Raw genomic sequence first — 57,343 nt, 5'->3', positions numbered from 1 at the left:
ACTTACTACAGAAAACTATAAATAGAGCTCATTCTACACCAAGGGGCTCAGTGAAGAGAGAGAAGAAGTAGGAAGAAAGGAAGAAGTCTCTCGGACCACGCCAGGAGCTTTCTTTTCCACCCCTGCTGCGGACTGCCTGGGCAATTCTGCGTGGTATTGGGGAGCACGAGGAATTCTTCCAATTCCAGTGATGTGAATTCCATTTGCCCAACAAGTTCTCTTCTGACGCTGAGATGCCGCCAAGTGACAGTTGGAGTTCTCCTTTGCGTACAGGTGAGACTTTAACCCGATACGCTTCAATTGAGTTTTCTATTCTAACGATGTGGGTTTTCTCAACCGGTTATGACTATGTGGAACGTCCTAGCGAGGTATTGGATTTCTTTCATTGTTGGACCTCGTACTCCGTTGTTTACTGATCTTCGTCGTCAGATACACGTCTTTGACTTGTCGCAGCCGAAGGCTCTGACTTAGTGGCGATACAGTCTTTCGATCGTGCAGTAGATAGATCTCTGACTTATGTGCCATAGAGAAGATACGATTTCGATAGTCGGTGACTTGTGTCCTGAACATTCGTGCGTTGCCGCGGCTAGTTAAATAATGGAATATGCAATAGTAGTTTTTGTATTCTGTAATGTATGATAAATGTGTATCAGCTAGAAGGTTCTCCAGGAGGGCCTTATTTGGCAACGACTGCATATAGTGGTTGTCTCAAATGGGCCTAGGGCCGGTGGGTTATTTTCAATTTTAGGGGTTTTCCAGTGAAATCTTTGGTGTCTCATAATGTATAGATACTCTTAGTGGCATATCCCGTAAATAGGCGTGAGATCATGGGCAAATTGGCAGGGTTTGAATGGACGGCCGATATCGAATCCTTTGATCATGCACCGTTCATTGGATATTTGAAGGCCTTAATGATGTCGGAATTCAGCGATCTTGGGCTCGTTAGATTTGTCTCGTCAAGCCGTTCGATTCTAGTATAAGCTCGTCAAAATCGGAGACCGTTTGATAACTCAAATTGCGGTTTGAACCTTCCAACAGCGCTTCGGATCCTTGATTCGGACTCATTTAGGCTCAGATTGGGTCGAATTTGGTGTCGTTGGATTCGTATTTCCGAGACGCTCAGTTTGACTATAAGCTCGCTGAAATCAGAGTTCATATGATCTTGAATTTAATTTTTGAAGTTTCCAAACTGATTTTACCTCGAGATTCGTTCCCAATCGAGATAATTTTGTGACGATGTATCAATATGTTTATTTGTTTTGAGTGCACATTAAAATTGCATTTTTTTTTTTTATGTTTGCTCACTTGCTTTTGCTCGAGGGGTGACTTGGATGTGTTGTACGATATACTCTTATGATAAAATTAAGATTTCTACAAATTAAAAGTTATAAAAAAATTAATCATAGGATAATATTTATTTTTTCTACCAAAAATTATATGGCTTAACCAAATAAGCCATATTTTTAAATAATTTTTTTTTGAAATGATCATGCATAGCCCAAGTGTATCACATGTAGAAGACCTCACATAAGGATGAGAAAAAAAAAATTGCATTATGAGTCAGCATTTGCATATCCACCTAGTCAGACATCTAGGTTCCAAATGGTCAAGCTATAAGTCATTTTCTTAAATCAAAATAACCTTACCTAGCTTACATATGCAATGAGATTAGACTTCATGATTTTCAAAGCGCTCATGTGTGTTAGTTGGTAGTAGTTTCCAAGTAGGATTATAAGCTCAAAGTCGGGCTGACTTATCTCTAGGTGGAGTTTTAAGTTTCTAAGTCCTTGTACTTTGCTAGATATATGTCAAAGTTAATACCTATTGATAGTTCTCATCTTAGTTTTAGGGTCCGAGGCTAATATTCTTTTTAGCTACATAATCCCTCACCTTCTGGGTATTTTCTTTAACCATTGTTGTTGAAAAATAAGCCCGAACTCTCTAAATCAAATTAATCAATATTAACTATAATTCTAATTTAAAAAATGTAAAGCTCAATACATAATAGTTTGTGCATGTTTGGGTTTCTCAGAATTAAGTGTTTCTACCTTTTTCTCCTTTGATTTTCATTCCAAAATTTGATTTTAAGTTGATCTTATCCCTTTTTTAAATTCCTCAAGGACCAACTCTTTGATAAAGATTTTTAAGAATCAAATCCTTTAAAATTTGATGTTTGCTAATGTTTTGTTGAAATAATAAATCATTATTTTAATTAAAAGTGTTACTAAGTAATAAATGCTGATCATATCTTTGCAAGGAGAGTATTTATTCAACCTACCATACACGTTTTTGTAGCTTGGTGGGAAGACCCAGCTCCCCACATTTCCCCAAATGGGGGATATGTCGGGATGCTATCAAATCTTTCAGCAAAATAGAGAACCTGTACTTACACAAATGTAGAACTTAAATAAATGCACATGGAACTTGAATGAAAAGCTGGAAACCAGACTCAAACTGAGTAGACATGTGATACCTTGAAGACCCATACACGCTCTTATAGCATGATGGGATTGAAGACTAAGGTCGCGGTGTCTACGGATACCTACCATACACGCTCTTATAGCATGGTGGGAAGGCCCAACTACATTTCCCTCAAATGGGGGATATGTCGGGATGTTGCCGAAATTCAGACTGAAGTACATAGAACTTGAACAACAAGAAGACTTTGAGCAGCAATATAAAGGGCTTGTACTTGAACAGAAATGCATAAAACTTGAACGACAGTGCTGGGAATTGATTATGAACTGAACAAATATGGTAATTGAACTGAGCAATAAGAAACAGATCCCAAAAATGCTAAAATGCACAATTAACTTAAAATATAAATACAAGATAACATTTTAAACGACAAATGATAAATTTGACTATTAAAATAAATATAAATCAACAAGCTAAGGACTTGTGATGGATAGGACCTCGGTGCATACAGATAATGAACAATAGTCAATTCACAGTTTCCAAACAATCACAAACAAGTGTCAATCGTCAATACTATAATGTATGGTATACAACAGCTGATGCTAATGAATGTAACAAACCACTACAGCAGCCCTTACGAGGTCAAATATACAGTAGTTGCAAGCAATAATAATGAGTGATAGAATTCATTGATGTCTTCCACATGTAGTAATGAAATTCCCACAACAAGCAACAACATCTGTAGATTGAAATGGAGACATTGGCAATTGATGAAGGGTGATCTGTCATTGTAAATAAGTATACCCGTCCACATGTGAATGGTGAAGGTGGATAGTATGCAAGTACAACGGCTCTCCTACAAGTACGTCCAAGAGATTATATTGAACATGAGCATCCCCTGCAAGCAGTGATAGTTGATATGATACTTATGGATAATGGCAGTGGGTATATCATGAGTAAAATGAATCCTCTGTGGATATAAAGTACATACGACACATACAAACAACTGTTGGAGATATGTGCCTACAGTCAACAACATGCAATAGTCTGTGTCAGTATATAGATGAGTATATGAATATACCCAAGTGACTAACGACCAGTGATGAATATGCACAACAATACTCCTCTCCTACAAACACCTACTGTAGTGATGATTGAGATGCTGCAATTGATCTTGGTATTGATCTAGGCATAAGAAGCTGATGAAGCCACGTCAAATAGAGGGCTTCAAATTCCTTGTCAAAAATCTTATGGCAGAAGAACTAGCTGGACACATCCTTGCTCATGCTTAGGATCTAGAAAACATTTATGCTTATAAGCTTTATGCAGAGCTTTATAACTCAAAAACTTGATAAAAAATCATTGGTGATTCTCCCTAAGGAGGATCTTAAGCATGTGGAAGAGAGAGTTCCAGCAATGGTAATTGGAATACATACCCTTATTTGATTTCTATTCCTCTAAGGCAGATCATAGAGCACAATAGATAAATATTTTGAAGAACCGGGAATAAAGAAGAGATGAATCTCATATCCTAAGAAATAACAACACTGCTATTATGCATTCACTTTCAAGAATTAAGACACCTCGAGAGTAGTACTTTCAGGCACACTATTCCAAAATCATGTAAAAGAATTCTTCAATATTCTCAAATTAGTTCTACCTAAATTCATAAAGGATGATTCCTCCAAGAATGTCATGAAGCACACCCTTAGCAGTGTAGAGATATCAATTTCTAAGCGACCAACTAAGGGTTGCAAGATCGTGACAAATTGGAGACAAAGCAGTATAACAATGCACTGACTGAGCCTTTGTTCCCACTAGCTTGTGATACATCATTTATCACCAAACCACCTCATGTCGTTTAGATGTGTTTACCCATTCCGAACAAAGGTCAGTTGATTTATAAATCCAATCTCCTGGCGAATGAGAAAAGAGAGTCTACTTTAGAACAATGAGATATCTCGTGGAAATCAGGTGACAACGCTATAATTAACCTATAAGTAAAAACATAGAATCATTAATCAAAGCCATAGGCTAATGAGGTGCAATGCCACCACCGGATTTGCAACGTTCGTATGAGCAGACAGAAGGTGTCAATAAATCCCATGCTAAGACCCCGCGCAATAATTATCACCTATGCAGTCAGATACCCCTTTTCATTGCATATGAATGTTCTAAAAATGCCCCTCATATACACATTGCACTTATATAATTATATGTTGAATATGCGTATGGCGCAACTTACAAAACACATGCATGTCATCTGACATTATGGTTGCATGTTGAAAGAACTTCCTGCATGAGTATAATGTTTCACTCTAGTGTGCCATTTGACATCACAATTGCATTTCAAAAATACTATTGTTCACACACATGAATGCATCGTATGAAATACATCTAATGGCATATACCTGTGTAGGCACTAGTAAGCGTATTGTAAGTACACATGTGACGTCTGAGAGTATAGCGCGAGTTAAGATATAAATTTAGATTCGAACCCGATCCTCTGTCAGCGAGTAGACAGAGTCGACAAGGTTCAATCAATAAAACAAAATATTTATAAATACTCTGATGATGGCCATGTTGAATGTTTATCTCAACCAGAGGTGATTATATATTTTCAAATGCCCATAAAATCCAAAATTTAAAAAAATACCAAAATTAAAGATATTTAAAATTAAATAAATCATAAAATATTACATCAAATATACATCCACCCTCCGCAAATGTTTGCTGTTGACCTCAATTTTCGTATGCTTTGCTCTCGACCATGTTTGATTAGCTCAATTGAGTCACAATGAGTTAGATACAAGTCGAATAAGTGCTAATCTGAATTTAATTAAATTAAATTTGCATTAGTTAAATTATATTAAGTTTAAATTGGCCCGAATCGAGTCGAATCTGACTCGACTGCACTCAATCAAGTATGATCAATTCGTGTCGACACATCGAGCCTGATTTTATTTTGATTGATGCTGATTTTGGGTCCGACTTTGTATGATTAAATCTATTGAATTTGCTCGAACACAAACTAACTCAGATTGAGTCAAATCTGTACTCGGGTCCAGCTTGATTTAGCCTGATTGAATTATATTAAGACTCATTTTTTTTTTAAATGATTTGAATTTACTTTCTGAATCCAGAAATGTCATCAACGGCTCCTATCTTCCCGAAATTGGAGCTCTGTCGTTGCTGCGGGGTTCAGTCGCGTGACAACCCATTTTTGCGCATGTCTCGGTGTCTTTCGCAGAGACCCAAGGGAACACAATTCCATTTTCGATACTTTAAGCCTCAAGAGAAGTCCTCGACTACGGCAGGACCGACCCTTGGGCCCGGATTCGAGAGCCTCACGAAGGGCAAATTATTGGGTCAGGTGACCGGAGGCGAAAAATAAGTTCGGACATCCAATAAAAATTTACCGCGTCAGCTTGCGCTTTAGTTGCGCTTTGGCTGCGCTTTAGTTGCGCTTTTTGACTTGCGCTTTAGTTGCGCTTTGGTTGCACTTTAGTTGCGCTTTCCTTGCGCTAAATTTAAAATAATATTTATATTATATTCGGACATGTCTATGTGATACCTGACCCAATCATTTGCCCAGAGAGAAGGTTCCCCACTCAATTTTGCTTCATTCCCGCTCTAGTTCTCAGTCTCCCTTTCATTCTCAGCCTCTCTCTCGGTTGTAAAAGCAAGGAGGCGAAACTCCCTCCTGATTGCCGTCTCCTCTAGTTTCGCAGATCCAGAGAGGCCAAAGGCACCGCTCCCTTCGGACTCCACTCTTTTTTTCCTTGGTTCGGTCGGCCTAGACGAGGCATTGGGTCCCCTTCACCTCCATTCGAAAGCCTAGAGCCGATCGGCGGGGCGGGGGGGGGGGGGGGGGGGGGGGGGGGGTTTCCCTTTCCCCGGCCCTCTTCTTTGTTCGTGACACACTCGATTCACAAAACCAGGCGGACGGAAGGACCCAATCCTCCTTTCTCGTGGATTCGCCAGCAACGACAGCTCTCTCTCCTTGGCTCCTTTTGGTTGCAAGGCCGACGCCCCTCACCGTGTTTCCCTTCGGTCGGACTCAAGCAAAGAGCCGAAGCCTAAGCTTGTAAGATTTTCTCCCCAGGTGAGGTGATTTCTCTCCTTTCTTTTCTCCTCTCTTTCCTTTTCTTCTTCTTCCCCTTTTCTCTTCTTCTTCTTCTCTTCTTTAACTTCTTCTTTCTTCTTACCTCTTTCCATCTAGCTTTATTATTTAACGAAACTTGGCAGTAAGGAATAAGTGGTAGTGGGATGGAGCAAATATTTGCTTTTCCTTAATCAAATACTCATTAGTTGATTCCTAGGTTTTTCTTATATCATTGGTGAATATTGCCTTTGCTTGAGCAGATGATTTCGTGGGACACTAGTGAAATTAAGCTTGAATTCAAATTGGTTGGAAATGGATCCTTAGGTACATAGAAATTTATGCTTTGGGTATGTTTCAAGTCATGGCATAAATAATATATTCTGTTCATATGAAATTTTGTTTACTTGTGGAGAAAGGATTTGGCCTTATTGATATGGTCTTCTTGAGGAAGATAAAGTATTGTGGTCATCATAACAAGTCACGGTGAGGTTGCATACAAATATCATGATTTTCCTTTGCCATGGATTTTTTTTTGATGGTTGGTAGATTCTCTCATGCTCTCTAAATTTGATCGTTTTGTGAGATGGTCTTTTGGTTAGATCACACTTCCTATACTCAATGGCTCCTAGATTCAAAGGAGAAGGGTAAATCCATTTTAAATCTAGAAAGGGCTAATTTGCAGTTCTCTTTCTTTTCGAAGCATAGATAGGGACGATAAATCTAGAGCCTTTTGTTGCTTCCAAACCCTCTAGGTAAATCACTATGTTGAGTTGTTTGGATTTAACTAAAAGTGTAGTATGTGAATATATTTGTCATGTTTCTCTCATTAAAAAATGTATTTGTTTTGATAAAGAAGTTTTGAAGTGGCTTTGTGATTTTGGGCTTGCCTTTTATGGGGTATTAAAGTGACATCAAATCTTCTTTCCTCATATTTGCTTGGTAAAAAAATAAATGTTTGAGTTGAAGTTGTCTTGTTTGGTGATTTTTTTTGGCACTTTGGAAAGACTATATGTATTAAGTTGCCAAACAAGAAAGAGTAGGGAAAAGTAGTAAGGATTTAGTTTCAAGTGAAGTGTATTAAGAGATGAAGATCAAAAATTTTTTCTTAGAAGATGTATTTCAACAAAGATGGATGAGATTATTTGCTAAACTTTTAATGAAGGATTGTGAAAATAAGATTGACTATGTGACTTAGCGCCTACGATGGAAATAAAGATTTATATTTTATCGGCGTAATTAAGTAAAACTGAAGTTGATGAGGCTTTTAAAGAAATGAAGGGTGAAAAGCTGTTGGACCTGATGATATTACATAGAGGTGTGGAAATGATTATGGGAAGATTGAAGGAATTCATGGCTTACTAAAACTTTTAATATATTTTTGAAGACTAAGAAGATGCAGATTGAGTGGATGATATGAGTGGTTAATTCTATTTTTAAGAATAAAGGTTGATAGTACAAGATTGTGCGAAATTATAGAGTTATTAAAGTTAATGTGTCATACTTTAAAACTTGGGAGCGAGTTTTTGGAGCATAGGTTTGCGGCGTGATACTAATGTTTTCAAAATAAATTTTGGATTCAATGGGGTGGTTCGAGCTATGGAAGCCATACATTTATTAAGAGGTTTGATGGAGAAATATAGAGAAAATAAGGAGGATCTACATATGATATTTATTGATTTAGAAAAAGCATATGATAAAGTTCCAAGAGAAGTGCTATGGAGAGTTCTTGAAAAGAAAGGAGTCAATAATGCTTATATTCAAATCATTAAAGATATGTATGCAGGAGCTATTACTTGTGTTCAATCACAAGGTGGATTGACCAAGTATTTTCCTATTTCGGTTGGGTTACATCAAGGATCAGCCTTAAGCCCATATCTTTTTGCTTTAGTCTTGGATGTTCTCACTAGACATTTGCAAGAGGATGTACCTTGGTGTATGTTTTTTGCTGATGATATTCTTCTTGTTGATAAGACTAGAGAGGGAGTTGAAGGTAAACTTGAATTATGGAGGTCAACTTTAGAGTCTAAAGGTTTTCGCTTGAGTAGATCTAAAACAGAATATATGGAGTGTAATTTTAGTAGTAATAGACCTAGTGAGGGGATTGTGATTTTGGGCGATCAAGTCATTAATAAGAGTACACGTTTTAGATATATTGGATCTAGTGTTCAGAGTGATGGTGAAATAGATGGGGATATTATCAGCAGAATTCAAGTTGGATGGTTGAAGTGGAGGAATGCATCGGGCTTGTTATGTGATAGAAATGTACCCCTCAAACTTAAGGGAAAATTCTATAAGATGGTAGTGAGGCCTGCAATGCTTTATGGTGCCGAATGTTGGCCTTTAAAAGAGAAGCATAATACTAAGTTAAGTGTGGCAGAGATGAGGATGCTCAGGTGGATGAGTGGCTTTACCCTTAGAGATAGGATACGAAATGAGCATATACGTGAAAAGGTTGGAGTAGCTCCAGTAGAAGATAAGATTAGAGAAAGTCGCCTTAGATGGTTTGGTCACATAAAACGGCGGCCTTGCGATGACCCGGTTAGGAGAGTAGAGGTATTAGATTTGACTTATGTTAAGAAAGGTAGGGGTAGACCTAAAAAGACTTGGTTAGAAAATATTAGGAATGACCTTTCTTTATTAGATTTAAACGAGAATTTGACTTTTAATAGGACACAATGGAGAAAAAGGTTTCATGTAGCCGACCACATGTAGTGGGATAAAGGCTTGATGTTGTTGTTGTTGTTGTTGGAAAGGCCTCTTAAATTCCTTTTGAGGAGAAATGAGCTTTTATAAAAAAAAGGTTTTCTTTCTCTTACTTGTATTGGACTTCAAAATTAGGTTAAAGGCTTTGTTGAAAGATTTAACGATATATAATGTGGAGGTTAGAAGTTTGTTGGAAAGGTTTGCATGTTTGTGTCATCCAATTCATAGCTTACCTTGTGAAATGATTTCTTTTGTTGCTCTCTTGGACATTTGAAATGGCCAAGATTTGTTTTGTTTCATTTAATATTGAATTTCTTTATCGGGTTGATTTTCCCTTTAAGGAGAAATGACAATGTTCTTTGTGTTTGCTCATTTGAAGTAAGACTAAGTAAAACTCGCTAATGTTTGCTCTTTCCTTTCAAATCTTGTTGATGATATTTGTGAGCAAGCATTGTTTCCTTATAAGCATTTGAGTACAAAATCTTAGAACCTTCTTTAAGAGCAAGAATGAGGGTTTTGAATGTTGCTTTCCACAATATTAGGTGCTGAAATTTTCTCGTGATATGTATGTAGTGCTGGAATTTATCTGTATATTGTTACAAAATGCTGAAATATTTAATCCATAGGCTGCATATGCTCTTGTACTTGGGTTAAGTGCAGATTTTGCATTCCAAACTGTTTTGAGAAAGAGTTATGTGCAGATTTTTCATTGTTTTGTTCTCCAAACTGTTTTGGAGAAGTGTTAGATGCAGATTTTCCCTGTCTTTATGCCTCAAACTGCTTTGGGAATCGACTAGCTACATATTTTCACTCATTTAATACTCCGAACTGTTTTAAGAATGGAATATATGCAGTTTTTTGTTCATCAGGTGCTCTAAGTATTTTTGGAAATGAGTGTCAGGAAGTAGTCATGTCTTTTTAGGATGAACACTCATGAGCCTTCTATAAAGCATCTTTAGAAAATATGAAATTGGAAAGGTTGTTGGAGAGAAATCGTGACAAGTATTCACATACCTCGCATAAGGTATTTCGAGGAAAGATTAGAGAATTTTCATACGACCAAAATATGAGTTTGCACATGGATTTGATTGTAGTCTTGCTTCCTATGGACTGAAAGTATTTTCTTGGATATTAAAAAAGAGTGAAATTGCATTGAACCTTTTTTTCTCTCTTTTGTATTGAATGTTGGGTGAGAATAAAAATGAGTTAGAAGCATGTTTAGTCTAAAAGAAATTATGGCAAGTGATAAAATACTTTCTTTTTTATTCTTAAATTTTGGTTTCCCTTTCACTAGTTTGAATTATATATATATATATATAAAATCACATCAGCTAGTGTGATTGGAAAGAAATTTATGATTGGTGTCATGAGATTGCAAGTTTAAGAGAGGACATCTTTTGCTTATATTTTTGCCACTCTTCAATAATGCATAGTTGATTTTGAGCTTTTGACAAATTGATTATATGTTTAGCTTGAAATGAGATTAGTGAATTCGATCTGACATAGAACTATTGTGTTGAGAAATATTCTGGATTGTTTAGAAAGAATTTGAGCTTCTTTGCAAAATTTTATCATATGCTTTTGTGAATCTGAAACATCACTATTTGAGATATTGGAGACGTGTTTTGCTATAAGTTATTGACGGATTTTGAGGTCCTTCCATATTCTCTTGAATCTGATTCCTTCCCTACTTGCTCAAATCTCATGAAAGAGCAGTATTGGCAATTGTGTTGGAAAGTCTAAGTGGCATTTTTTTTTTATATTTTGACTTTTGAGTATGTTTAAGGTTTAATAAAAAGTGATTTGGTTAAGTTGGAAAATGATACATGTTGCCGTTGAAGTATGGTTTCTAATATTTAGGGAAGTGCTTCGAGGTGGAAGGTTTCATGAGTTTGCATCATGTGAAAGTTTTATAAGTTGCTATATTATTGAAAATTTTACGAAAGGCTTTGTGAATTGTTTTGCCTTAAGTTCTATTATGTGCTTTGTGAATGTTTATAGTAGAGAGCTTCATGAAACCTTCTTGTTAGGAGATCTTTCACGAATTTTACCCCACACCAAATATAAGAGCACTCGATTGTTTTGTGTCGGAACGAGTTTTGGTGGATTATTTGTGTAGGGATTTTATGTGTCGTTTGATTTGGAAGTTTTTCATAAGTTATTTTGGGATCGAAAATTTTATAAATGGTTTTGCGTGGGAGAGTTTTTTATATCTTTTTGGAACGAAGTGATATTTCGTATGTGAGTTGTTTTTTCCTTTTTTTGTGTTTGTTTCTAGGAGTGAGTTTTGTATGAGTGTGGAAGTTTTGGATGAACGTGGAACAAAAGAAAGCTTATTTTGGATTTCAGATTTGGGGAGCTGCTTTTCGTTTGCTAGTTTTGAGTTTTATGTGAGAAATAGTATATGTAGTTGAGTCGGGTTTTCTCGAGTGCTTTACTTGGAATGTGGGGACAGTAAAGGGCATCAAAAACACCTTCTCCCCTATTCATATTATATTGAATAGGAGTGAAGGGCGTTTTAGTGACATGCTAGGCTTCGAAGAAGCATGTCCAATAACAAAATGTTTACATTCCTTTATCATTTTGTTTTCTCACTTCTTTCTTCTTAGCATTTTGTCTTTTTTTGCTCTTTACTTCTCGCATTTATATTACTTTCATACTTGTCATTTTACTCATAGATTTCTAAACTTGTTGATACATATATGAATGTCCAAAGGGTTAGAAGAACACCTCCTCTCGTCCCCCACAACACAAGTGACACCTAAGGAAAAAAAATTAAGGACCAAGTCTTAGATAACATAAACTTAGGGTGCATGCTCCCTATAGTATAGAAATATCAAAATCTAGAAAACTTAGTGACACATTTTCCTAGGTTTAGTGTTCATTAACTCACTAATAATCAACCAACGAATCAACCTTAATTCAACTCTCAAAGATGCACTAAAATACTTTATTTGTATTCAAACAATGACAAATATTTTATAATCACTAAAAATGCAAACTTAAAATATACAGTTGAACTAAGTTTAACCAATCTCTTAATCAACTCCTAACCAACTTAAAATTTAAAAGATATTGATTAAATTAGGAAGGTAAACCTAAACTAAAACACTTTAAGCTAAAAGTCTTCTAAAACCCAAAACTTTCTAACTTACCTAAAACTCGATCAAACTTTAACCTAATCTTTTCTAAATTGATCAGCAAACCCCCTAATACACTAATACATAACAACCACTCCAGAGATGAAGTTTATTGGATGGACTACTCCGTGCTGCGGGGCTAAGTGTCCTAAGGAGGTCTGGTTCCTCGAGCCTGGTGGCACAACGCCTCGAATGGACTCAATGGAGTGTCAAAACTTTAAAACTAATTAATTGTTAATGATTTGAGTCAAATCCTAATTGATAATAAATTACTTAATTCATATTTCTTTTTAATCTATAACCAACTAAGATAATTCAATAAAAATTAGTTGCCATTAGGTAATCCAGGCCTACGAGGCTATTAAGTTAGCTCCAAAGACGGTGAAATAAACCTCACGGCCTCAGTGTGAAACAAATGTGGTAATCAATCAAATACTAAAATAAAATCTCTTAAAATCAATCCTAAAATACTAATATTTAAACTTAAACTAAAATCCATCTTTTGTCCTTTAACAAATCAAATGAAAGCAAATATAATTAAACTATCCTACATAAGACCTATCCAAGACTACACACCATTACACACACCTAGATTTGTTTGGTTAGGACAAGACTTCGAGCTCTAGGTTAAGCCGATATTTTTTTTTGTTATTCAACGTTTACTACATGTACATGTCCTATAAATGCAATTCTTAAATTTCTGTTAGTTACATTTTTTTTATTTATCTGCATTTCTTTTCTGAACGGCATCTACGCTTATACCATATATTCCTCTTTTATCTTATCTTGCGAGGTACATCGGGTCTTGCACGGTCAAACATCAAGTGACATCATTTGCTTAAAAGCTTTTAGGTGGCAGTGCCACAGGTCTTGCACAGTTGAGGATCAGTGGACAATTTGCTTGCTTGGAATTATTAAGTGGCAGCGCCACAGTCAGGTATAATTTATGCAACTTGTAAAGTAAACTCCTAGTTACATATCGGAACTGCTACACTTCACACACATATTGCTAATAGGTATTCTAGCATGTTTAGGTAGTCAGACATATGTTAGTGCACTAACGAAGCTTTGGCCTTATAGGCTAAAGCTTGCCCCCTTTTTATGAGCAATAGAGACCATTAGGGTCATTTAGGCCTGTAGAGTAGGCCATCTATTTGTGCCATTGGGCATCATTGTTTTTCCCACACGAAGTGGGCATCGTTAGGATTTTGGCCTTTTTTCTGATTTTGGGTATGATACCCCTCACCTTTTGTGAGCCCTAGAGATCATTAGGATCATTTAGGCCTATAGAGTAGGCCACCTATTGTGTCATGGGCATCGTTGTTTTCCCACACGATGTGGGCATCCTTAGGATGGCTTTCTATTGTGATATGATGCTGATACCTTGCCTGGAGGGTATCTGGTGTGTTTATATATTTATTTTTTGTATACTCTGGATGTCATGCATGTATTTTTACACACTTTATTTCACAGTGCACTTTATTCACATGCATGCATTATATCAGTAGACATAAGGATATTTTGTATCTATTTCATGCATCATACAACGCTAGGTATATTCTTTTGCATATTATAGAGTTCCTAATTTAAACCCTTTTGAATTAAAAAAAATCCTTGATTCCTTAAGATAGAGCCTTCCTATCTTGTATACATATAGGGCGATTGATTGTGTTTAGGAAGTTAGCTGGCAGCTCACTCCAGGCAAGCATAAGCCCAGATTGTACACCATTCAGTGTGTCTTTTCACTTTTGGTGTGTTTTGAGTCTATCGTTTCTCTTAGGGTAGTAATTCGATCTTTGATATTTTAAACTCAAAATCTTAATCATATCTTTATTCATCTAAAAAGGTCTAATCTTCACTAAGGGTAAATAGAAGAGTTCATTTTCTTGGGATAGAACTTATGAACTTTATCTGTGCACCAAATTAAGAAGTGAATAATACAACACCCTTAATCAAGAGTCTTCCTAGTTCAAGGCCTAGGATGTAATTAACCACGGGGGCTTGCGCCCGTGGGAGACCGATCCCCACATCAAATAAATCCTATTCGAGCTGATGTATCTAATGGGGGAAATCTCGTGATATTTTGGGTTATACATATTATTATCCATTGAAGTGCGTAGCGAAATCCACTATCCTCAATGGCTAATCGTATGTATAACTCCATATGCTCTTCCATCGACCTGCTTGTGTCGAATGTAAAGGTCTACGATTATTTTGTCCTACAGTATAGTGTGGTCGTACTCTTTGCATTCGAACCTCACAAGCAGCATCTTTTCGGAGACCCATATTTGCCGAGGTGGATAAATTTTAAAACTACTCGAGCTCATAAATAGCTAATGTCTAGTAAAAAATATCACTATGATTCATTCTCAATCTGTCTTTTGCTAGTAAGGACGTAACACATGTCCTCTAACTAGTGGTTTTGCTGTCAAATGGTACTACACAAATGATTTTATCGCTAAATGGCTCCACAGGTAATGATTATGACAGGGACCCTCTGAACCAAGTGATTCACTGCAAAATGACACCATTATACTACTGTCATGGTCAATGCCTGTATGCTCCCAAATGGCGTCAAATCATTGAGCAATAAATCAATAGGATATGCTTGATAAGACACGAAGCCCTTTGTTAGCTAAGGTGGATTCAAATTTGTCCCCTTAGACAAATGTCCACCCCAGGTCTATAAGATACCTTGGGACGACGCAACCCATGGCTGCTAACAAGGATCCTTCTTTTAGGTTGGGTCGACTACCTCCTCTAACTCAGTAAACTAGGGACCACAATGGTCCGAGATGATGGAACCATGGGATCTTGATCGGGCTCATCATCACTCCCCCGCCCCCACCATCCGCTTTAAGTGTAAGATGGTGCAATTTTTAATTTTAAATATCAAAATTTCAAGCACCTCAATCCTTGCTGCCACTATATGTCTAATATTGTGTATATACAGATATGACATATTCATTGACGATTAGCCTTAATCGAAAGTTCTCTCTCATGATCGGCAGGGTAATTAACTATAGGGGCTTGCGCCTATAAGAAACTAGAACTCAGATCATAAAATCCTCGCAAAAAGAGTACAAAATTTCTAGGTGTGTCTTACCTATAATCCCAATCTGTCTTACTAAAATTATCCACGGAACTTAATCCATTAAAGCTTCCCCCGACAGCAAAAAGAGAAAGCACGGCGGGGAGGTTGGGGCACAAATTTTCGGAGCCCGCAAACTTGTACCCCACACTAAAAAAAATGATATTCGATCAAATATATCAAGTAGTGAAAAAACTTTGGTAAAATATAAATGCAAATTTTGTTATTAAGAACATATTAAAATAATATTTTTATCATTCAGGATAATATATTATTTTCTATGAAGTGCTTGATCATAAAATATTCCCTTCTATTGAGGATGAAAAAATTCCACCAACAGATGTTTTTTTTTATTTCAGTTGTTTTGGATTAGGAAGGGTGAGTTAATTTCCAAAAGGTAGAGCTGCTAGAGAAGGGCTAGTTTTTGATGAAATTGGATTGTATATTAAATTGTTTTTATGTGGACATTTGTTGAACAGTGAGGAGGAAGCGAGACTAAAAGTTTTTGGTTTTGGGATCTAATTCATGTTCATTAGTGTGAATATACTTAGTTCGAGTGACATAAAAGAGGGGATAATTGGGTTGATAGAAAGAATGGATTCTATGAAGAAGATATTATTTCAAGATCATAATTCTAAGGTGAAATAGTTTTAATAGTTTCCTAATTATAGTTTAGTTGAGGGAAGCATCCATTGGATATGCTTGAAATGTGTGGGAATATACTTATTAAAAAACTAACTACATATCTAATAATTGTTTTCAAAATTCGAAACAAGGAATGATTGCTTCAGTTAGCAATTTGAAACTACCATTATGCTATTCCTTGGGAATTTCTGTCACCCCTTGAGATGAAAGTATTCAAGGAATAAGCATGAGTGGCTGCATCCCCCTTCATTGTTGCCGCTTTTGGTGTAGCAAAGACCTTGATGTGCTGGACATCAACAAAAATAGCCTTTTAGGTGAGTTGTTTGCTGAATTAGGTCATCTTGGTTGCAGATTTTCTAATCATTGTTGGCTTCTTTAGTGGAGCTTTATAGGCCCTGGATGCATGTGCTGGTGATGTGTAATTTTTTCTGTCTGGAAGTCAGTGTTTGATTGGTTGAGTTAGCTTTAGCCAACAAGAGCTTTCAATATTCTGATAACTGAATGGTCAATGTAAAATGATACACCCACAAACCCGAAGTTCTAAAATTGGGTTAACTTGTAATAGTTATTGAAAGTCTATGTTGCTGTTCTCTCCTAAAAACCAAAGTCGCACAGCTATCTATTGATGTGAAAGCCAGGGCAATTAACATGACAGACAACTCTAAGTACTCATTCATGTGCTTAAACGCCTGCGAGAAAAGAACTGTGTATTTCAAACAGGTATTATAGAAGTCCCATGCACACCTTTCTTTGGTGTGACAGGATTGAAAACTACAGCCGTGGTGTCACCCGACATCTATCATACACACTTTTCTCTAGAGTGATGGGAATGCCCTGCTCCCAAAAATTTTCATAAACAAGGGAGACACTAGGGTGCTACCAAAATTCAAAGTGCAAATGCACAAGACTTGAACTAAGCACAGAGGACTTTACTTGAACCCAAACAACATGGAAACTAATAAACGCCTGACTAGAAGCAATCAATGATGAAATTACTATTCTTTCACATTGGAAATAAAATACTTCTTTTCCAGGTAAATCATATCTGACATTTTTTTCCCAACATTCAATAGTTTCAAAATGTTTGACTAACCAATCCATTCTCAAAATTATATCGAATTCTACCAATGGAAGCACTATCAAATCTGCTTGAAATTTTATACCAGCTATCGTAAAATCAACTGAACATGTTGAATTGGCATTCAAATAATTACCCGCAGGTAATCTAACATGCAATCCAGGAGTAAAAGAGACAAGTTCCAAATGAACTTTCTTACAAAATATCTCAGCTATGAAAGAATGCGATGCACCAAAATCAAAAAGTACTCTAGCGGATAAATATGAGATATTTAAAGTACCTGTCACAACTTCAGAAGAGTCTTTGGCCTCCTGGAAGATAAGGCAAAAACTCGAGCTGGTGCTGATCTGGCTGCTTCATTTGAGTTTTCTGCTTTAATCTTTAAAGCAGGTTGATTCATCTGTGGTCATGCACCCCGATACTGATCTGTCCTCTGACTGCTCTAATTTTTGTGCCTCAAAGAACATTCCTTGGACAATTTCTCTTGATATGGCCTGCTTTGCCACATAGATAACACTTTCCTGAATTCATTAGGCTTCTTTCTGAATGAGATTTTCCATAAGTTGCACACACTGGTATAACAGGAACTTTGTAGACTGTTGATGTTGCCCCTGATGAAATTTTTGCTTTTTGGATGATCCACCTCTGTGATCACTTTGTCTTTTTCCATCATGATTCTCCCATTTATGCTTAACCACTTCTATATCATTCTCCAATAATCTAGCACTCTCAACCAGTTCAGAAAATTCTTTTATGCGAAGAGGGATTAAAGGCTATCTCAAAGAATCCCTTAACCACTTCAAAAATCTGTAGCATTTTTCATCTGAAGTACTGATGAGCTGTGGTGCATATCTTGAAAGAGCTGTAAATTCTGCTGCATATTGAATGACAGTCTTAGATCCTTGCTCAGGTTTTATAAAACTTTCCTGCATTGCCTGTCTTGCTGATGGAGGAACATGTCTTTCCTTGAAGACTGATTCAAATTCTTCCCACATAATTTGTTCCTCAAATTTACCTCTGAATTTCTCCAGTTGTTGTCACCTCCATCGTCTTTCTGCTTCACCTTCTAGCATAAAGATTACTAAAGCTACCCTTCTATTCTCAGGACATCTCATTCCATTTAAAACTTTATCTATTCTGATTATCCAGTCCTCAACACTTCTGGCATCAACTCCTCTTTTAAACAAAGGAGGTTTTAGGCTTTGGAAGAGCTTTAAAAGCTTATCCACTTCTGCACTAACAGGATCACCTACCTCCACATTTGTACTACTACCAGGAGTGGTAGGAGTAACTGGTGTAACTACAGGTGGAACACCAGGTGTAGCAGATCCCACCATAGACTGCATATTTTCTATCATTTACATCATCATATTCATCATCTGCAGTTGCACCATAGACTGCATCTTTTCTATCATTTACATCATCATATTCATCATCTGCAGTTGCATCATATTCCCTGACATTGCATTCATAACATCCATTCTTACCGGTGCAGGATTTACAATAGGTGCATTGCCTCCTATTGGTGCCACATTTTCAGGATCTTCAGAGATTCTGATAGGCTGAGATGACTGACCCTCCTCTCTTTCAGCCATTAAATCTGCAATGCATCAATTAATAGTTATGCATTTATATAATCATATATTCCTATTTAGTCGTTACTTGCATATATTGACTTATTTCGCCAGAGTGAAAATTTAACGTGATTACTTATAAATCAATGAAATTAGACTCTTTATGATTTAGAGTTATTAAACTCTCCTAGGCTCTGTAATAATTCCATCACATCCAATCTTATCCTCTTAAATAACTCACTGTTCTTATGCTTCCTTACTTAAATCCTCAGAATCTTAAGTCTTTGCTCTGATACCACTTTTGTAACACCCCACAGTATCACTTAATAGTCTTGTCAGGTATCACAAGCATAACCTCCATTTAAACATCAAAACACATTTAAATACAATTCTTTCAATATAGAATTTATAAAATTCTAATAACAAATCATTCATTGAATATATGGAAGCATCAAAATTCAAGTACTCCATATATAAACTTACAGAGCCACTACAATAACCAACTAATACAATACTGTAATATTTCTTATCTTCAAAAGTAGACTCACTAATAAATCTAACTTTAATATGAAATGAAGAAACACTTGCATAAATTAACTTGCATCAATCTTCTCCATTCTCTTTCCTGTAAAAAAAGCCAGTAAACAATATACTGGTGAGCTGTGAGGCTCAATAAGATATGCAATTCCATAACAATAAAAATGTAATAACAAAAGAATTATAACTTTAAGCTAATAATTTGATCCACTTATCATACATTGTAAAGCATCAAAAATATCATTTTGAACTTTATCCATTATGTCAATTGAGATAGATATTGAATGTTTAATTCTTTAAAAGATTTGGCTATACATTAACATATTCAATGGAGCTTAACCTGGCATTATCACCATCGAATTTCATAGAGGTCCCTTTTGCCTCTTTAGGGGTCCATTTTGCCCCACCTGCTATGTAGGTATCCATTTCTTTGGGGTCCCTTTTGCCCCATCTACAATTCAAGTTTCATATTGGGTCCCTTTTGCCCACCTGATAATGTAGATATCATAACATAACATAGCCAATCTTTATTAATTAAATATTCAATAACCCACATTTTCATACTTCATAATTAATTTTCTTGGTTAATGATTGATCTGATATGGGAAGAAGTGATATGCTTCTAATATTTAATGGGGCTAAAGGGACCCATAACATCATAACATCATAAACCAAACATAAAGTCAGCATGAATTTGTGATTTATAACAATTATGAATTTCCTTCATCATTTGCATGTATAAAATATTTATGCATGACATTTACCAATTGCTTATTTGCTCTTAAAAATAAATGTAGTTATAATTAAAAATATTAAACTTTCTTATACATGTTCATACCTCATATTTTCTTGATCATATGAATTTGATCCTACTAATACATGACATTAAATCTCTTATGCATATATTAAAATCGTATACTTTAATTAAAATATTGCATTCTTACCTCCTTGTCGAGGACTTTCCTTCAATCCCCTACTTTGAATTCTTCTACGATTATAAGTAACTTCAAAACCTCCCTTATGCATATACTCAGTGAATAGTAAAAAAAAAAAATCGATATACTTGCTTTAGGGACTATTATCAACTTTAAGAAAATCTGAAAGACAACCACAACATTATCATACCAACAATTTGCTTACCTCTTTCTTCTTCTCTCAATTTCTTTCTTTCCTTTCTCTTCCTCTACTCAACTTCTTCACTTTTGTTATTTCTTGATTGCATAACAATTCTACACTTCTTTCTCTATTACTCTTATATCTCTACTCTCCTCTATTTCATCTGTCAAAAGCCAATATTTCTAAGCAATAAGAAAATGCTTCACAGTAATCCAAGCCAAGCTTCTTAACTCTATAGAAATCCATTTACTTACACTGTCTTGTACCAACTGCACCTCCCCTTCTCTGGCCGAACAAACTTCCAGTCTTCTTCTTGTGCTAACCGCACTTCTCTTCTCTGGTTAAACAAATCAGTGAAGTAGTGCAGGAAACACTACACCTTGCTTTATAATTTTCTTCTTCATAATTTGCTGCACTACCGAACTCTGTACAGAATTTAATTCTCACGGCCTTTTCCAAATGTTGCTACCTTCCTGCCACTATGCCGTAGCCATCCTTTGGCCAAACAAGACAACAATGCAAGAAGCAGTTTTCTTCAGAATTTCCAGCACCAATCCGATCTCTCTCTCAATGGATTGCTTGCGGGAATCCTCTTCCCAAAAGGAATCCACGGTTATGATTGGAAGTGGGCCATATCCTCTAACCGCCTAAACCAAAAGACACTATAAGAAGCAGCCATTCAAAATATTAGAATTTTATTAATTTAAATTATAAATCTTTATTAATATAATTTCATAACTTATTAAATAATACTTCAATTAAACATTTAAACCTTTTTAGAAAAAAGCTTAAATATTAAATTTCATACTTGGACATTTTGGGTTTTACACCACATGTAAATGATTATGATCGGGAACCCTTTGACCGGGTTGTTTTTTCTTTAAATAAAATCATTATATTACGGTCATGGTTAGATCCAACATGTTCCACAACGGTTTTAAAACCTTGAGCGATAAATCAATATGACATAATCGATAGGGCACAAAACCCTCTTTTAGTTAAGGTGAATTCAATTTTGTCCCCTTAAAAAAATATTCACCCCAGGTCTATAATTTGCCCTTGGAAGAAGCAACCTATGGCTGTCGACAAGGATCCTTTGGTCAGTTTGGGTTGACTTCCTCCTCTAAGTAAGTAGACTAGGGAACATGATGACCTGGGATGGTGGAACCATGTGATCTTGATTGGGTTCATTCATTTCCCCCAACATCTTCTTTAACTGTAAGACGGTGAATTTTCAATTTTAAATATTAAATTTCCAAATGCCTAAATCATACTGCTACTATACATTAGATACTCTATCTATTCAATGACTAGTTTTAATCAAAAGTTCTCTCTCGCTATAAGGAGGGATAATTAATTATAGGGACTTGAGCCTATAGGAAACTTGAACTCGGATCATAAAGTCCTTGCAAAAATGAGAACAATATCTTTGCAGGGTGTCTTATTTATAACCTAATATGCCTTCTAAAAATTTACTTTGGAACTTACTCGTTAAAACTATCCTCTATGACCTGAAAGAAAGAAAGAAACCGTAAAGAGACCGGTGCGAATTTTCAAAGCCAACAGTTTCTTGACGACTCCACTGGAGATGGTTTCTCTTTCCATCTTTGGCTAGTCATTAAAACTATCATCTTTGCAACTATTGCAAGGGTTGCTACTATTCCAATGTTCATCATGGATTCTGAAGGGTCTGCCAGGAGGGTTCTTTCTGCTAGAACCACTGCACCTCGCACGCATCTGTCAACAAAGCTAGCTACCACTGCTAAAAATCCTCATCATAAGAGGATTTCTATTTTTGAGAGGATGTCTCAGCCAGAAACCCCAGCTACGAAGAGGGTTGTAGTTGGTGGAAGGATTTTTGTGGTTATTGTTAACACCGTTGCCTTACCAAACGGGCTTGTCGTGTTTGGAAGGCACAACGCTGATGCTTCCTCATATGGAGTAAAGCTAACCAAGAGGCAGGGAAGGAAGAAGAATGCAAAGCTTCAAGCTCAGCAACTATTGCCTGTTCACTCCTCCACGCTACCAGCTCAAGAGCCGGAAGTGAATGACCCAGTACAGATACGCTGATCTAAGATGGGTGAAGAGGAATTTCTCTACCGGTGAGTTAAGAAAGTCATTTTTGGAGCACAAACACCAGGCTTTAGTCCCCTAGAAGAGGGGACATGAAACCCTATTCTCCCAAGTCCTCAAAGTGTTGAAGGCGGCGAAGGAGTAGGGGCTGAAAAAAAAAAAGAGCGAAGATAAGCTCCACTCGGTGAGCATCGGGGTGTGACACCTGAACTGCCCGTTCAGGGATCCACCGCCAAAAGTTCTTGGTAGAAAGTAAGTCTAGAGGCCTAGACCTCATTATGAGAAGATATTTGTAGAAAGATCAGATACGAGCATGACATTAGTGCAGCTTCCCGGAGATTCGCCCCCATTGACAAAATTTGTCAGGTCCCAAAGAAGGCCCATGATGATGACCAGCTTGACGGTCGACACCTTGTAAAATCCTTCAGGGGACCCATCATTTGCTGATTACACCAAGGATGAGGTCAACTTCGATCACAACCTACAAATCAGAGAAATTTTCCTGCCAAAAAATGAACCAGAGATCCAGTTACTATGTCACTCGGAGATTCATAATATAAGAGGAAGATGGTGAAGTAGATAACATGGACATTGAAGTGGCCTACATGGTAAGGCATGACAGTGATGAAGATGATGATGATGATGGGAAGCCGCCACCATCCAGACAGAAATATTGATGCCATTACGAGGCTGGATCCATTACTAGTAAAGGTGGCTACTCAGAAAGAAAGAGAAGAGCCTGAAAAAATCCCTTTGTCGCCAACAATGTCGCGCTAAAAGATATACAAAGATTGATGAGGTGGCAAATGTAGGCAAAAGACAGGAAGATCTCAATTGAATGAAAAATGACTGAGATGATGACCCAGATAGGCAAGGGTCGACCCTATCTAGCAGAGTAAAACTAAATGCCATATTCGAAGAAGTATTATGGCCCAAAATTTCATATTTTCAATGGTAACTGTAACCCCACGTAGCACTTGGCGCAATTTAAAGCCGCTTGTGATAATACAAGGGAAACAACGTCTTACTCTTTCGATAGTTTGTCAGCAATTTGACTTCAACTGTTTTGAATGGTGCGCTGAACTGTCAAAGGATTATATAAAGAATTTTGCAATATTGGAAGCCTTGTTTGTGAAGAGGTTCGCCAGCGCAACCAAGAAGCTAATTGTTACTGACCTCACCTCGGAGAAACGAAAGAAAGACGAGTAAGTGACCAAATATATAAACCGCTGGCGCAATTTAATTATGAAGTGTGAACAATAGTTGAAAGAGAAGCATAACATTCAGTTATTAATGTGGAACATCAATGATAAGATGCAACCACTCTATTGTATGGTTTCCATCACCACCTTCCAAAATCTACTGGAAAGAGTGACAAAATTTGAAAGTTGAGCTTATCAAAATTCGAAAGCCACTTTGATAAGTCTAAGAAGGCCAAAACCCTAGATGTCAGAAAAAGTGAATCCTACTCCATGTTCTCTTGCAGGATTGATAAAAGAAGACAGGTGATGTATGATGTTGATAAAGACAAAGGGCAATTTATAATATAGATAAAGACTAGCAGCCTATGCCTATTAGAAACAAGCCAAAACAGGCCTACAACCCTAATACTCAGCCAAAACTGTTATTGGGGGGAAATGACAATCCTCAGACTTTGAGAACATTGAAGGCAAATAGTAGGAACATGTGATCGAACTCTCATCCTTCAAAGAAATGATGATTAAAGAAATCTGTTCAACATGAAAAGAGTCGCCGAGCTTTTTTCACAGGCACTCAAAGTGTGGTCTGGAACTGTTAGAATGTAAGAGACCCGAAGAGTTCGTTCACACTAGCGATCCAAATTAATTCCCGTATCACCAAGTCATTAGCCATCCTATCGAAGATCACTATGTCTTCAAAGATTGGCAAAAAAAATATAGGAGGGGAGAATTCACATTATCAAATAACGTGCTAGTTCACCCTAGAAATATGGTCTCCAAGAGGACAACAAAGATGCTAAAACAGCTAGAAGAAGTTTCCATTGTTAAGTAGAAATCTTTTACTAAGCTGGTGATAGACTTGAAGGGGTTGCTTATTGTGTATGAGTCTACCTCCAAACACCATCCTAGCCAAGCCAACTCATCAAAGCCCGGCAAAGTAAATCCTCAAAAAAAAAAAAACCCCAAAAAAAAAAAAAAAAAAAACAAGCTAAAGAAGCACAAGGAGAAAAAGACGGTCATTCAAAGGGCTATTGACTGTTGTGATGAATATTACCAAACTATCAGGCATCTTATTAAGCTTGCCGACTTTATGTTAGAGGTTAAAAATAAACGAAGCAGAAGAAGCAGATAAGGATTCTCTTCTTGTGGAAATGTGCTGAGTTGTCTCGAAGACATCAAATATATTGACATGAGAATATTCTGAGGAAGAAACTCCTAGAGTTTGTTTGATGGTATCGTTAATGGCCTGCAGTCTAGAGGAAGATCTGCATTTTTTGAATGAAGATAGATCAAAACCTAACATAGCATGACAAATGGAGCTCGTGAATTGGGGCGGTGATTTTGAATATGCAAATGAATCTTTAGAGGTGGCTAAAGCTAGTTCTGAGGGAGATGCTTCATCAGGTGAACCTGGGTCAGATGAAGTGACCCAAGTGCTGCTAAGAAGTGGCAATGTGTTGCCGTCTCCACCTAAAACGGGAGTCTCCAATAAAGATAAGGGAGATGAGATAATTGTCAATAAAGAAATTATTTTTAAAGACCTCAAAAAGAGTGGTGTTTCAGACCAAGGGATAGATTACAATATTTTATACCATTTGAGGAAAATATCAATGCAACTTAGCATATACGAAGCTCTCTTGATGTCAGATGATCTCCAGAAACTTTGATTTAGGCTCTCAAAATCCTTAAATATATGAAGCATGTTGAATCTTGGATTACTAAGTTCTATAAGCTCAAAATGAGCCAATTATCTCTTTCGCCGAGGTTGATATAATGCTTGGGATAGCAAATCACAATCGCCTTTTGTATGTTACCGCAGAGAGCTATGACGTCATAATCAGTTGAATCATGATCGATTATGGATCTTTCATAAATCTCATAAGCTCGAAAGCATTGAGATTATTGTGCCTTGATGTATAACACCTCAGGCAAGATAAACCGATGGTGCATAGTTTCAATGAGATGGGGTAGAAGACTATGGGATCATTCATACTTCTTCTCGTATTTGGAGAACTCTATACAGAGGCCAAGTTTCATGTGATTGATGCTGACAACTCATTCAAGGTGCTTTTGGGTCGCCCTGACTACATGAATACGACATTATCTCGTCGACCCTACATTAGTGTATGAATTATCTCAGGGATTGAGAGGAGCAGGGTCTCATGAGACATCCAGCCCTTTGCAGTCCATAAGGTGAAGATATATGAAGATGTAAAATATTTTATTCCGAAAGAGTCGAAGCCATCAAGCTCTCTCAAAGTTAAAGCATTTAGTTCAAGAATTGCAAAATAGCCTATGCAAGAAGGTAAGAAGAAGCAAAAGGGAATAAAGAAGGCAATGCGAACCTTCCCAAAGCAATCACCACTTTTAAGCCAAGAAGAGTTGTGCCTCACCTAGGGAGTGACACTGAAGAAGCTGATGTCAACCCTACCAAATCAAAAAACATTTGTCAGTCTATAATTAAAGGGAAGAAGGTGGTGGAATATTCAGATTCTGATCATGACTACAAGTCTACCTATGTGAGTAAAGTATGGCGTGCCTTCTCAAGAAGGATAGATAGCTTGTCAATCTCAGAGAACATATTCGTGGTCACCAAGGTTTAAAATTGCCCAATTGGGTATTGAGACATTTTTCTTTCGTTAGACAAGGCGTAAGCCTCATGGTGTTTTGAGACATAAGCCTCAAAATTCAAAAATTGCATAAAGTGAAAATAAAGATTAAAAGTAATTTTTTATATAATACTTTAATAATATGTTAAATAATGACATATTAACTTTTTATTAAACTATGAAGTAACAAAGTGGCATACAGATGAAATAAAAAATTGCATAAAATATCAAGTGGCAACTGATAAATTACGTCAAATAAAATTGTGAGTCAAATATTACAAGAGAAAAACTCAAAATACTTTATGTACATCGTTTAAGTGAAATAATCAGACTGAGAAGTCTACTATTTAAATCCATAGAATGTGAAGAAGAAATCGCGACTGGTTTATCATGCTTATTGATTATGGAGAGAGTTCCTGTGAGGACTGTGCATTTCAAATAGGTGTCCCAAATGTTCCATACATGCCTTTCTCTGGCATGGTGAGATTGAAGACTACAACTGTGGTGTCATCAAACACCTACCATACACACATTTCACTAGCACTGTGGGAAGGCCTAGCTTCCAAAATTTTCTCTAAAGAGGGGAGACAGCAAAGGCTGTCAAAATTCAAAGTGAAAATGCACAAGACTTCAATTAAACACAGCTGACTTTACTTGAATGCAAAAAGCAGGGAACCATACCTCAAACTAAAAAATGTATTATAAAATTAAATTAAAAAAATGCTAAATAACAATTCAAAATGCTCAAATGAATATCAATGATTGGCGGCGGATGAAATCCCTGCATCCCATTCATAAGCAACAAGAAATATGAACATAAAGAGGAGGGATAATTGCAATGATCAGGATATTCATGAATAAAGCACGAAAGATATGCAGATGAATGTTATAACATCTCTATCATTAGCAACAACTTCAATCCCAAGCAAACATATTACCCATTTGCAAATGAAGAAGTTCGATGCACATAACAGTATGCTTGCAAGCGACTACAAGAAGCTCGTGAGCGGGCACTGGCAACAATGAGAGGTATACAAGTGAACATAATAGCTCACTAACCAACATACATGAGAAGGTTAGGGGCGGAACGCATAAATGCCCTATAATCAACATCAAAATACAAACATGCATATTCGACCTTGCAAGCGATGAAATGGGAGGGAACGTGTGATTTGATTTCAGAAAAATGTATAAAGTCACCTAAATAATACTACAAATTGCATGCAAATGACGATAGTCGATGTGTAGTGTTTGCAAAAGTCATGCAAGAAGATACAACAATCCCTACAAAAAATGAAGCCTTTCACAAACATGCTTAGTGTAGCATACAATGAATGCTAGGACATTTCTACAGTCAACAGTTCATTATCAGGAAACGAGTACGATCAATCCTTTGCAAGCACTGATGAAAGATGTTATGACCCTTCTACCAATATATTTGAAGAAGTTGCAAAAATTGCAAACACATATAAGAAACTATCTAGCAAGTGTACTTATCCCCTGCGAGCAAAAAGCATATGACATGAAGCAAATATAAGCACCTACGAGTCATTGTAGGAGGCTAGCCCTATAAATAATAAGCTACCTGCAAGCAAGGGCAATAGCCAGCAAGCATGTGATCAATACAATCACCTATAAGCTTTGTAGTAAGAGGCAATGAATACTGCAGCACCTTCACAATCAATAACCACCCAATAGAAAGCAAATCTATAGAACCCTTACAAACAAAAGGTGACCGACTTTCGATAAATGCACATACCCACGAGCTGATGTAGGAAACCCGTCACATGCACAACATATTATCTGTAAGCAAAGGTAGGAAGAGCTTTGGTAGATGCAAACACCTGCTAGCAATAATGACGAAAATCAGTAATAAGCAATAGATGCTACAATTCACCTGTAAGCAGAAGCTAGGAATCAGTAGTAAAAACTGCGGGAACTTAATAAATTTAGGCAGCATATTTCTGATTCTAGGCTGTTACACTGAATAAATAAACTATCGTACAAGCGATAGGTGGAAGGCTCCTGATGCATCGTATATCGTATTTGTAGGCAAAGGTACACCCTTATCGGCTGAATATCAAAGAAAATAATAGCTTGTAGAAGGTGAAATGAGATCCAGCATGTTGTTAAAACACACCATCAGATTCGTAACATGCATACAAGCGGACATAAGGTGTTTACCAATTCAAAAACCTTGCATCATTTGTATAGCTGATCACTGTAAAAACATCTCTCATGTATTAAAAATATGATTAATCGTATGGATCGAGACGAGCGTGTTATGGATACACACTTGACTTCTGAGGATGCTGCGGGTCAAAGAAATGAATCCAAGTTAGAGCCCAATCCTTCTATGCGAGTAGATGGGAGTCAACATGATTTGGACTATCAAACAAAAATAGGATTGCGACTTTGACTGAGATATTTTTTTTACACATTCATATTAGACTCTGAAAGTCTATTACAAAGAGAATTCATTAATAATGGCATAAAGCTAACAATGAACTCGATCCTCTGTCAACAAGTAAACACAGTCAACAAGGTTTAACCAATAAAAATGAAGTTACCCATAAATACCCCGATGATGGCCGTGTTAACAAAAAATTTCAACCTTGGACGAAGTAACCTATAGCTGCGAACAAGGATCATTTAGTCAGGTTGGATCTACTACATCCTTTGACTATGTAGACTAGGGACCATGGTGGCCCTGAACGATGGAACCATGGGATCTTAATCGAGTTTATTGTTATCCCCCTCCCCTCTGTTATAAGTTCAAGGCGGTGAATTTTTAATTTTAAATATTAAATTTCCAAATACCTATATCATGCTGCTACTATACGCCAGATATTTTATATATGTTCGACAACTAGCCTTAATTGAAAGTTCTCTCTCACTATTGGGATGGATAATTAACTATAAAAGGCTTGCATCTATAGGAAATCTAAACTCAGATCATAAAATATTTGCAAAAATGAAGGCAAAATCTCTGGGTAATGTCTTATTTAAAACCCAATCTACCTTGTGAAAATTTATCTCAGAACTTGCTCGTTAAAACTCTCCTCAATGACTTGAAAGAAAGAAAGGGGCCACATAGGCTGGGGCGTGAATTTTTTGTGCCCACACTGGAAAATATGACTTAAAATATTTTTTCCTTATACCAAAATACTTTTTTTTACTTTTATTAGAAGATGTTATTTAACAAAGGAGGATGAGATATTTTGCTAAACTTTTTAATGAAGATTGTGAGAATACGATTGGCTGAAGTGGCCTTAGCACCTTAAATGAAAATAAAGATTTTTATTTTTATCGGCGTATTAGTAAAACAGAAGTTAGAGAGACTTTAAAGAAAATGAAGTGTGGAAAAGTTGTTGAACCTGATGATATTCTAATAGAGGTGTGGAAATGTTAGGAGATGAAGGAATTTTTTGGTTTACTAAACTTTTTAATACTATTTTGAAGACTAAAAAGATGTTAGGTGAGTGGAGAATGAGTGTGTTGATTCCTAGTTTTAGGAATAAAGGTGATGCACAAGATTTTGCGAATTATAGAGGAATTAATTTAATGTGTCATACTTTAAAACTATGGGAGCGAGTTATGGAGAGTAGGTTGCGGTGTGATACTAATGTTTCTCAAAATCAATTTGTTTCATGTCAGGTAGGTCTACTATGAAAGCCATACATTTATTGAGAGGTTTGATGGAGAAATATAGAGAGAATAAGGAGGATCTATATATGATATTTATTGATTTAGAGAAAGCATATGATAAAGCTCTAAGAGAAGTGCTATAGATAGTTCTTGAAAAGAAAGTAGTTAATAATGCTTATATTCATGTCATTAAAGATATGTATGCAGGAGCTATTACTTGTGTTCAAACACAAGGTGGTTTGACCAAGTATTTTCCTATTTCGGTTGAATTACATCAAGGATCAGCCTTAAGTCCATATATTTTTTCTTTAGTTATGGATGTTCTCACTAGACATTTGTAAGAGGATGAACCTTGGTATTTTTTTTTGCTGATGATATTCTTCTTGTAGATAAGACTAGAGAGGGAGTTGAAGGTAAACTTGAATTATGGAGGTCAACCTTAGAGTCTAAAGGTTTTCGCTTGAGTAGATCTAAAATTGAATATATGGAGTGTAATTTTAGTAGTAATAGACCTAGTGGAGGGATTATGACTTTGGGCGATCAAGTTATTAATAAGAGTGCATATTTTAGATATCTTTCATCTATTGTTCAAAGTGATGGTGAAATAGTTGGGGATATTATCAGTAGAATTCAAGTTGGATGGTTGAGGTGGAGGAATGCATTGGGCTTGTTATGTGATAGAAAAGTCCCCCTCAAATTTAAGGGAAAATTCTATAAGATGGTGGTGAGACCTACAATGCTTTATTGTGCATAATGTTGGCCATTAAAAGAGAAACATAATACTAAGTTAAGTGTTGCAGAGATGAGGATGCTCAGGTGGATAAGTGGATTTACCCTTAGGGATAGGATACGAAATGTAATATCCAGAATTTTTAGGTATGAAAATTTAATTTAAATTAATGAAGTAATTATATTCTAAAATTTATTTAAAAGTTTAAGGTTAAATGGATATTAAATTAGTAGTAATTAGTTAAATAATAACATTACTCATAAGTATTTTGGTTGTATTAAATGAAATCAAGCAAAGCATAATATGCATCCTTTGGCTTCACCCTTTCACGTTAACAAGATAAGGTTTAGTTTCAGTTATTTTCTGACGTGAAAAACTGAAGATTAGAGTGGCTATACTCTTGGGAATTTCATGGAAGTGGCATTGCTAGGAAGTGGCTCTGCTAGGGAAATTTTTTCAATATTAGAAGCAGATAACTCCAATATTGTTTTGCTTTCATTGAGGACGCCAAACCGAATTCCTGAAGAATGAGTCGGCCAATGCAGAAAAGGGAAATTACAGAAATTAAAGTTGTATGAGATGGCACAGTGCATTTATGTAGTAGAAAATCAAAACAATGCAGGAATCATTGTGGGAAGAGCAACATAGTGTTTCAAACACTGAAGCCAGAGGCGAAATTTTTGGAGTGTGGCAGCACAATTTTCTGTAAACAATCCAGCCTCCATTGGATAGCATAGTGCAGTATAGGAGAGTAGAAAGGAATTTAACAAGAGGAATTCAGCACTGCATATGTAAGGAAATTTTGTTGTACAGGTATACTTTCTGAAAATTGTTATTATGTTTGGTATAGGATTAATGTAGAACTATGTAATAATTGTAATTTATGCAAACTAATGATGGAAACAATGATGGAAGATTAAACAGTTAGATTGGAAGAAGAAGAAGAATAATATAGAAGTGAAGGAAAAGAAAGAAAGTAAGAAGTGTACTATTTATTGTTATCTTTTATGTTATCTAAATTTAGTAACATTTCTAAAAAATGATAATTTATTCGTATTGTAGTATTATTCGCATATTTATGCAGAAAGAGGGTTTTGGGTTAGTGTATCAAAGGAGAAGGTTACGTGGTGTAGGTTTGGAAGAGACCATTCAAGCAAGTAAGTTATATAAAGTTAATTACTGATTTTTAATATATTTATTATGTCTTTTCAATAGTTTAAGTAATTCAATGCATTACGAATACTTGCATAGTAACCATGAGAATTTGCATATAACCAAGAGATTGCATTGAGGTATTCATGTATAAACAAATTTATTTAGGTGGAAAAGTGAAATTGATATTTGATCAAGTATGTTATTTCAATCTTTTTGATAATATGTTAAAGAAAGAAGTTTGCATTTGTTAGATAATGCATGTCAAACTCTTCTTGCAACACTTGTACATTTATATAAGTGGTAACATATATAATTATGAATATGAGAGTTATTAAATATTTATTTAATAAAGATTGGTTATTTTATATTATGATTTCTACATTATCAAGTGGGCAAAAAGGACCCAACATGAAACCTGAATTGTAGATGGGGCAAAAGGGACCCCAAGGAAATGGATATTTGTATAGCAGGTGGGGCAAAAGGGATCCCTAAAGAGGCAAAAGGGATCTCTATGAAATTCAATGGTGATAATGCCAGGTTTACTTGGGCTCTATTGAATATGTTAAAATATTGTCAAATCTTTTAAAACATTAAATATTCAGTATCTATCTCAAATGACACAAAAGATGATGTTCAATATAATGTTTTTGATGCTTTACAATTATAAGTTGATTTAATGATTAGCTCAATATTGTATTTCATTTTATCATTTCATTTTTATTGTTATTTAATTTTGCATAGCTTATTTGAGCCTCATAGCTCATGAGTATTTTCTTATTGGCTGTCTTTATAGGAAAGGACAAGGAACAAGTGAAAGAAGATTAAGTTTCAAGTATTTAAAATTCTATGTTAATGTTTATCTTAGTTATGAATTATACTCTTGAGGTTAGTAAGCAATTCAATGTTGTATTACTTTGGACTTATTTTGATTTCCTTAGTGGCTCTATAAATGTCTTGTTAAAGTATAAAATCATTGTGCTTCCGTTGATGTGATGAATATAAAATGTTAGATCTCATATGAAAGTCTTTCAAATGTTTAAAAGTGTCAATTGATGGATTGATGAAAATATTATGTTTTTGTTTGTAATATTCTCGATACTGTTAAGGGGTACTGTGGGGTGTTACACGAAATGAGCATATACATGAAAAGGTTGGAGTAGCTCCAGTGGAAGATAAGATTAGAGAGAGTCGCCTTAGATGGTTTGGTCACATAAAACGACGGCTTTCCAATGACCTGATTAGGAAAGTAGAGGTTTAGATTTAACTTATATTAAGAAAGGTAGAGGTTGACCTAAAAAGATATTGTTAGACAATTTTAGAAATGATATTTCTTTATTAGATTTAAAGTAGAATTTGACTTTTAATTGGACACAATGGAGAAAAAAGATTCATGTAGCCGACCCCACATAGTTGGACAAAGGCTTGATATTTTTGTTGTAGTAGTCTTTATACTTTTTACATTTGTGGTGCAAATGAACTATGCCAATTTATTTTGCATGACAGCTTGGGCAATTTTTGTCCTTTCTTGTAATTATTTTTTTGTAAATTCATATATGGGTATAATATTCTCTATAGTTTCTACATATTCAACTACAGCGATCTCTGTGAGCACATACCTGAATCAAAATTTCGATATTGTTTGTTGAAAACACTGGACAGCTTGTTCAATTTGATGTGTTCATATTACACAATCATGAGTTTTAATCCAAAAAGACAGGTAAATAGGTAATTTGATTTCATTTAATCTGTTGTTTTCTTCAAATACTTGGTTTCTTCAAAAACTTTTTAACTTCTCTTTTCTAAACTCTTGTTTTTTTCCCTGCCTGCAAATCTCTTACAACCTTGTATATTCTCTATAAATATTGGTATAGAAAAGAAATAATAGTTCGAGCTTGCAATTTCAAACTTGAATTCTTACATAACCCTTTTTTGCCGTGCCTAAATGGTTTGATAAAGGTCAGTTTCGGTTTGTAATTCATTTTATGAATTTGGATGTTCATATGTTTTCAACAAAAGAGTTTATATGTTGAATTGTGCGTTGAAGTGTAGGTTATACACCTATCATTACTACATGGTTATACTAGGTTAAGGATTTAAAGAATATTTGTTTAAAGTTCGAAATATTTCTATTTATCTTTTTCATTTTTCTGGTCTTTGCTGTTCCAAATATTATGAGCAACACTGTGTTGGCATCTTCATCTTGCATGTTGGTGGATGCTACTTGGATGATGATGTAAACCTAAAAAATGTCGTTTTAGACCGCACACGCTTTTCAATGCATCGCGATGAGTTCTAAGTGAAAATTTCGAAGTTGTCGGATTTTGACAGAATTAATTTTATAAAATTTTACGTAAAATTCTGATCAATTTGATGTATAGAACCTATATTTAATTATGTATATTTTAGGAATTATAAAATTTAGAAGTTTCTAAATGCCAATTGTACCCCTAAGTGTTTCTTAAGCCAAATCTATTTATGTAAGGGCATATGAGTCTTTTGGCATTTTCCCTTTCTCTGTATTAAGCAATCTCATTTCACACACGATTTGGTTGAACGAAAGAGGTGCGTGGAAGGGAACCCTCGGGTAGCTTCGACGACAACTTTTGGGGGCGGTTTCCGACGGCCAAAGTTGGAGAATCTTAAGAGAAGATTAAGGGGGAGTCAAGGTATGATTAGAATTAAGAATCTCTCTCTTTTTCCTTAGATTTTTGAAAGAGAAATTTTAGGGTTTTCTCCAAAAATTGTTTTCTTTCAAAATACCTTCACCAAGATGTTTCCTAATGATTTTTGGAAAAAAAAATTATGGAATTTCATTTAAGTTTTATAAGAAAAATTTGTGAATTTAAAATTAGGGTTTTTCCCAAACGTTGATTTTTATGAAATCTCTTAACAAAAATTATTTCTAAGGATTGTAGTAGTATTCTAATGATGAAATTTTGAGATTTCTCTCAAAATGCTATTTTTATAATTTTAATTTAATTTAAATCCGAAAATATGAATTATTTTAAATAATTTTAGGTTAGGGTAAAGAGTTAATTTGATTAAATTATTTAATTTGAAAAAAAAAAGAGATTTTAGAATTGTTATATGCTTTATGTTTTAAATTAGAGAGAAAAAGAGGGAGAAGAGAACCTTTAGAAATGTTGAGGGTAGATTAGAACATAATAAAAAGAATATGAATTAATGCTATTATTTTAGGATTGAGAACTCTAAGTTGAAGGTTTAAAATCTTATTAATGTTATTTAAACAGTGGAAGTTGAGACGAGTATTGGGATCTTCAACAAAGTTTGAGATTTTAAAAAGATGTTAAAGTTTGAAAACATTCAGGTAAGTATACATGGTTCTTTATTTCAGTAATACTTTTGTTTCTCTCAAGTTAGCAAGTGCGGAAAATTAAAGTGCGAAAGCAGTAAAAAGAACACAAGGGTTTATAGTTGTTCGGTCAACTTGACCTATGTCCAGTCCTCGGAGGCGCCTTCCGAGTATTGCACTACCAACGTGACTCTTCTTTAGCCCCCACAGCTAGGCGGAGAAGCCCTTACAAAACACCTCCTTTTTGCCACCCCCGACAAGGCAGAGAACCTCACTCCTTTTGCTTTCTCCTGAAGCAGACATAGAACCTCGATCGGTCGTTGAAGCTTACCTCTCCCAACCCTTCCAAGGACAAGAGACTCTAGGGAAGAAGAAGTGGAACAATGCTTGGAGCAACCCTTGTGAACTCCCTCACAAGCTTCCCCTCACAAGATCCTCTCTCTTTTTCTCCTTCTCCCTTTCTCTCTCTCTCCTTTAGGTTTTCTAAGGTCAAGACAGCAGCCAAGGATGTTAAAAAAAGTTGAAAAATAGCAATAGAAGAGCTTCAAAGGAGCTCAATAAATGCAAGTTACCGACTTTATCGTCCAGGATGATAATAATATCGTCCTGTACGATCAGTTCAAAACACAGATGATCAGCCGGAACTTCGCTCTGAAAATGAACTGGACGATTGAAAATTTACACGATCGTTCCGGACGATCTCACGATCGTCCCGGACGATCTCACGAAAAAGTAAATGGTAAAAGAGTAAATGGTAAAAGAGTACTTTTATGGTACTAGACGGTGGCTCATGTGACGATTATAATATATACGAAATGAGAAAGCTAACTATATTGATATGAATATGGAAATGAAAATAAATGATATGAATTTTATGATATGATATGTTTAATGGCATGTTATTAAGAAATCAAATTATGTTATATTCCAATGAAATTGGCATTTAGGATATTGTTCAGTTTGCCTTGATTACTTTAGTTTAGAATTGTGTTTTACTTACTGAGCTTCAGCTTAATGTTAGTTGTTAATATTTTTCAGGTAAGTTTAGGTAAATTAAAATGAGTAAAAGGGGTGGCAATGTTTATCGTAGGAGAGGAGCGTCTGAGGAAAAGTAATTTTATGGTTATGCCTTATTTTATATTTATGTGTTTTCAATTTGATGTTTTAGAGACTCTTTCAAATGTTAAGGTGATAGTTTTAGGAATTAGATATTTGACCTACCGTCCGACAATCCGTTCCTGCCTTGCTTACGCGAATTGAACAGTTCATGATAATTTGACTGGCTAAACCATTTTGAGTATTCATCTTTTGTTTCTTTTCTGTCTGAAGCTTGATTCCTTTCGCAGTATATTTTTTATCCAACTTCAAACAATGCATCGAAGAACATTCGTACTTCTCGGAGCTCAAAAGGTGTTGAAAGTGATGTAGATCTAAGTGGTTTAAGTGATGCTTCTTGATTAGTACCAAGAGAGATTGGCTCACCATCAGCTGATTGTGGTACACAATGTTCATCTGTTGATGATACTACAGAAAATCTCGGTTCTACAGTTTCAAGTTCCTTTATGTCATCTTTAGATGCATGTGATAGCAGCACTTCAACATCAAGTTGTAATTCTTCTTTCTATCATTTGAGAAAAAGATGCCACTTCATTTGTTGCACAAACTTTACATAGAAGTTGCAACAAGTCGTGCATCCGTGTTACTCTCATCTCCCGTTGTTTACTCAACTAGTACATTCCAGTTTCTGCAGAACTATGAAGATCTAAATGTTTTCATATTGGCTGGTGAAGCATTCTGTGGATTACAGGCAACTGAGTTCAGGAACAGATTAAAAAGTATTTCTGAAAACTATGTTGCAGCATTTCACAGAAAAATGTTTATGTATGTTAATAATCCTCTAATAATTCAGCAGTTCAGTTTTCTACTCTCGGAGGCAATTTCTTTCATTTATCTTGTTATGCCTGCAAGTTTGCCTATGTTGATTTGATATTTCTTTTTCCATTTTTTATTTTATTTCTGGAATTTATGGCACCTATAAAGTCGATCTCATTTGCAGTGATATTAGAATAACTGATCCTCAATTTTCTTATAAAGTCCTTAATCACCATCATTAGCTTTCTTAAAGTTGGTTGGGGCTTTTATTTCCAATGCATCCTTATTAAGAGCAACAGTTTTGTGTTAGTTTTAAAGAAGTGCTACATTTCAATCATATTTTTGTTCTTAATGATAAAATAGAGACTCTTCCAATGGACATCCTTGAATGTTAAAAAATGTAATTTTGAATAAAACTATATCTTTTAATTTTCTTAATAAATGTTTGAAACATTCTTGTTGCATTACTGCATGCCCATCTCATCTAGTGTGAGACATGATTTTGTTCAACCTTTCTTAGTCATGTGGCTAAATGAATTCAATATTTCATTCATCACTGAAAATTTTGTTACTATCAGGTACTTAAAATGGTATTGGAGAGGGAGAATTGGATGAAGTTATCTCCAGAGACTATGCAACTAATTAGTTTGGCTGGCCTCATTGGTGATGGCGCTCCCTTGATTGTTCCTTCTTCAAGCAATTCTTTAGCTGCCTGTACAATTTAGTCCAAGAAAAGTTCTGATGTGGTTTACAATGGGAAGCAGAATGATGGGTTTTGTTATTGGCTTAGTATTGAAAACCCGTTTTCTTCAAAACTATCAAATGGTTCCAAACAACTATCAAGTTTTCAGGCATTAGTTAATGGGTCTTCGGTATCTCAGTGGATACCAAAATTGTTGTTTCATTATACCTTGATGATTGTAGAATATCAAAGCTTACTCACCCAAAAACCAGATCTGCATGTTGGAACGATGATGAGGTTTCAGCACAAACAGGTTCATCCATTTGTTTATTGAGGTACATTCCGTATTTGCTAAATTTAAGACCTTAATACTATTCAATCATCATAACTACAATCATCAAATCACATTTATCAGATTAATGGACAAATATGCGAGCCTAATGCAGAATTAGAAATTGTTAATGTTGACTTTTTCAAGGTATGCCAGTTTTTCCCACCTGATGATTATACCTCTTTATTGGAGGATTCTTGGATACTTGCTTTCTTGTTCTCATTGAATATCTGATTGCAGGGCATCTGCCAGCTCTTTGGAATATTCTATTATTTTATTTTTGAGGTACTTGGCGAGCGGGACTCTTATCAAAGTGGTAAGTAACCTTCTTAGCGTATTTGTAAAGCCCTAGTACTTTAAGAAATATTCTCCTAAACTAATGCATTCTATATTCACCATCCTTCTAATTGATGCTTCCTTCTTCTTTATTTTCTCTAGCTTGACTCAAGTCTTCCTTGTAAAAAATTATTCAAGATTGTGATCAGTGGATTAGACGCCAAAATCAACCACCTTCATCATCACCAAAATCACTTAATGCATCCATAGCACATATCTTCTATTTTATTTCTTTTCCTAGCCCAAATGGATTGTGGTGTTTTACTGGAGAACTAGTCAAGTTCCTCCTTAGCAAATTTCTCATAAGCTACACTACTTCCTGAAACTATTTCTTCAAATTGTGCCATTTCTATTTTCCTGCTTCTAATAGTTTCATTCTTCAAGAATGCATTTGAAGCTATTCAGAATGACCTACTGTTTATACGCAAGTTTCTTTCTATCAAAAGAAAAACTAATCCAATAATACTAGGATATAGTTTCCATATCAACAGGTAAACTTCAATGCAAGTTTCTATAAAAAATACATCTAAGGTAAAAAAAAATATTAATTCTTATTGAAAAAAAAGAGTTTAAATTCCAAAATGGTCCCTCTAATATTTTTTGAGCATATTACATTTTTCTACAATATAGTCCCAGAGTATTAGATTTAAATGAGAATTTGACTTTTAACCGTACACAATGGCGAAAAAGGATTCATGTAGCCGACCCCACGTAGTGGGACAAAGGCTTGATGTTACTGTTGTTGTATAGTCCCAGAGTATCACATTTTTTTTTTCAATTTAACTTAGCTCTACAAATTTGATCCTAAATGCTTCATTAAGGAATAAATTCGGATCGATTTTGTATATATGAGGGGCTAAATTGAGATCATTTTTTTATAGCCCCAGACTTTGAAGCTTTTCAAAATGATTCTACTAGTTGTATGCAAGTTTCATTTTGTTAAATGAAAAATTAATCCAATAATACTGGCTTATAGTTTCCAATTTCCAAATCAACAAGTAACCTTTAATGTAGGTTACACCTAGGTAAGAAAATCATTAATCTTATTTAAAAAAAAAGAGGGTACATCCCAAAGAGAGGTCCCTCATTTATTCTTCTGGCTAATTAGGCCAAGAGTGTTATATTTTCTTCATATAGTCCTGTATCTTATTTTTTTCCTTTTAATCCCTCAACTATATAAAACTAATCCAAAATGGTTCCTAGGAACTATAGTAGGAGCAATTTTATATAGTTGAGGGATGTGGGCTCCGAAAATTCGGCCCCGGTCTCCGCTCGCTTTTTCTTTTTATTCGGCGAGGGAGTTTTAACTGATAAATTCCGGGGTAAATTTTGGAAGGCAGATGGGTTTGTAGATAAGACACTACCCAGAGATTTCGCCCTCATTTTGCGAGGACTTTATAATCTGAGTTCTGGTTTCCTATAGGCGCAAGCCGCTTTAGTTAATTACCCCTCCCGATCACGGGAGAGAACTTTCGATTAAGGCTAGTCGTCAATCAGATACGTATAGAATACGTGTTATCTGGCATATATTAGCAGCAATAAGATTAGGATTTGGAGATTTGGAATTTGAATGTTTGGAATCTTAAAAATTTGGAAAGTTGGGATATTTGATATTTAAAAATGGAAATTTCACCATCTTGCATTTAAAGCGGATGGTGGGGAAATGGATGATAGTCCCGATCAAGATCCCATGGTTCCGTCGTCCCGGGCCATCGTGGTCCCTGGTCTACTTAGTCAGAGGAGGTAGTCGACCCAACCTGACAGAAGAATCCTTGTCGGCAGCCATGGGTTGCTTCGTCCAAGGGTACCTTGTAGACCTGGGGTGAATGCTTGCCTAAGGGGACAAATCTGAATCCACTTTAGCTAACAAAGGGCTTTGTGCCCTATCAATCATATAATATTGATTCATATCTCAATGATTTGATGCCAATAATGGACGTATTGACGCTGACCATAACCGGTATTTCATGGTGCCATTTGGCGGCAAAACCACTAGGTTCAGAGGGCCCCGGGTCATAACCGTTTATCCTGCGGTGCCATTTGGCGGTGAACCGCCGGTTTGAGGACACGTACCACGTCCTTATTGATAGGAGATTGGTTGAGAATGGATTCTAGTGATATTTTCGACTAGGCATTTGGCTCTTTGTGAGCTGAAGTTATATTCGAATTTGTCCACCTCGACAAACTTTTTTGCGGAGGGTGGATGGATTTTGCTTTAAGTGTTAAATAATTTATTTCAATTTTAAATATTTTGAATTTTGAGATTTTTTTTTGGATTTTTGGATATTTGACTGGCATTTTGAATTTTGTAGTTGACCCCTCCGGTTAAAATTTTTTATTCAACACGGCCATCATCGGGGTGTGGAGTCATTTCTCTTATGAACTTAACATTGTCAACTCAGCCAACCTATTGACTGAGGATCGAGTTCTCCGTAGGCTTTGTATTTTTGTTGGTGAATTTTCTTTGTTGAAAGCTTTGAAGGCCTGATATTAATGTGTGAAATAAATATTCCGGTCAAATTCGTGACCGCATATTTATCCAATGGTTTGAACCTTGTCTATTCCTATTTATCTGATTAGGAGGATCTTTCATAAGCTTTATGTTTTTATTTAGTGAATTCTCTTGATTATAGGCCTTGAAGGTTTAATATGAATGTATTAAAATAAATACACCGGTCCCCACAACCATATATATTTGTTTGAAGGTTCGAACCCTGTCGACATCTATTGATTTGCATAGTAGGATCGGATTCGAACTTAAATTCACTTATCGACCCGCACAACATCCCTAGACGTCACATGTGTACCAATAACACGCTTGTCGGGGCCCATGCGGGTGTTGATTGTATACCCTTTTTTAGTGTACCTAGTGTGTACAAACTACAGTGTATGTGCGAGGGTATTTTAGAATATTCATGGAACGCCTTCTGTCCGCTTGTATAGAAGTTGCGGATCCGGTGGTGGATTGTAACAGCTTGTGGATTGAATTGTTTGCTGCTTTGTACAGGTAGACTGTTGTGCACTACTTACATGATTTGTGCAAGAAGATTGTAGTACACTAACGAATCTCCTGCTTTTTGTCTTGTAGGAGCTTGCATCCATTGTACATTAATCATCATCACATAAATGGACTACTATATGATTGAAAACTCTTCTATGTTTGTTTGAAGGGTCTTTGACAGCGATCTATAAGAATTTGTATTTGTTGCAGTCTTGCGACATTTCTGCTATCACTACTTGCGAGTAGATCAACATGCTTGTGTGCAAATCGACATTGAATGATTTGCTTGTGGGCGTTAGCTTCAAGCATATGTGATTCTTGATAAATCACCATATTCACTGCATATTCCTTGTATGCGTTATGGCCCTTCATCCTCACTTTTGAGTAACATATGACGTACATTTTGAGCTTTTGTCGTCATTTGCTTGCTAGTTTTCTTCCAGTGTTGGTTGGTATTAGCATCTTGATTAACATGAAGGTTCTCAATATTTTATTGGAAGCCTCATACTTTTGATTGTAGGATTGCTATGAATGCTACACACTAAACATCATCATTTGTAGGTGATCATGCTTGCATAACTGATATGGATGCTACACACAAGTCATCGTCATTTGAAGGTGACTTATGAAGTTTCGAAGGCTCCACATGCTTCCTTGTGACCATATCATTCATTCTCTTAAGCTATGTGATCTATAAGTGAATCATGTTGGCAATTATATACTTCGTGATGCTTTTGTGTGAGTTGAAGATCTTTTGTTGTAGCATTGAATAGGTTGTTGCATTACAAGCTCTTTTATCACCTACAATCATTCTCAAGTCTCTTTGTAATTTGCTTGAAAGTGAATTTTCATGTATATAGTAAGTACATGTTCTCACTTATTCACATTATGTTCATTAGAAGCCATTTGAGTTTGAATTCTTTGCTTGAGTTTCATTCATTCAATGTTCAAATCAAGATCCCAATCATTTGAGTTCCAATCTATCAAGTTCGAGCTCTTGATATTTTTTTTTGTGAACTCTATCTACTTGCTCATTGTTATCCACTTGAATGCATTTCCACATACTCATTGCATACGATTGTAAGTGGATTATTACTCATTTGCATTTGGTTAGGAATTCATGCACATCATACTGATCTTGCTCCCACAAATAAGTTATTGTGCTTTATAAGAAATTTATATTCATGCTCACAATCATGTATGGGTTATTGCCCTTCTTCAACAATCATATTCACTAGTAGCTTTTCTTTTTAAAATTTATCATAAACTTGTTAGTTGATTGATATGAATACCACTAATTTCATTTTGTAGTCCTTTGGCTCATCACAAGCCTTCACAAATTCTTTATCACTTAGAAGTGAGATCATGCTTACAAGAGGGATTGCAACATGTATGATGATTCCACATAAATCCTTTCATTCGATTATGAACAAATTATAGTCATAGAGATTTTAACATAAATCTTTTGTTGTCCTCCGAGTTCAAACCAATGTTGAGTTCAAGTCTTATGTGAGTATTTCTTATAGTCCAACTCAAATATTTCAAATGTTCAAGTCATGCCATTGTTCATCTTGCAAGTTCAAGTATGAGTTCAAACTGAGTGTGGTATAAATGGTAAGTTCACTTGAGTTCAAATCAAGTCTTTTGCATGAGTTCACATTCAACTTTTTGTTTAAGTCCTCAATATTTTTAAATAAAAATTCGGCAGCACAACGGTGTCGTCCCCGCGTAGGGGGCTGCATCGGAGTGTGTAAGGCCTTCCCACCTGCCAAGAAAAGCAGTCACGGTAGGTGTCGGGTGACACCGCGGCCGCAGTTTTAATTCCCGCTCGCTAAGAAAAGCGGTCACGAGTACTTATTTCTTGCATAGAAATGAAAAATACTAGTGTCGGCTTTTTATCTTGGGTGTGCAGCAATCGAGGCGGCGATGACGGATGACGGCGACGGTGGGAGACCTGCGATGCACAATTTAAATTTTTTTTAAAAATATTTGTGCAATTTAATTAATCATTTATGCTTTTCTTTTATTTAAAATAAAGTGTAGAGAAAAAAAAGAAGAGAGCTCTTTTTCTAGAGAGAGAAAGAGAGGGAAATAGAGGATTTGATGGTTTTTTTATGGAAGAGGCTTAGGGTGTGTAGGAGATTGGGAGAGTGAGGTTAGAGAGAGAAAATCTCTCTTCTCTTAATTTTTGGAGAGAGAAAGAGAGAAGGGAAATTTTTTTCTCTCTCTAGGGAAGGAATTTGGAGGCATGGTGGAGAGGGGAGATGCTTGGGGTGAAGATAGAGCCATTCATAAAGAGATTTCACTCTCATTCTAGAGAGAAAATTTTCTCTCTCTAGGTTAGAGAGAGAAAATGAGAGATGATGAATTTTTTTATTGGGTGGGTGTAGGATATGTGTAGGAATATTTTTTGTGAAAGGATGTGGGTGGTTTGGTGAGTGAATGCGAAGAAAAAAAAAGATTAGGTTTAGGGTTTTGTAGGTTTGTTGAGATTGTGGTGGAGGAAGAAGATGAAGATGAAGGAGAGGAAGGAGAAGGGAGAGGAAGATGAATGGAGGAAGAAGAAGAAAAGAGAGAAAGAAGGAGAGATTTTCCTTGCTTGGAGAGCTTGGAGGGAGGCCGGTGGCTCCTTGGCGTGAGGAAGAGCGTGAGATGAGAGGGGGAATCGTGGATTTGGCGGTTTGGAGAGTGAGGAGGGTTATGAGGTTAAGTGGGGATATATTAGGGATTTTTTATTTAAAAAAAATTCTTTTTTTTATTTAAAAGCTCTTTTTCTCTCTCTTTTTTTCTAAAATTTTTTAATTAAATTGCACAATAAAAATATTTTTTTTTTAATCTAGCATCGAGTTTTTTTTGGCCACATCGCCGCTCGCACACGTCGTCTCCTCAATTCGCGCGTCCAAAATTTAAATTTTTGCTGACCGACGACCCCCATCAATATGGGTGTCAATCTTAGCTGTTTCCGTTGCTCCGGACGCATCGGCGCTGTCCGTTTCGCGAACGGAGGTCATCTCGATGATTTTGGGTTTTCGGTCGCACGCGTCAGGTGAGTTTTTGCACGATTTCGCGCTCTTTTGCTTTCGAAATTCACCTTGAACGGTCGACGCGATCCCGACACTAGTATTGAGGTCAACAAGGGACTAAATTAGGATCAGTTTTGTATCATAATTTATACATGAAGGATCATTTTGTATCAATTTTGTAAAGTTATCAGGCTAAATTATAGAAATATGGTACTCTGATATTTAATTGTCCATATGTGAGTAATCATAGGGCTATTCTGAGATTTAATCTAAAAAGGGTTAGGGCTTTTGATTGATTTGATACTTGATTTACATATCATTAGATCAGTTAGTTAAAATATTAAAACATATTTTTCTCATTAAGTTCCCACTAATGCAGTCCCTGGGGAGGAGTTGGCCCTAATAATGAAAGCATTGCTTTCCTAATTTAGACAAAAATTATACTGTAAATTGTATGTTGCATGCTTGTAGATTATTGTTGTCATATGGCAGATTGTGATTCTCATAAGTTATTTTATTCCTTCCGCTTTGCATGTTCTATTATTACTTTGTCAGAACTTTAAACCATTATACCTTCACAGTTTACATAATTAATTTCACCTGTAAAAGAAAGCATCAGCCATGGATTGTTCAGTCTTACCCTGCCAATCTTTCTATCTTTTCATTACCTTTTGTGGGTTTTCCTATATTCCTTTTGATTGTAGCGTAAATTTTTTCTTCATGATTTTCTTTCAGCAGTTACGCTTTCAGATATATCATTTTGAGTCGTGTTTTGGAAATATATTCAAAGCAAACAACTTCTATGTTCTTTCTATCCATTGATTCTGTCAGCTATGCCTCCCTATTTTACAAGCTTCATCATCTTTGGTAAATTGCTATACTTTTGAGTCCCATTCATCTTAAATAGTAGTGAATACTGATTTACACTCCTATCATAATAAGTCCTTGTTGCCTCTAATGTCAAAACCATATATTTAATATTCTATTTTTCATCCTATCCAATCCTTTAGATGCTTTTTTCTGTTGTGAAATAGAAGCTTGATTTTAACTGTCATTTTTACCCGAGTATCCATGAAATTTTATAGCAGAGGATAAAAAATGAACCTTGAAATTACCATGCAAAATCCTTTCAGAATGACAATATAATTGAAGCATGGTTAACGAAGAAAATGCGATCCTTTAGTGTGAGAATTAACTTATGCCCGTGTGCATGAATCCTCACTTCTGCTCCTCTCATGTTTCCCTTATTTCTTTAATTGTCTACCTCTAGTACCTTAATTTTATTATGTGAAACGTGTTTTGGTCTGGCACTTATGAAGATTACTGATTTTCTGTAACACAGGAAAGTTGTGTTATCTACCTTTAGCACCTTAATTTTATTATGTGAAACATATTTTTTGTACTGCGTACAAAGATCATTGTGATTTTCTATGGCACAGGAAAGATGTGTTGCAGCTGAGATGATATCCTTTGTTGCTCAGATCTTGCATAGATCAAAAGCTTACTTTCAGTCAAGGTTGTTTCAGCAGAACGCTGCATTGATTGAGGATTTTTTTGGGAATCTGGTATGCTTGTCTTTAGGTTTGCATTTGTTCTCTTCTTCTCTCTCTCTCTCTCTCTCTCTCTCTCTCTCTCTCTCTCTCTCTTTCTCTCTCTCTTTCTCTCTCTCTCTCTCTCCTTCTTCTTCTTCTCTCTCTCCTCTCTTTCTCAAAGTAACTCTCTCGCTCTCTACAAACATGAGTTAAGAAACAAATGAAGTTCTTTTTTCTTGTAAAAGGAAAAATAATAGGTCTAATTTTATTAATCCATTTTTCCTTATATTCTTCATCCACAATAAAATTCCTAATTACAGGGCCGCGTCCAACACAAAAACTCTTGAAATTTGATGGGAAAAAAGTCTTTTTGGTGGGTTTTTCAATGAAATATGGTCGATAAAAATGTTGCTTTGAACTACTTTTTGACTTTCCATTGGAAAAACTCTGGTATGAACAAGTTAATTGATTAACAAATAGACAGAAAATTTTTATGAAAGTTAATGCCGGTTATTTCTACTATAGAAATTTGGGTAGCAATATGTGTTCATTTCTGGCGGACATTCGCTGTGCTATTTCTATTGACTGGTTATTTAATCATTTTTTTCTTTATGCATCTATTGAGTTCTTAAAACCACTTTAATTGGAAAGTTTATGCGCTCCCAAGTATCAAAAATTTTTTTTGTCATAATCATGGACCGACCCTTCCCGGGGATAGTAATTATTTTGACATCCTATACAAATCCATACAGCATAGATTTAAACTTTCATTGTTACAGTCCAAGCACATTATCATAAACGAATAATACAAACATTATCTCTCTCTCTCTCTCTCTCTCTGCCCTTCTCTCTCTCTCACACTCTCTCTCTCACACTCTCTCTCTATCTCTCTATCTCTCTCTATCTCTCTCTCTCTCTCACTCTCCCTCTCTCTCTCTCTCTCCTCTCTCTCTCTCTATTTATCTCTCTCTGTGAAAGCCCCTTTTTCCTTCCAGGATCGTCCGGAACGAAGTGGGATCGTCCGGGACGATCAGTACAGAATTTGTGGACAGAGAGGTTCGTCCCAGGACGAAATTTTCTCTCTCTCTCTATTTATCTCTCTCTGTGAAAGCCCCTTTTTCCTTCCAGGATCGTCCGGAACGAAGTGGGATCGTCCGGGACGATCAGTACAGAATTTGTGGACAGAGAGGTTCGTCCCAGGACGAAATTTGGTTCGTCGGGACGAAATTTGTCCAGAGGGCAAGCCGTCCAGGGACGAAAACTGTTCACGTCTGAACGAATTTTGTACAGAGGGCAAATCGTCCAGGGATGATTTGGGATCGTCCGGGACGATCTGCATGGATATATATTGGATTAAGATATTTTGGAATATTTTGGAATAGAGAAAAAGCAGGAGAGAGAGAGAGAGAGGAGGAAAAGACTTTATTTATTGAATGTGGATATATTGAATATGCTACTATTACTGAAAGACAAGTAAAGACTAGTTGAACCGTTGGTTGGAGATTGATAGACTTGACAGGATGGTGGGCCGACGGGCTTTCCTTTAAAAAGGGTTTGACGATATCCTCTATTGATCATTGATACAACGATTGGGAGTCATAAGTAGATTATTCTGCCGACAGGAAAGAGTGACGACTCTTATTGAGCCAACGGATACAACGATACATCGATATTCCAAGATTGAAAATCGTCGTAATAACTATGTCTTTTACTTGTTGAATAAAGGATGGTTGAACCGTTGGTTGAAGATTGACCTGTCAGGATGGTGGGCCGACAGGCTTTCCTTTAAAAAGGGTTTGGTGTTATCCTCTATTCATCACGTGATACAATGATTGGGAGTCATAAAGAGTTTATGCCAACGGACAAGGGTGACGACTCTATTATAGCCAACGGATTACTAACATACTAACTTTGAAAAATGCCTTAATAGCTAGTGATTGTACTTGTCGAGTAAGACTACTGAACTGGAATGCATGTGTAAAGTACTGTTCTTATGATCTCATTACGGATTTACTGATTTATCGATATTGACTGATTAATTGATATAGAATTAATTTATGGATTTTGAATGGATTTACTGATATTGAATTGTTTTATTGATATTGAATGGCTTTATTGTACGGATTTATGAGTTTCCTGTTATTGCAGGATTTCATTGATATTTCATACAGTACATGTTATCGAATATAGATATTGATATGGATATTAATATTGCATCGATTCATTGATTCATTGATCTTATGGATACCGATATTATTGATTCATCGATACTATAGATTTATTGATACCATTGATTCATTGATACTACCGATACCGATATCGATACTATTGATCCACTGATACATTGATTCATTGTACCGATCATATAGCACGTGATACATCGAATACTAACCGATACATGTGATACATGTGATACACTGACCACGTGATATAGAATATGAATTTTACTGTATTGATTGATTTTAATGGTTATTATTCATTTGTTTCAACTATCCTTATGATGTATTGAATTGATCGTTTTATATGATTTCATACCGACTGATATTATTGACCGAAATTGATTTCTTTATTTAATGATCTGATTGATTTTATTGCTGTGAGTGTTGTGATATTGATTTGACGGATATTTTAGATACAATGTTTTCTTTACTAAATTGTGATTTATCTTTACTGTATGAATTTATTGTTACTACACGATTTCATTGTTATAGCATAATCGTTCATGTTGTCATAGGATTGTTATTGATATTGATACATACGCTGTTACTACTGATTCACTGTACTGACATTATGTATGTGATATAGATTACTGGATTGCATATGATTTATTGAGCAAGTGATATTGAATAACTGGAATTGTAAGTGTATGTTTTGATACAATTCTACTACATTGTTTTGACTGATGTTATAGATAAGATGACTACTGTAAAGATTTGACTCACGTACTGGTTCATTGAGCTTTATGAGATTTTCTACTATTCACTGATTCTATCACTGATGATTTTTAATTCTATTGTTTATGCATTGATTTCTATTTTTGTATTGATTTCCATATCTATATCGATTTAATGATCATGTGCAAGTGACTGATACTGATTTGATTGATTTACATGCATATTACTTTCGTACTGTGTTTTGATTTCAGTTGTAGGTTTTTTGTGACCTGCTGGACTGTTTGAAGCTCATTATATGTGGTTAATGATTTCAGGTGCAGAGCCTCCCGCGTGAAGCTTCTTTCAGACGCTTGTATAGTTTTTCATAGTTTTTGGTTCATGCAATATTTTGTAGCCCAAGTGGCTATTGTACATGTTCTTTTGGACGCTCCTTTTGTATTGTAAATATGAAATGTCTTAATGTGAATTATAGTATTTTGATGTATCTATTTTCTTTAATGCAATTATCATTCTGGATGTTTGTATGATATGAGCGAGAAATGTAGAAAGAAAAAAAGATCGAATAAGAAGAAGAATGTCAGATGAATCCTTTCATTATAGATGTCTGGGACGTCACAATTGGTATCAGAATGAGTGTAGTGAAAGGATTTGCTTATATCCAGAATTATAGTGATGATTACATTATTTGATTTGTTTTGCTTTACGTGTTTGATTTTTGTTATTATACCTACGAATTTTATTTGAATGAATTTGTATTGATCAGGCCAATGGATCAGAAAGGAAAGAAAGTTGAATCAGCTACTGACTTTTCCATGACATCTGGAAATATGAAAAAGTTTGCTGACATGGTCGCTTAAATGGTGAGCGATAAATTAGCAAAATATTCTGGACGTAGTGTTAAGAAAAGTGGTGAAAAGAAAAGTGGTGAAAGTAGCAGAACAAAGACTATTAATGTTTGTGTATGTTGTGGGAAGAGACATGTGGGACAGTGTTAACGGAGAACAGGACTGCTTTCAATATGGTGCCTATGGACATAAAATGGTATAATGTCCAGGACTTAGACAAGGACCTGTTTAGATTGAAAACATACAGTTGAAAAATGTGAAAGATGTTCCTCCAATGCTTGAAAATATGACTAGTATGAGTTTATTTTCTATAACTTATTGTATTCGACGATATTTTTCATTGATTTCGATATGATTTGTACGATTTTTTTGATTTGATTCGTGTTTTGTTTGAACTAATTTGTTTGTCGATTTTGCATTTGAGCTCTTAATGAAAATGTCGAGGACGACATTGTTCAGAAGGTGGGAGGTTGTTAAAGCCCATTTTTCCTTCCAGGATCGTCCGGTACGAAGTGGGATTGTCCGGGACGATCAGTACAGAATCTGTGGATAGAGAGGTTCGTCCAAGGACAAAATTTGGTTTGTCGGGATAAAATTTATCCAGAGGGCAAGCCGTCCAGAGACGAAAACTGTTCACATCTAAACGAATTTTGTATATAGGGCAAATCGTCCCGGGATGATTTGGGATCGTCCGAGACGATCTGCATGGATATATATTGGATTGAGATATTTTGGAATCTTTTGGAAGAGAGAAAAAGTAGGAGAGAGAAAGAGGAGGAAAAGAGAAGGAAAAAGGCTTGATTTTGAAGGCCACGGAGCGCTTTTTGTCCGTGCCGCAGTTAGAAGAATTTTTTATCTAGCAGTAAGGACTTCGAATCCTATTTCTGATTTCGAAGATTTCGAGTTTTGGTGTTTTTATGCTTAGTTTTGTGTTTTCATTACAAAAAAAATGAGCCTATCTTTGTATTGACGAAATTTTTACTACGTAACTTTTGGTATGTTAGAGAAATGATGATTTTGCACGATTTGAGTATTTTCTGAAAAGTTTTTACTGGATATTTTGAGTTATGTTAGATTTTGAAACGTTATTTTACACGATTTCTTATAATTGTGCATTTTGACTTTGTTTGGAATTTCTGTCGACTGTACAATATTTTAAGGATTCTTTTCTTTTGAGTTAAATCATGTTTATTGATTGCAATACATTAATGAGATGTATATGAATGTGGATATATTGAATATACTACTATTACTGAAAGACAAGTAAAGATTGGTTGAACTGTTGGTTGAAAATTGATAGACCTGACAGGATGGTGGGCTGACGGGCTTTCCTTTAAAAAGGGTTTGACGATATCCTCTATTGATCATTGATACGAATATTGTGAATCATAAGGAGATTATTCTGTCGACAGACAAAAGTGACGACTCTTATTGAGCCAACAGATACAACGATACTTCGATATTTCAAGATTGAAAAATGTCGTAATAGCCATATATTTTACTTGTTGAATAAAGGCTGTTTGAACTGTTGGTTGAAGATTGACCTGTCAGGATGGTGGGCCGACAGGCTTTTCTTTAAAAAGGGTTTGGTGTTATCCTTTATTCATCACGTGATATAATGAAGTCATAAGAAGTTTATGCCGACGGGCAAGAGTGACGACTCTATTATAGTCAACGGATTACTAACATACTAACCTTGAAAATCGTCTTACTAGCCAGTGATTGTACTTGTCGAGTAAGATTACTGTACTGGAATGCATGTGTAAAGTACTGTCCTTATGATCTCATTACGGATTTATTGATTTATCAATATTGACTGATTAATTGATATGGAATTGATTTATGGATTTTGAATGGATTTAATGATATTGAATTGTTTTATTGATACTGAATGGCTTTACTGTACGGATTTATGAGTTTCCTGTTATTGCACGACTTCATTGATATTTCATACAGTACATGTTACCGAATATAGATACTGAAATGGATATTGATATTGCATCGATTCATTGATTCATTGATCTTATGGATATCGATATTATTGATTCATTGATACTATAGACATTGATACCATTGATTCATTGATATACCGATACCGATACCGATACTGATACTGATACTATTGATCCACTGATATATTGATTCATTGTATTGTTCTTATAGCACATGATACATCGAATACTGACCGATACGTGTGATACATGTGATACACTGACCACGTGATATAGAATATGATTTTTATTGTATTGATTGATTTTAATGATTATTATTGATTTATTGATTTGATTTCAACCGTCCTTACAATGTATTGAATTGATCGTTTTATATGATTTCATATCGACTGATATTATTGACAGAAATTGATTTCTTTATTTAATGACCTGATTATTTTATTGCTGTGAGTAATGCGATATTAATTTGACGGATATTTTTGATACAATATTTTCTTTACTAAATTGTGATTTATCTTTACTGTATGGATTTACTTTTACTACATGATTTCACTATTATTGCATAATCGTTCATGTCGTTACAGGATTGTTGCTGATATTGATACATACGCTGCTACTACTGATTCACTGTACTGACATTATATACGTGATATAGATTACTGGATTGCATATGATTTATTGAGCAAGTGATATTGAATAACTGGAATTGCAAGTATATGTTTTGATACAATTCTACTACATTGCTTTGACTGATGTTATAGATAAGACGACTAATATAGAGATTTGACTCACGTACTGGTTCATTGAGCTTTATGCGATTTTCTACTGTTCACTGATAGATCATTGAGCTTTATGCGATTTTCTACTGTTCACTAATTCTATCATTGATGATTTTGGATTCTATTGTTTATGCATTGATTTTTGTTTTTGTACTGATTTCCGTATTTGCATCGATTTAATGATCATGTGTAAGGGACTGATATTGATTTGATTGATTTATGCATAATGCTTCTATACCATGCTTTGATTTCAGTTGTAGGTTTTTGGTGACCTGCTGAGCTTTTTGAAGCTCATTATATATGGTTAATGATTTCAAGTGCAGAGCCCCCCGCGTGAAGCTTCTTTCAGACGCTTGTATAGTTTTTCGTAGTTTTTGGTTCATGCAATATTTTGTAGCCTGAGTGGCTATTGTACATGTTCTTTTGGACGCTCATTTTGTATTGTAAATATGAAATGCCTTAATGTGAATTATAGTATTTTGATGTATCTGTTTTCTTTAATGCAATTATCATTCTGGATGTTTGTATGATCTGAGCGAGAAATGTAGAAAGATAAAAAAAGATCGAATAAGAAGAAGAATGTCTAACGAATCCTTTCATTATAGATGTATGGGACGTCACACTCTCTCTCTCTCTCTCTCCCCCCTTCTTCTTATTATTCTTCTTCTACTCTCTCTCACTCTCTCTCTCTCTCTTGCTCTCTCATCTCTCTTTGTCTCTATCTCTCTCTCTCCTTCTCTCTCCTTCTCTCTCCCTCTCTCTCTCTCTCTCCTTCTTTCTCTCACTCTCTCTCTCTCGCTCTCTCTCCTTCTTCTTCTCTCTCTCTCTCTCTCTCTCTCTATCTCTCCTTATTCTTTATTGTCTTGTTCTTTTTCTCTCTCCTCTTCAACGTATCTCTCCCTTCTTCTTTAATCCTCTCTCCTCCCTCTCTCTCTCTCTCTTCCTTATCTTTATTGTCTTCTTCTCTTGCTTTTTTTCTCTCTCTATCTCTCTCTCTCTTCGTTCTCTCGCCCCCTTTCTTATTCTGTCTCGTCTCCTCTCTCTTCTCTCTCTCCTCTCTCTTCTTCTCTCTCTCATCCTTCTCTTCTTTTTCTCTCTCTCTTTCTTTTCTCATCTATCATTTATGTTCACCTATGTTCTCTATTTATCTCTCCTTCTCCTCTCGTTCTCTCTCCATCACTCATATTTACCATCTCTATTTATTTATCTCACTTTCCTTCTCGTCTTCTCGTCTTCTCTTCTTTCTCTATCTCTCTCTCTTCTTGTTCTAACTACTCTCTCTCTCTCCTTCTCTATTCACTCATCTCTCCCCCTTTTCTCTCTTCACAGCACACTCTCTCTCTTTCCTCTCTTCTCTCCTTTTTCCTTTTTTTTCTTGTTCTCCTTTCTTCTTATTCTTCTCTTCCTCTCCTCCTTTCTCTCATCTCTCGACCCTCAGCTCTCCTCTCTTCTCAATCTCTCTCTTCTCTCCTCCCCCTTGCTCCCTTCTCTCACTCTCTTTAACCGTCTCTACTATTTATCCTCACTTTCCTTCTCTCTCTCTCTCTTCTCTCTCCTTCTTCTTCTTCTCTCTCCTTCTTCTCCCTCTTGTACTCTACTACTCTCCCTCCTCTTCTACTTCCACCTCCCCCTTTTCTCTCTTACACAATCTCTCTCTCTCTCATCTCTCTCTTCTCTCCTTATTCTTCTTTTCTTCTTGTTCTTTCTTCTTCTTCTCTCTGCTCGTCCCGCTCGTCTCCTCTCTCTCCTCTTCTCTCTCTCTCTCTCTTCGCTCTTCTTTCTTCTTTTATTATATATTATTCTTCTTCTCTCCTCTCTCCCCCTCTCTCTCCTCTCTCCCCCTTTCCTTCTCCTCTTCTCCTCTCTCTCACATCTCATTCTCTCTCTCTCCCCTCTACACACACTACCTCTTCTATCTCTCTCTCTTTGCTGTCATTACCTATTCATTATTTGGCTTCTCTCTCCTCTCTCGTCTCCTCGTTCCCTCTCTCTCTCTCTCTCGACCTCTCATCTCCTCTCATATCAAATCTTCTCTACTTCTTCTCTCCCTCTCTCTCCTATCTCTCCCTCAAACTCTCCTTTCTTCTCTTTTTCTCTCTTGCTCTAATCTACACTCTCTTGTGCTCTTTCTCCTCTCTCTACTCTCTCATCTTTGTTCTCTCTCCTCTCTTCTTCTTAAATTCTCTTCTCTTCCTCTTTTATCTTCATTCTATCCTCTCTCGTCCCTCTCTCTCTCTCTCATCCTCTCTCTCTCCCACTTCTTTTCTCTATATCCAAGCTATCTATCTTCCTCTCCTCTCACCCTCTCACTCTTTATCTCTCTATCTACTCCTTCGCGCTATCCCTTCTTCTTCCTCTTCTCCTTTCTTCTCTCGCTCCCCTTCTATTATTATATATTCTCTTCATTCTTCTGCTTCCCCTTCTGATCTCTTCTCTCTTGCGCTATTAATTCTCTCTGCACGTCTTCTCCTCCTCTCTCTTCCCTCCATCTCTATCTCTCTTCTCTTCGTGCTTAATTCTGATGTCTTGTTCTTCTCTACTTGCTTTCCCTCCTCTCCTCCATCTCTCTCTCTCCCCTTCTATTTCTCCTAATCTCTACCTCTATTTACTCCCTCTCCCTCTCTCCTCTCTCTCGTCCTCTCCTCTCTCTCGTCTCCATATATATATATATATATATATAATATATATTATATATATGTGTGTGGTGTGTAGTGGCTAACTATCTTCCTCTTATTCTTCCCCTCTCCCTTCTCATTATTCTCTTCTTGCTTCTCTGTTTCTCGATCTCTCTCATCTCTCCTCTCTCCCTATCGCTCTTCTCGTCTCTGGTCTCTTCTTCTTGTCTCTCTCCGCTGCTCCTCTTCTCTCTTTCCTCTATTCTCTCCTATCTCTCATCCACTCATCTCTTCTCTTTCCTCTCTCTCCTCCTCTCCCTCGCTCCTCCTCTCCTTCTCCTCATCTCTCTCTCCCCTTCCCCTCTAAAAATTCTGCCCCCCTTATCTCCTATCTATCTCCTTCTTTCTCTCTACTCTCCTTCCTTCTCTCTCCTCCTCCTTTCCCTCTCTCTCTCTCTCCCTTCTCTCTCCTTCTCTCTCTCTCTAATTCTCCATCTGTCTATCTATCTCTCCGCCTATCCCCACTCCACTTTTCTTCGCTCTCACTCTCTCCGTCCCACCCACTCTCGCTCTCTTCCTCTGTCTCCGTCTCCTCCTCTCTCTCTACTCTCTCTCTCCTTCTCCTATCTCTTCTTCTCTTCCTCCCTCCCTCTCCTCTCTCTCTCCCTCCCTTCTTCTGTTCTTCTTATTTTTCTTCTCTCTTCTTCTCTCTCCTCTCTCTTCACAACAACTCCTCGAACATTCCTTTTTTTCTTACTTTTATTTCTTACTTCTTCTTCTCCTCTCTCTCTTCTCTCTCTCTCTCAATGCTCTCTCTCTCGTCAAAAAAAAAAATCAAATCTCGCCCTCTCAAAGTCCTACTCGTCTTCTAAAAAAACCTCTCCTTCTCAACCTCTCGACTTTCTCCAACCAAAAACTCTCAAAAACATCCACCTTTTCTCACTCCCAATCTCACTTCCTCCTTCTCTCTCTCGTCCCTCTCCTTTGCGTCTATTCTTTCTTTATCTTCTTACACTCTTGTCTCTTCTTCTTTTTTCTCTCTCTCCCAGCTCCTCTTCTCCCTCTCTCTCTCTCCTCTCCTCTTCTCTCCTCTCTCTCTCTCTCTCTCGTCTCATCTCTTCCACTGTCTTCATGGTCATCGGGCGTGAGCTTTGTGCTGATGTCATGTTTGCCCGGTCGGGTTTGGTCTCACAGGGATGGGACCCTGCGATTCACGGTCACGGCTGCGGGTCGTGCAACTGCAAAGATGTGTTTTGTGCCTGGATCACCGGTTGGGCTGTCGTCCACGCCCAGTGTTTCTCCCTTCGGGCTTCCAGCGGCGTTTGGAAGAATTATCCATGGCCCCGGTGACCGTTGGTGGTTGTCTGTACCCGCGGCTGCAATTTTTTTAAGCTAGAAGTAATTTAGGGAACGCTAAGAACATGGATGGCGGTCGATCACATTAATCTTGGCCACCAGCATTCTGGAGTCATCTCGCCGACTTCTTTTTTTCAAATATCGCCTGGGGCCGTTCGACCCTTCATCCGTACGATTGTTTTGTCGCCGTCTGTGGTGTCCCCCCCCCCACCCCTTCAGGGTGGCTGAAAATTAATGGTGGAGGGGGCTTGGCGCAGTCATGCTGGTCGCAATTATTATTCGGGATCACCAGGGCTTTCTGGTGGTGGCGGCCGGATGGTGTATCACACATTGGGATAGTACTGGGGTGGAGTTGTTGGCCATTCAATATATTGGGAAGCTCCTCCAAGAGTGGATGTTTGAGGTTAATGGGGTCATTATTGAGGGGGATAACGCTAGCGTCATCCAGTTCATGCAGAAGGTTAAGGAACGGGAGGTTTGGAAGCTTCGGTCCGAGGATGCTCATGAGTTTGACTGGCTGACGTCCTTTCATAGAGTTCTTTTTGTTCATACTTATAGGGAGTTCAATCAGGCCGCTCATTTTTGTGCTCAAGTAGCGGTTGAGGACTCATTTGTTTGGGATATAGGGGATCTGGCTAACATATGTATTCCTCAAGCTTTTTTGTCCATCCTTGAGGATGATAGTAGTTTTTTGGCCCCGTCCTAGGGGACGGGGGCTTCTTTTTTGTTGCAAATGCAAAATTCAACTCTCTTTCCTCCTTCCTCTTATTCTTCCCTATCTCTCTCTCGCTCTCTCTAGCTCTCTCCTCCCTCTATCTCTCTCTCTATCTATCTTTCTATCTATCTCTCTCTCACTCTCTCTCTTCTTCTTCTACTCTATCTCTCTCTCTCTCTCTATCCATCTATCCCTCTCGGTCTATCTCACTCTCTTTGGCTCTCACTCTCTCTCTCTTTCTATCTCTATCTCTCTCCTTCTCCTTCTCCTTCTTAT

General features: G+C 36.3%; 1 long non-coding RNA gene across 5 annotated transcripts; it reads left to right on the top strand.

Annotated features, from left to right (window-relative positions):
- Window positions 1-12,809: 12,809 nt before the first annotated feature.
- Window positions 12,810-53,115, top strand: LOC114579652. Of its 5 annotated transcripts, none has more exons than XR_003700755.1 (7): window positions 12,810-13,303; window positions 36,481-37,015; window positions 37,585-38,023; window positions 38,104-38,166; window positions 38,260-38,335; window positions 45,819-45,944; window positions 49,120-53,115. It is a non-coding gene; the product is annotated as an uncharacterized LOC114579652 (long non-coding RNA). The 5 variants fall into 5 exon arrangements; XR_003700754.1 differs by lacking the exon at window positions 49,120-53,115 and adding an exon at window positions 46,232-46,773; XR_003700753.1 differs by lacking the exon at window positions 49,120-53,115 and adding an exon at window positions 32,615-32,706 and having other exon boundaries at window positions 45,819-46,197.
- Window positions 53,116-57,343: the final 4,228 nt, after the last annotated feature.

Source organism: Dendrobium catenatum, unplaced genomic scaffold, assembly GCF_001605985.2.
Source record: "Dendrobium catenatum unplaced genomic scaffold, ASM160598v2 fragScaff_scaffold_607, whole genome shotgun sequence".
Taxonomy (NCBI): Eukaryota; Viridiplantae; Streptophyta; class Magnoliopsida; order Asparagales; family Orchidaceae; genus Dendrobium; species Dendrobium catenatum.
Note: the sequence above shows the minus strand (reverse complement) of the source record. Positions and strands in the feature narration are given on the sequence as shown.